The sequence below is a fragment of the Excalfactoria chinensis genome, chromosome 2 (assembly GCF_039878825.1).
Source record: "Excalfactoria chinensis isolate bCotChi1 chromosome 2, bCotChi1.hap2, whole genome shotgun sequence".
Lineage (NCBI taxonomy): Eukaryota > Metazoa > Chordata > Aves > Galliformes > Phasianidae > Excalfactoria > Excalfactoria chinensis.
The window spans coordinates 29,588,405-29,651,940 of record NC_092826.1 but is presented as its reverse complement, the minus strand read 5'-3'; the positions used below and the strand labels follow the sequence as shown (position 1 = coordinate 29,651,940).

Here is a 63,536-nt window from a genome sequence, read left to right as displayed (position 1 = left end):
CTCGAGAGCTGCGTGAACGCCTTCCAAGAACGGCGCTGGGAACTCGGTACAGAATCTCACGTTGTGCCCCAGCTCCACGGCCGCTGGGTGACTGAATGGCGTTAAACCCTGCCAAGTCTTCCTCTGCTAGGTATTTGATATTTGATAATCAGATAAAAATACGGGGGTGAATGACAGGAGAAACAAAAGAGCATAGAACTAGTGGAGGAGGAACTGAAAGGTATTGTTGTCCTTGGGCATTTCTTCTGAAGTCTGGGCTTTGTGTGTATTTGCAGCCGTACACCAAGACGGAAAGAAAATCTGAAAGCAAATGGTCCTTTTCAACGGGGATTTTGTAAAAAGTGTGAATCATACTTGCAAATCACAGGGAGTGGTGCTGTCTGGACACAGAAGAGTGGAGAAATGGCCAGAGTGATGTTAGCAGAAGTTCATAGGAATTACTGTTCAGGATAGAAACTGAACTACAGATGAAGAATTTCAGTATGTGAATGTTTGAGTGTGAACCATCAGAAGCTGGAAGCTGAGCTTCAGAAATCAATGCCAAATTCAGCTCAACAATAAGCAGTTTTGACTTAATTTGAAGGAAAATAATGTGGCATGTATTAAACATTCAATTTTAGCTGAGTACATTGCCGAGCTTTGTGCTTCACACCACACCATTCTGTGCACGTCTTTGTGCTCGTATGGGCAGTACCTGCTCTTCCCAGCAGCGTGATGAACACCATCACTGTGCCCTGTCCCACATCATCTCATTCGATCAAGCAGGGTGTATGCTGTGAAGCCCCAAAAGGGACTGCGGGCTTTCTTGTTCTGCTGGAAAATGAATAGATAGAAGTGTTTGTGCACACATATTTGCACGCATATGAAGAGAATAAGCCAAAATTGAAGAAATATGTCTTGTCCATGGGAGTATGGGGAAGTTTCATCACCCCTTTGTGCCCTGGGGATTTTGCTCTGTAGCTGTGGAATGTGGAAAACCAGGCAAGAATGTCCTGTCTGTCACAGACACCAGGCAGTCTTTCCTGCATCCTTAGGCAAGGCTATATAGTGAGCAGAGGTCTGAGACCTGTATGCAACGGGAGCTTTTGTGGAAAGCTGCTATTAGTGCTGGAGCAGAAGCCTGAAAAGTCGATAGTGTTGCTGAAGAAGATCAGTTCAGAGTCCTCTGGTTCTTTCCTGAGCTTATCAGGTTTTATGCCCTACATATCTCGCATTTCTCAGCCAAGGGAAAGATTGAAACAGTAGTGATCCCAGAGGAGCTTACCGCTTTCACTCTGCTTGTATTGATCCCTCTTTCCTATTTTCTTTCTTACGAAACAAGCCTTGTTGTGATTTAGCCTAGAGTCCCAGAAGACCAAGATGGTTTATTGTTGACTTTCAGTGTATTCCTGGACAGCTGCACAAGGACAGAGCTGGCACAGAGCAGGAGCAGAAGTGGGATGTTACAAAGAAGGTGCTGAAGCATTACACTCACAAAATGTCTATTAGTTCTTTGATTTACTCCCTTGATTTAAGCTACATAGAGTTAATATCAGATCATAGGAACCAATGAGACTGGATAGGCAGAGATGACCAATAGCAATTTTAGGAGGGAATTACATATGTTTTTCTGTTAGCACAAATGTATTGATGGGTCTTTAGGTGACTTACAAATGATCATAAAATGAATAGTAATTTTGCTTGTAGTTTATTTACTTATATTAATTTTAATGAGATTATCTTGTGTGATGATATTTGCATATGCAGAACATCAGCATCTAAGGACGTGTGTATGCAAAACCTGTGCTGCAGGGCTGTATTTAGAAACGTCCTCGATGCAGGGATGGTAGATGCAACAGGTGAAGGTATTAAACTCTAGCGATTTAATATTAACTAGATACAAAACTGCTGAGTTTAAACTATTAGTCTGATAGCTATCTGATGCATGAATAAAAATTAGGCACATTTATTCTTACTCTTAAAAGCCTGATTCAGCGGGGAATTACTCTAAGTACTTTAGTAATCCCATTTGCTTCAGTGGTACTGCACATGAGCTTTAAATTAAACATCTGTAAGATATTTGCTTTCAAATAAAGCAAAGCTCTCAAGAATGTTCTTAAGTGCTTTGCAGAACAGAGGCAGGATGCTGAACTGATGAGCTATACACATTATATGGGATGAGTCCACAACAGGACTGATGGGGGAGGCAGAAAGAAGCAGAGGTAGTAGAGAAGCTGCAAGGGAGGTATTTGAAAGGCATCCATATGAACAACAACAACATTTGTGCTTATTTGTGTGTGTGTGCATGGAGTCTAAATGAACAATTATAAATATAGTATAAATATGTATAACTTTAACATAAATTGTTAATTAAAACATATCACTTTTTTTCAGTAAGCTGAATTCAAATACATTACTGTGAATAATGGCATGGTAATACTACGGGATTTTTTATCACAGAATCACAGAATGACCCAGGTTGGAAGGGACCTTAAGGATCATGAAGCTCCAGCCTCCTTGCTTGACAGGGCCACCAAACTTCCATGTTTACTAGATCAGGTTGCCCAGGGCCCCATCCAACCTGATCCTGAACACCTCCATGGATGGGGCATCCACAGCCTCCCTGGGCAGCCTGTTCCAGGACCTCACCACTCTCCTAGTAAAGAACTTCCCCCTTACATCCAACCTAAATCTTCCCTCTTTCAATTTAAAACCATTTCCCCTTGTCCTGCTGTCCAAAAAGAAGTGAGAAATGGCTGTCCTATTTGAGAAATATTGCATTACAAAACTACTCCCCTAGCTGCATTGGTAAGCCTCAGTTCTAGCTTGTAGCTGCAACCTAGCCAGTAAAACAGCATATTTAATTCCATAGATGCTACTCTTACTCACTGAATACGAAGTTATTATTTTCTTTGCAAAAATAATGATGAAGCTTACAAGACAAAGATATCAATCCTTTTATAACTTGAAGACAGGATAGCTGTGTTTTGCACACAGACTTTTGTTTTCAGCATTGGTCTGAACAAGAACTGAAGTAGATTTGAAATAAAAATGAGGTTTAGGAAGGAAATGCAGCATCTATAGTATGATCTTTGTTTCTCAAGTGATTTAGCAGTAATAGAACACTCCATGCAAGTACAGCGCATTGCAATATTGCAATGATAATTTTGTTTAATGTGTGAAGGTATTGGCTTATTTTATAAATACGGTATGCAAGTATTATTACTTGGTGGTGGAGTCTCCTTCTCTGGAGATATTCAAGTCCCGCCTGGACGCCTACCTGTGCAACGTGGTGTAGGGAGCCTGCTTTGGCAGGGGGGTTGGACTCGATGATCTCTAGAGGTCCCTTCCAACCCCTACAATTCTGTGATTCTGTGATTATTAATACCTGTGGAATTATAGAAAAATAATGAAATATTGTTTCTGGCTCTTGTCAGCATGATCTGCCTGTTTGTTTTTAATGTCTACAGAAGAAAAAGGAGAATGCATCACTAGGGTTACTCTACACTTTAAAAAAAAAACAAAACCACCCCAACCCTTCAAATCTGTTTGATTTATAATTCCTGATTTGATGAAAATTGTTTACACCCAGAGAATGAGACAGCTGAAAAAGATCGACAGAATCAGTTGTGTCACTAGCGAGTGTTTTCTAAATGGCAGTCTGAATCCTGCAACTGCTGCAGTTCAAGTCTATTGCTTTCTCAGGGATAATAAAAACAGTTAATTGCTTTGCTCTTTGCAGCAAATTCATGAATGTTTGAAAGCTGCTCATCACATCTTGCTTTAGACCAGTCGGTCTTTAGCTTTTGTTTCTTCCCTCCTAGAATGTCTCTGTTACTCTTTTCTGAACTTTCTCCAATTATGTATTTCTAATAATAAAAGTTATTAAATCATTGAATGTTAGAGGATTTGGTTCAGATTTACTATTTGATACATTCCACAGGCCTTAATAATTAATAACTATTACTGTTAACAACATGTACTACCCTGCTGCAGCTTTACTCAGATCACCTTTAATGAATGTCAGGAGCTTTGCCGAGGTTGAAATAGATAACATCCCTTATAGTGGAGGCTGAAGTGAGAATACTTTCAGCACTTCAGTTTATTTATCTCTGTGTTACATCAGAAAGCTTTCCTCCCCACAGGGCAGCTTTGTCCCTCAGCTTTTCCTCCTTGTCTTCCCTGACTGGCTTCTGTCTGCACCTTATCAGCCTTAGCTTGTTCTGCAAGTTGGCCTTTCTGATTTTGTCCCTGTGTACTTGAGCTATTCTCTAATATTCTTCCTTTAGTAATTCGACCTACTTTCTACTTGTGTATACTTCCTTCTAATGTTTCAAGATCATTGAAGAGCTCTCGATATAGGCAAGTTTGTCTCGTGATACTGCTTTTCCCTTCACACTGAGATGAACTGTGTATGTGTACACCCTTCATATTATTTCTTTATGAAAACAGATTGGCCTTTCTGGAATTTATAATAAAATAAAATCCAGTAGAGAGAAAATCTAAGTTAGTGCTTTTAACGCAACGGTCTTGGCTGACACTGGCTTGATATATTTTCATGCCCCCAAGCCTTCCAGCTTGTGCATGCCAGCACAACTGTTTCTTCAGTGAGCTATGATGTGGATCAGGGAACCAATCCAGCTTAAAAATAATCCAGCAAAAAGATTTATTTTTATTTTGTTCTTAAAGCTGAATCATTTTATTTTGTTTGCAGATCATCTATACAAACAATCACCCTAACGCATCTGAAAGTATACAGAAGAACTACCAGCTTCTTTTGTTTTTAATTCTATTCTCCCCCTTTTTTTTTTCTTCTTTTTTCCCCCAGGAGTTACAAATATTATTTGTTCTACAATCGTTTAGCTGAGTTGCTGCTAGTGCTACTTTCTCAGTCAGTTTACCCCATTGATTAAAATGAAAAGATATGCCAGATTACTCTTATCTAGTGAGTAAAAAAGCTTTCCCCAGAACCTCATACTGTAGTTGTGCTGCAGTTTTAATGTAGATGTACCTTTCTAGTGGGTCCTTGGTTGTTGAAATCCCATTTTCCCTGTTCTGTGCTTTGGAGTATGGACAGCAGCTCTCAAAGCTCTTGAATCCCGTAGATATTCCAAGGCCTGACAGAAGATTTTCCTAGAGTTTGAAGCATTTGCATCAGCTCTTGTGTCACATAAGAATTGGGATCACTTCCTATCGCTTCATAGAGATGTGCAAAACATCCCTCCCCTTGGATGTATTTTGCTTTGTCTTAAACTGTAGGAAGGTAGCATCTTCAAGATCTCGAATCTTCAGATAATTTAAGTTAGCTAATGAGTGAGATGATTTTCAGACACATAGCTTTTGTGCAATGGAAAAAAAAAAAAAAAAATCACTTGATACTTACCACGCCATGATGGTCCTGAATACCTCTATTGAGAGCCTCTGCTGTCTTCCCAAAGATCTAGGCTGTTTGCCACATTTTAGGCCACCTATTCATTCTTTCTTCTAAATCCCCATTCATCAATCAGCGATTTCATAACTAGTGATTACAGACATTCATGGAGGTTTTGGTTTTAAAAATAAATAAATAAATAAAAAGTTCTTCATTAGGTAGACAATACCTGCTCTGTAGTTTCTATTCCTGCAACATGTTTCTGTGGTTAAGGAAACCAGCACTCTCCTGATGATGTGCACAGTGGCATCTCAAGAAAGCATCTGGCCTGACTTTAACTGGGGATTGCTGTTCTCCATCTGCTCCCTGGACCTCAGAGGTTCTTAAGGTCTGCCTTGGTTCTGTCTGGTAGTGAGGTTAGTGACTGGTCAGGTGAGATTGTGTGGCCACCTGCATTTATTCTTAACTGTCTTAATGTGGGATGTGTCTTCTGAATTTCTTTGGTGTTTCTTCTTGGAAAGACTAAACTTTCTTGCTTTTTTTTCTTTCCTTAAAAAAGTAGTGAGTTGATGTTAAAATAGATATGGTATTTTTCATTTTAAAATGTGAAGTAAATTTTAAAACATTGTTAAAATACATGCTTATGGCCCTGGCTTTGAAGTCTGGATTATACCAGGCTAGAGCAGAACAAAACAGCAGTTGCTTTTACCAATAAACTTGTGTTAGTGTTTCTGATGCAGTTGTAGTCAATTAATTTAACATAAAATACTTTTTCTTTTGAGTGAATTCATCTGTGAAATGGACTGAAAATCATTGCTATTCCAGAGATGAGTTATAGGTAAAAACCTTGGTTTCTTTTTGGTGAGATAATGGAGAAAACATTATCAGTGCTGCAAGCAAGGCAAAAGCTGAGCTATTTGCTCTTTGATGTTAAATGTTGTATGAATATTTCTGTGCACTGTACAGTCTCTTTTAAGACTTGTTTCTATTAACAAAATACTCAATAAAAGAATTGGGTTTTAGTATTCCAAGGGTTCCACAGGGCTAAGCTGCCATGATGCAAGTACCTCTAGTAGAAAGCCACTCCCTCAATCTGATTAGATGTTAATGAGGATAATATAGCTTACTTTGCCAATTTTTGATAAAACAGTGAAAGACAAAGAGATGCATGTTATGCCTTTATAAATGCTTCTTAGTTATGTATTTATTGTTACTATTGAGGAACATTTGTTCTGGGGGAAAAAGCATTATTCTCACAACAGTTAACACTTAAAAATGCTTTTGTGTTTTATTTTACATGGATGAAAGTATTGCAATGGCTTTGGTGTTGTAATCAGCCTAGAAAATGAAAAAACAAACAAACTCCCAAATGGGATGAAGATTCATTTATTCTTAGTTTGCTTTCATTCTTTTGGCTTTTTCACATTCCACTAATTGTAATGTAATATTGTGCTGTCTTTGTGTGATGAAGACACCTCTTCTCCATGTGTACATGGAGCTACATGGCCTATACTAGTAACCCATTTTTTTTTATCTTTAAAGACATCATCCTTAGCAAATACATTTAATAGAACATTGCATTGCTGCAAAATGGTTTTCTATTTGTCTTGTGAAATTTCAGCTTAAAGATTAAATTCTACTGTTTGAAAGATGTAACTACCAAAGCAGAATATTGGATATTCTCTCTATATTCTAGATGTAGTACAGTATTTATGAAGTTACTTGAAATCACGTGTGCAGCTCCTTATGAATAAGTTATGTGGATCTGCTTCTGGCCAGTATTAATTGGATAAATTGCTACTTGAGTTATTCTTTCTCTAAAGATAAACTGTGTGTTTGGGAGGATTTTTAGCCTTAATTTTGAATTACACTGTGGCTGTTGGTGTTTTTTTTTAGCAGAACAGGTCTCATGTTAGGTGTGAAATCTAAAACAGGTTCCCTTATGTTCTTTATCAGAGCATCATCCCAAAGTAATCACAGAAAACAAAATCCTTTTGTGTAAAAGTTTATGTTTTTGCAGCAGTAAGTTGTTAATAAAAATGAAGCCATTATTTGAAATTTAGGCAAGTACAATTTTTTCAGCACTGATTTAGATTTAAGAGAAAAAATATGATCAAGAGGCCAAAGTATCATTGATTTGAGAACTGAAATCTATTTTGAAATTCACTTGCTTCATGTTATACAACACTGCAAGAGGTTTGTTAATTCATCCACATTTAAGAATATTGTGGTTTTGCTTATATGGGGGTCTGCCATTACAACTAAAAATGTAATAGAACTGGAGCAATGGGGTTCTGAGATAAAGTGTGCCAAGGTTAGAAGCAGGGAGGCTGCAGGTTTTTCATATACACAGTGGTTTTTCATTTGTTTTCATTTGAGAATGCATTTTATTTCTTTACTAACCAATGAAACTTTTAATAAGAGCTCATTTTAAACAGCTGGTTGGTCAGAATATATAGAAAATTGATCCCAAGGAAACATTTTTGAAAGTATTAACTATTTTTCAAAATCCTTGACATCAGGTATTTCCTACACAAAATTTCAGTCTCTGTAAAACAACTGAACTAAGTACTATATAAATGTGTGATCCTCCAATTTTAGTACTGAAAATACATTTAAATAGGTTTAAGAGAAGAAAAAGTATTGTGATCCTTCCTGGCATGTTTCTAGATTGTTAGTTTGTTTAAATATTTTTATCACTGGCAAAATAGTAACATTCAAGTGTGAAAAATGTGTATGTAACTTCAATCTAAAGTTCTGCATGTTGCTGTTTTTCCCAGCCTATTGCAAACTGTAGTGTAGATCCTAAGCTTGGCTGGATTTAATCAGTCATGGGAAGTGCCTCCCTCTTTCTACTGACTACAGTGGTGTTTACATTTGTATATCTAAAATCTGCTTGCCTCAAATTGGAAGAGACGATCCTACATCCAGGAATGTATTTGTCTTTTTTTCTTCTCTTTTCACTTTGGGAGACACAGCTGCTGTCCACAATTGAGACCCTGAGCAGAACTGCAGCTACTGCATTATGCCTCCCCAGCAGACCCTGGTAAAATAGCTCAGTTATCTCGGGTCCTGTTGACTAGCCTTATATCATATGACAGTAATTTGTAGTTCCTACCAAGTTGGGTTTTAATTTGTGGTGACGTATAGGCTTCTGCCTCTACAATAATCTGAATTATCTAATATAGTATTTTCTTTATCTTTTAATGACTAGAGTGTTTTATCTTGTTTTGTTTTGTTTATTTTTTAATGCTACCTCAAGGTCTAATCTACTTAGACCACAAAATATTTAACACCATTATTGAAACAAGCATGTGTGCGTGTATAATGAAGTTGTTAACATATGTCTTTTATATGCAAGTAAGCTTGCTACCAGTAAATTTTGTTTTATTTCATCCTGTCATGCTTGGAGTGAGTGCTGAAAGATGAATGGGCGAACATTGCTCAGTCAGATGGGAGAATGTCATAGGTACCCCAGAATAGCATCAGCAATAAATATGGTCATGCTGTTCTTCACCTGAGATAGACCCAGATCACATTTGTAGCACCCTACAGGTCTGCTGGTTACCAGACTTTCACAGCTTTCGATGAAACATTACAAATAAAGCTCAAGTTAGGAGGGATCTTCTTCCAGCAATGAGATATCAAGAAAATGGGAGGAAACGATATCACAAGGCAGAGTTCAAACAAAACACAACGTAAGGGGATTACAGATTTGATCACAGTGTGAAACACTGCTCCAAGATATGAGCCTCTTCTTGTTACATGCTAACTTGATTCTGTTTTCAAGTGACTTAAAAACACTGAAACATGAAGCTTTTGTAAAGGAGGAAAGGTGGACTAAAAAATAGCTCTTTGTTTTAGGTCATATAAAATGTCAAAATTGGAATCAAAATGTACTCTAAAGTGAAGTCAGGGGGGCTGAGAATAAAGTTTTGTTTCTTTTTTTCTCATTTCTACTTATTTCATTGGTTTCTCACTTTGTTCTTAATGTATTAAAGTATGAGAGCTTTCAAGTTGTTTGACAGCAGCCTATCTAAAATGTTGGAGAGCATTTTTTCATTATCTAAGTCTATTTATCTTCAAAACATAGATTATCTTCTCAGGGCCAAGAGGACATTCTTGTTTCCTTGTCCCTAAGCTCTGTTCCAATTGACTCATCTATTAATACAGATTCTATATCTTTTTATGGTTGTATTTTACTATGAGGACTGTAAAATAGACATGGTAAGAAACTGAGGTATGGTGCATTCCCCCCACCTCCAAACATATGCATCTCTCTAAAATTTGAAAAGCTAGTTTCGGCTTCTCAGTTTGGGCTTTGCCTGCCCACCCTGTATATTAGCTGGGGTGTTAGTGGAAAGGGTTTGTTATTTCAGACACATACCATCACCTGCTGCACTTGCTTCTCTGCACTTGCATAGGGCACGGAGACAACTTCATGCTTTTATTTGTATCAGTTACACACGCGGGATTTAAATTCACCCCTTTCTCTATATAGCCTAATTTTTTTTTTGTCAGATTACATTTTAAAACATATTCTGTCAGCTGGCAGTAATACACTTACATGAGTTTTTCCTAAGAAAATCTCACTGAGATCAGTACAATGAAGGAAGCTGTGTTTTCAGAGCGGTGGCTCCAGTATTTGTTCTCTATTTGCGAGTGACGTTATGCGGTTAAGAAAAAATCATGCCAGTGTATTTCAGTCAGTGCCAAAAGAACACAGGCAGCTATTCACTGCCCAGATCTATTGCTGCCCATAAGTGTATCTTGTCCTATTTATACTTTCATAAATGAGGGTCTTGCTTACAAGAGGAGGTAGGTGAACATTGTGGGTGTGCTTTTTGATAATGAATTTGTCCAGCCGCAGTTAATGTTCTCTTTTACTTCAGGCATCAACAGTTTGAGGTTTGAAGTGGCATAGATAGTTTTTAACAAGTCAAAGAATCCTAATTTCTTCAATAATTCTTACTCACAGTGGACATAAGACACTGGAAATACCTGGGTGTCATAAAATACCTTTATCCACAAAGCATTAGATTTGCCCATTTCTTGCTATTCAGTACACCTAAAATATGCTTGATTAGTGCCTTCATAGATGTTTAATAAATAAGACTTATCCACAGACTAAAATGATAATTTAAATTATAGTGGAATCTCTTAGGATCAAGACTCAAATTAAGGGTTTACTAAATGGTATCAGCTAAAAATCCAATTCTTTTATGCTTTTTCATCAGCACTTTGTAAGGGGCTGAAAACCTCAAAAATATCAGTCAAATACAGAATAGCAGTTTTGCTAATGTGAAGGAAAAAATGGAGAAGAAATCCAAATCTGAAGGCCTAACAAAATTGGATTCTGCTATCTGCCTGAAGAGAAGGGAGGTTGTGTAACAGGAGCTGTGAGTCTCCCTTTGTCAGGCATAGAAACGATGGTTGTTACTACTGTAAGTCATGCATGCACAGGGCCCTCCACTGGGAAATATCAGGAATAAAAATTCCAGTTGGTTGATACAGATGTAGTAAGAAGTGGAATATAATGAAAATTACTCCAGCTTTTCAAAATGGAGAAAATATAGTAAGCGTAATATCAGAGCTGACAGTTTCCCTGTTGTCTCTTTTGTACTACAATTGTGAAAAGACATGGCAGTGCTGGTGCATAATTTATGTGATTTGGAATAAAAAATCAAAGTGTTGCTCTGGAAGGCAAAATATTCTGTCCATGTTTATGGCTCCTGTCTCTAAGGGAGAAATTCTGAACGGCCTTGCCCTGCCAGCCCCTGTGGTTTTCCTGCTGGGTGGGTGATGCAGGGAGGCTCTGACTTAGTGCAGAACAGCCTCTGTCCTTGTTTCCTGCTTTGGTGTAGTTCGCTCCAGAGCAGAGGGTGTCCTAAGCTGTTAAAAGCACTTTTTCATCTATCAGGGATGTCTGAAATCTCTCAAAGTGTGGTTTCAAGGCTGCCAACAGAAATATTTTGCCTGTTACTGTATATTTTTCAGTCCAGGCTTGCTCAAAGGTAATGAAGAAACAGCAAGAATTAAGGCTGAAGAAAGAAGAATTTCCTCATTTAAAGGAAATATTTAAAGGTGTTTTTGTGTTGTTTTAATGATTAATGTTGTTATGAGGAATGGCTCTTCCTTATTGGCAGCTGTTTTTCTTTTTCTCAATCTAATGTTTGGATGTTCGAGATAACCTTTAAAAGTCCTTTAAAAGTATGTTTGTGAATAGTTGGTTGAAAAAGACCAAATGTTTTGCTTAAGCTCATTCTATAAGGTAAACTGACAGTTTTGACCGTATTTTCAATAAAACATGTAACAAATGGTAGAGATTTTTGAAGATGTTAAACCTGGAGCTTGTTCCAGAGCCTTCATATTTCTTTAAGGCTATGTCTGATTGTCATCCTAGTTACACTGTGAGTGTATTAGAATCTGAACTGGCCTAAGACCCACTGAAATCATTATAAATCACTTTGGTGATCCTTGTTTCAGCATCTAAATAATCTATTTTACTAGTTCAAAACTGAGTGTTCTGGCTTTGGCTGCAGGCAATAGCTCTAAGATATTATTTTTCCCATTAACTGTTTGTGCTGTGTTAGTATGTTTTTTTTTGTATTTTATTTTCAGGCAGCCAAAACTTAGTGTGCTTGGTAGTGCTGTTGCATCATGATGACAGTCTTTGATCAGAAAACTGTCATTGCTGTTAGATTACCAGCAGAATATAAATCAACACCCAGATGCTACATACAAAGGTAGAGTGCACAGGAGAACTTTTAAACAGAGTTTATACTAATGCAAGTAATCACGTTAAAGTTGATTCAAAGAAAGATGAGCACATGAAGTTACCCTGCCAGTGGCAGGGAGATTGGAACTAGACGGTCTTCAAGGTCCTTTCCCCTCCTGAAAGGCTATTCTGTGATTGAATGCTTCATTCAGCGAGACTGATTTGCGGAACTGTTTCTAATAGCTTAGAAATAATCAAGTTCCTTGGTCAACATATTACAAGTACACAGAGACAAAACAAGCATGCATAAACATGGTTATTATTTGAACGTGACTGATATGTCGGATTTTATAATTTGAAGGCATGGTGAGTATAAAAGCTTGAGAAATGAAAGACTAGATACAGCTGTAATGGTAATAGCAAGATTTTATGTTTTGTTGCTAAAAAGATGCCCTTTTTTCCTTCATATAAACATAATAAGTGTATTTTTGTGCTTGATATAAAAAACTGAAATTTCACGAAAGAAAAACATTCAAATTGTGAAGACTGTCTAAGTCAATATAGCATTAGAACAGTAACAATTTTTATTACATCTCAAGAGCTAGAAATGTATGCCATCACTACTACTAATTATTTTGTAACGCACTTTTTGTACAACTACTGAGAGTAATTTTATTAAAAAATAATTATTAAGCAGTATTTCTGAAGTGTGGTTTTCAGAAACTCCGTTCAGAAACTCATCAGAATGTTGTGAAATCCCTGAAGAAAACTTAGTATGCTATGGCAAGTAACTGAGAATACGTAACTAAATTCTGTTGATTGCTGGATTTGCTGGATGTAAAATTGCAACTCAGTAATACTTCTTAAGAATACGCATCAACTATCAAGGATTATTTAGGCTGCCATCATTCCTACCCACACATCTTGTCCCTTTTACACACACTTACATTAGGGCATGGACATTTGAACTGTGGCTGTCAAGATTTATCTTTGCTCTGTGTTCTCACTGCTTCTAAATAGTTGCATGTCTAATTCATCAGTCATATCAGACATCACATAAAAGTCAGTCATCAGTCATATTAAATTTTTAACGACAGTTCTTGTGTCAATATTAAATCTCACCTGTGTATGTGAATTCAATGCTATGCTCTTTTTGACTCACGTCATCGCCTGTAATGCAGAGTCTGCAACTGGGATTTAGCCAATAAATATTGATGATAGAAGGTCATAGAATCTGTCTTATTCTCCCAACTGTTATTAACTCCTGCACCATTGTCCGCCTTGCCAGTTCTGCACCTGGAACTGAATCCATGATTCTGCTAACAATGGATATGCAGATTCTAGCTGCTTTTCATGTATAATGGCTCTGCATAGAAAAAAAATGCATGAGATTCTTTTTCCTTCGGACTAATCAAACTTAATTTTGAATACATAGAAAGAACTGACCATTTTTCACTTGTACCTGTCACTTCCAAGGCACATCTGGCCTAGTTGTTTCCTGACAATACAAGGGAGTGCTGAAGTAAGGAAGAAATCTTGACCTAATGTATACATCTGCTAATCATGTAGTAAGTTGATTTTGATACTGCTTATCTATTTGTAGCATCTGCAAATGTTATTTTCACTGTGTACAAATATGGACATGAAAAACTACGTACACATATTATATATATATGCTTATATAAGTACAAAATACTAAAAAAGCCCCAAGAGAAGACATATAGAGAAAGAGAGCAGTTATCAGTATGGTAAGAAAACCCATTTGTCAGATGGCATTAACAGCCTGCTTTCAATGGCAGAACACCGAGGTACCAATTGGACTTGCAGTTCAGGGTTGTTATCCATTCTGCTTCTTTTGTATTTATCACATTTACTCATTAATACGTAACCTCACAGAACTTTCAGTTCTGTATTTGGAGATCTATACAAATTTGGACTAAGGTAATGCTTTTTTGTTATTTTTTTGTTATTTATTTATTTTTTCCAGGATACTTAGAGCTTTTTCATAATCTGGGACTTCTGCTTTTCTTCATTTATCAGAAGGTAGAGGGCTTGGGAGAAAACATACATGGGTAGACAGGTGTTCATTCAGAAGTGAGAAGAATCAGCTGCATCTCTTCATCTCTGACAGGGAGAAGTTGCTTTGCCTCTTATTCGTAGACGAGGGAGGCCTCGTGTGGTCAATTCTGCTAACAGCTTCGTGCAAAGCTGTGGGGAAGTGAAAGCTCTGCCACGGATACTCCTGGCTGTGGGGTGAGAGAGCAGCCTCTGGCATAAACCCCGCTCTGACACCACCTTCACCAGCACTGCTGGGCCTCCTGGTTCCTCAGCTGAAGGCTTCATTCCGTATGGATACTGTGGCAGTATTCTGTAGCAATACTGATGAGTGGATCTGAGGAACAAGAAATACCCGAATACGTTTGCAGGTGGTCTGTGAGAGGACAGGTCAGAAGTAGGAAATAACGCTTTCTCTGTTCCTTTCTTTCTTACTGTGTTAGAACACAGATATACCTGTGAAGTGAACATTTTACTCTTCTTGGATTCTTTTCCAAATATGCCCAAGCAATAAAAACATATATATTTTTTTCCCCCTCCAGTGGATTCTCCAGCAAAAAAAGGTGACCTTGCGTCATCAGAAATACAGTCGGTACTCAGTGGGGAGACTGCAGATCCCTGTGTTGGTGTTGGTTGTGAAATACACACAGCAAATAGCTTTAAAATGTTAGGGTGTGAGAGCCCAGTGAGTAACACTTGATGAATAAAATGAAAACATCACTATTATTTGCTTTTGCATACTTCCTTATGAATTCATATTGTTTTAAGTACTATTTATTTGGAAATGTAAAACATTTAAATACATGTAATATGTTTAATTAAAGAGATTCAGTACTTACTAATCTAAGCTTTTTTGTGGCAGGGGATTTTGCTACATACATGGGTATGTCATCTACTACAGTCATATTACAAAAAATTAGAGGCTCGTGTTTGTTTCTAATGTTAATTAAGAAAGCAATTTGTAAAATGCCATAATTTGATTGCAGACTGCTTGCATGCAGTTGATGTAACCTTAATCACAGGCCTCACTTTCTTCAAATGTAGGCCTCTAAACCTTTGTATGCTCATCCCTTTTGACTTTTATAAGACTTGTTGCCTCTTTCAGTGGATTTAAATTCACTTCCTTGCTTACTTATTAGTCAGATTTTCCCACAAAACTGAATGTGCTCAGCATTGGGATGCAGCTCTGAACATGGTGCTCAGGCAGCTCATCACTTGGCGTACAGGAACAGCTGGTGTGAGGGGCCCTCGGGCTCCGGCTGTACTCAGTGTTGGGGTGTAGCTCTCACTGCACTGCTCATTCAGGTCATCACCTGGTGTACAGAAATGGTTCATGTCAGGGGGCTGATGACAGCCAGAGTGCAGTGCAGTGCACACACTCATGCTGCACACCTTGCTTGCACAGCTGGGCCTCTTCCCTGAGGTGTGATCTGAGACTGCATCTCTGCACTGTGCCGGTGTGGCACTTTCTGATGATGGAAGCTATTCAGGTTTTTTCCTCAAGTGCTACCCAAGACTTCACATACAACACTTTCCCCCCTCACTGCAGAATAGTAACGTAGCAGCCTTCTCTCTTGAGATTGATAGGACACAGCTGGAAGCAAAAGCAACGTGTATTATTTCACATCTATATCTTTATTTCTGTGGCTGTAAATGAGGGGCATTTGGCAATGGAACATTTTAACCCTGGAATCCACAATCGAAATCCCTGCTCAAGAAAAGCAAACAACCCCCCCACACACACACGATTCCTTTTTTTTTGAGAGGCCATGTGACCTTTCCACCTGCGCATCCATCTTCCCGCACCACCCCAGGGAATGCCGCAGCCGGTTTTGCGGCCGGCTTCCCCGTAGGCAGGGCTGTCACTCCGCCGGCCCCCTCGTTCCCATCATCTCCGCGCTGTATCTAGGCAGGCCGCCCCCCCCTCCTCTCAACGCGCCGCGCCGGCTCCCGGAGCAGCGGGTGGGTATGGCGGGGCCCGGCGGGGCGGCAGCACCGCTGGTGCTGTACCACTGGACGCAGTCCTTCTCCTCGCAGAAGGTGAGGGCGGCGGGGGATGAAGGTGGGGGACTCGGGGCTGCCGCGGCGATGGGGAGGGCGGCTCCGCGGCGGGCGCGGCCTGCAGGCCCCTGGCTGGGCGCGGATCTGCAGGGAGTGTCCGTGCAGCCCGCTGGGGACGAGCAGGGCAGAGTGTGGGGCATGGCAAACACAACTGGAGCCGGCCTGCCGGGTGGAGCTGGGCTGTGCGCACTGCATTCCCATCTGCTAAATCTGGTCGTGTCTTTCCAGGTGCGCCTCGCCATTGCTGAGAAAGCTTTAACGTGTGAAGAACACGATGTTAATCTGCCCCTGAGTGAACACAACGAGCCGTGGTTTATGCGCTTAAATGCGTCTGGAGAAGTACCTGTCCTCATTCATGGGGAAAATATTATTTGTGAGGCAACGCAGATCATTGATTATCTCGAAGCAACGTTTGTAGATGGTAATCCTGTAGGCGTTTCAGTCTGTTGTCTGTCTCACATATATAAGTATCACGCAGCAGTGTCAGAGCTGGATCTGTATCGCTTTGTAATTGTTCTGCTCTTTATAGCAAAATCTTTATAGTCCTGCAAATAAATATTCTGTGCTGGTGCTGGGTGGTATGGGACAAAATGCCTTCTTTTAATGTGATCTGGTCCCATCTTCCAGTATGTTCACGAGGAGCTGTAAATAAACATGCTCTGTCTTTCTTACCCATTCTGGTAGCATGGAGAAATAGAAAAATGACAGCACTGTGCTGTGTTAGTTCTACTCCGAGGCTGCCACAGAACAGGCTGTATTCAACAGAAATGCACAACTGCCGTTGTCAGACAGCTCCTACTTTTCTGCAAGAAAGAAAGAATAATGTACATTGCGGGTTAGTTCCAGAATAACTGTGGGGATATAAAAAGAAAGTAGAACAAATTGGTTATTTTTGGAGACAAAAATGGAGAGAAGAGGTAAAAAGTAGGAAGAAAATACTTGCATATGGTTGCTTTTGACATAGTTTGTGTTTGTGTTACTGGAAAATAGCCTTTCTTAATTTTGAAGAAAATGCATAGCTTACTTCTTTTAGATTGGAAGAGGGAGCATTTTTTGTCTTTCAGGGGTTTGATGGTTCTGCTGTAATTTCCAAGGCGTGGAGAAAACTTCACATGATGGGCAGTTCATACTGGTGTTTTGGTCAAATGAGGCAAGGGGTGGATAGATTGAGGGCAGGGTAAAATTCTGTGTTGTGTGCAGGAATGATGCTATGGATAGGATTTCTGCAAGGCAATGTTCAGTTTTCACAACCCTGCAGCTGTAGTAGGGTTTCAGGTGTAGTAGCTTATCAGAACCTCTGTTGTCAGAGTGTGAAAGAGTTGTGTGCCATTATCACCTGTCCCTAGAAGTACTGCAGAGGTACTGAATCAGCTTTGCTGATTTGAAGGCCTCTTAAGTAAATGCTTGTTTAGAATGCTGCATTGGAATGGGATTATTCAAATAACCAAAGCATACATGTGTGCATTTTGCCAAGGTATTGAGTAAGAGTGGGGAACAGCAAAGCTCTCAATGGCTGTGTCATTTGTGGTAGCTGGATTAATTGAGGTAACTTTGGACATACTGTTCTTATCAGTCATGTGGTTCTTCTGTTTTTAACTTTAATTTTGTATTGCAGAAGAAGTGCCAAGACTAATGCCGGAAGAAGGGAGCATGTATTATCCGAGGGTGCAACACTACAGAGAGCTTTTAGACTCCTTGCCTATGGATGCCTACACGCATGGCTGCATTCTGCACCCTGAGTTAACTGTGGACTCCATGATTCCAGCCTATGCTACAAGCAGAATCCGTAGTACGTACTGTTATAGGTCTGAATGCATATAACATAAGATGTTGGATTGTGTTCAGCTTGTGTCTTTAGTGTGTCTTAAGCAGAATACATTGAGCACATATTTCTGATTTTAGTTTCAGTACATTACTCAGTCATTTTTGCTCATACTTTTTTATTTGTTTCGTAGTCTGTTAGGATTTGAAAATGGGAATGAAGAAGTGTCACTTTTGAGATGTCCATAGAGTTAATTTTCCTAATGATGGAAAGTATGCCACACAAAACAAAATACCATCTATGTCAGCTGTAAATAACTTAATTTCTGATCTTCTTCATACTTACAAAGAAGTTTCCAGGGAACAGCACCGGAAGGAAGTAGCCTATGTTCATCTGACAAATGGAAATCATTAAAGCTCAGTTTAAACCCATGTGCAAATAACACAGCAATATAGAATCAGGATAAAGGATGAAGTAGGGATCTAATAGAATCAATGGGAAAATATTCCATGGTTTCCCTCTAGTCAATATTTTACCTGGAGGACTTATCTACACATATTTTTTTCCCGTGGAAAAATGTATTAAAGGATCATGTAAAGAAAATGTAAAGAAAAATGTTTTGAAGGAGATAACAGCAGGTTATGTAGCTCATTTCCCTGTGTATCAGAGAGCCTCCCTACATGAACCTGGTTTCAAACCCAGTAGTTTTCAGATATGCTTAATTTAAACTCGTAGCAAATAGTCTTTCAGTTCTCACAGCTCTTTTTTTTTCTGTTCTTCTGTTCTTGGATTTGAACACCTGAATTAGACTTTGTATTGTGTTCCCTTTGGTATCAATTATAGTATTTAATGCTTTATTTGTATTTTAATACTGCATGTATTTTCAAGGGCTCCACTGTTCCTTTCAGCCACTGGGTTGCATGAGGAATCTCCTTGTGCATCTGATTAATGATCATGACTTCAGTTGAACTTTTTAGAACTGCTTTCAGACTTGTAGCTTTCTCTACAAGAAACTTGGCTTGTACCATTTGTGAACTTCAAATTATATTTCATATCAGATCGTACTGAAACAGATAGTGCTTGCTTAGGCTCACTTCAGCAGCCAGTCCAGACAACTGGCAATCGCTGCTATGCTTAATATGTAATATCATAGAAGATGGTAGCATCATTGAAGTATCACTTCTCATTTCTTTGGTGTGGTATTTTTACACAAACTACTAATGAATTCCTGTGAATTGGAGTGGATTTGGATAGCTTATGTTATTCCTTTTTAATTTATTTTTATTTTTATTTTTATTTTTATTTTATATCAGGTCAAATAAGTAATACTGAATCAGAGTTGAAAAAGCTTGCAGAAGAAAATCCAGACCTTCAAGATGCCTACATAGCAAAACAGAAGCGCCTTAAAGTAAGAAAACGTTTTGTATTCCAGCCCTTCATTATCAGCTTGTTGGTGTCAGATTTTTTCTGTCATTACATAAACATTTGTTTCACCTGTCATTACCAGTATAGTCATGCAGTGGTTTAACCCTACAAGGCGTGAAGCAGTCTATCCCCCAAATCAGCTACACGCTTCAAGTGTGTGCTGAAGTGTTGGACTGGTTCCACTGACTTCATAGGTAAGTAGATACCAGTGTTGGTGTTGGGATGTTGAGCACCCTAGAGGATGAGCAAACTGCCATCTAACATCTCTAATGTAACTTCTTGTACTATCTGAATTGTCAGGAGTATCCAAAAGTTATGTGGATAAAAGAGTCACATTTTATGAATAAGTACTGTAGTATGTTAAGTAGAAGTTTATCTTACAGAAGTATGAACTCTGTCCATTAAGAAACTAACATGTACGTATGTTTAGTCTAAACTGCTGGATCATGATAATATAAAATACCTAAAGAAAATACTGGATGAACTGGAGAAAGTTTTGGATCAGGTTGAGACTGAGTTGCAGCGTCGAAATGAGGAAACACCAGGTAAGGAATTATTCTTGCTAAAACTTGTTCATGCTTATGCTTGGGGTGACTGAGTAAAGTGGCTGACAGCACCATTATGGGCCTGTTTTAAATACATCCAAAGCGATACTTTTCGCATACACTGATCTGACTTCACAGAACAAATCAATAGTGTTTAAAATACTTGGTCAGTTTACTGCTGCTGTCAGTGAGTGGAAGTCTTAGTGCCTGATCACATTTTCAGTGTACTGTGAGTATAATTAGCTGCATAGTTTTGCAGTATCTTATAAACAAAACAAGAATGGCTGTAATTACAGAATGTTATTCTTGATGTTGTAGTTGAAGGACTCAGTTTATTCTAATGCTCCTGACTTTAATGGTAAAAGCAGTTTATTTAAAATTAGGATCTCATTTAAATACCATAATGACATAGGATGCTGGTATTTGTAGCATGTTCAGAATTAGCAATTTGGATAAGTGGTTTAATCATTGCACAGTCCTGCTCTCTTGAAAACCTTGAAAGTGTATACCTGCCACCTGCCTAAATGAAAGTTGAGTTTTGTTTGAATGGGAGCAGTCATCTTATTGAGATTCTTGTCCAACTCCCATTAATGCTAATAAAAATTCTTCCTCTGACTTCACTTGGATCTGCATGAAGCATCAGTTAATATCAGCTGCATCTGCTCAGGTCAATAATAGTGCATTTGGCTCTGTAAATAGCTGTTGTAATAATTATGGGTTATCATTAAAACAGTAGATTTGATAAAAAGCAGTTGAAAATCTAGGTTAACTTTTCTACTGAATCAACAGTGAAAGAGTTTCAGAAATTGGTTTAGCTCACACAGGGTGATGGAAACCTGTTCAGCCAACAGTCTGTCACCACTCCCAGCAGCCTTTTACTTTTTGTGCTGCACAGGCTTTTTCTGCAGAGGTGCTGCTGAACATTCATGGCAGTGTTTTTGCATGTCTTCTTTGTGGGAAAAACTGTGAAAAGTTGCAGATAAGGAGGGAATAGCATAGTCCTTTTTGAGATCTGAGTTAGAGCAGAATACTCACTGGCAGCTAGATACCTGATTTCATATCCTAGGTTTCGAAAGCTCCCTGTACGAGTCAGTACAGATATGCCATTCTGATGGCCTTCATATCAGTGTAGTTAGAGCAGTGCCTGCTAAGTCACCTCAGGAAGATTTACCTCTTTGCTTTGACTACACAGCCTTTTGGTAGTGATGGGCAGTGTGAATATCCATCATTTCTGAAACATCTTGATGGTTTTGGGTCTAAGAGGCACAAAAGAAGGATGGGTAGCAGAAACTCTCTTCTTGTACAGCTGGTGTGTTTGGTGTGTGTTAGTCATCTAATTTGCTTCTTTTTGACTTGAAAATCTTTAGCAAGCTAGAAGCTATTGAATTAACTACCATAGAGGTATTTCAATTCAGACAAGATGATAAATTCTGAAGGCAAATAGTAGCTTTTCAGCAAAAGCTCGACAGCCTTCCTCCTTTACTGCTCCTGCTTAATTCAGATCTGAGAAATGTACTCAAGGAAAATACATGTTTGCTGTGGGTTTTAATTTCTGAACCTGAAATGTGTTTCTTTCTTTCTTTACAAATGTAGGCTAGGATGCTGAACCTAAGACTTTATGTGATTTTGTGAACAGTGGAGAGAGGGTGTGATCAATGAGGATTGGTAAAACATTCAGATCCCAGCATAGTTGCGGTGTTGGTGTTGTTTGCTAGCGATATGAAGTAGCACTGAACTAGCCTATGCAGGTTTTTACGTGTATTTGTACCTTTTCAGCTCTTAATTCTTTATGTTTTATCTCTGATTAGAAGATGGAAGTCAGCCTTGGCTCTGTGGTGAATTCTTTAGTTTGGCGGATGTATCACTTGCTGTCACGTTGCATCGTCTGAAATTTCTTGGATTAGCAAGAAGAAACTGGGGAAATGGAAAACGGCCGAACTTGGAAGCATATTATGAGCGTGTCCTGAAGAGAAAAGCATTTCACAAAGTTTTAGGACACGTCAACAATATATTGATCTCAGCAGTTCTGCCAACTGCATTTCGAGTGGCCAAGAAGAGAGCGCCCAGAGTTCTTGGCACCACCCTGATGGTCAGCATGCTAGCGGGAATGGCTTATTTTGCTTTAGTGTGTCTTCGGAAGAGATTTGCCAGTATGGTGTTATCAATTAGAACCAGACAAAATTATTTTTAGATCTGTTTGCCCATGGTGGTAAGTAGAGGCCGTCTCTACTCCCCCAGTAAACTATACTCAATAAAATACAAGCGTATAAGAAAGGTTATGTTTGTGAATTAGAAGTTTGTCACAGTAATCATCCCCTGCGGTTGTATGATTGGATTGACAATATATTGCCGATATATTTGCAGAAAATATGTGTGTGGGGGAAGGAGGGCAACAGGGGAGAGAATCATCATAGAATCATAGAATGATTTGGGTTGGAAGGGACCTCAAGGGTCATCAAGCTCCAACCTCCTTGCAGAAGGCAGGGCCACCAACCTCCACATTTAATATTAGACCAGGTTGCCCAGGACCCTGTCTAACTTGGCCCTTGAACACTTCTAGGGACAGGGCATCCACAGCCTTCCTGGGCAGCCTGATCCAGCACCTCACCACTCTCATAGTAAAGAACTTGCCTCTGATATCCAACCTAAATCTTCCCTCCTTCAACTTAAAAACATTTCCCCTTTTCCCACTGTTGTCTACCCTTTCAAAGAGTTGGCTCCCCTCTTGATTGTAAGCTCCCTTTAGGTTTTGGAAGGAAGATACTTTCTTTTCAGGTCTGGAGGTAAAAGGGCTGAGATAGTGTTTTGTAGAGTGGTTAGTGTTTCTATCTCCTCTACCCAGTAGCTGGCCTGATTATAATGTATTTAATAGCTGCAGAAATGTGACAGCTTTTCACTTTGGGTAAAATATATTACTGTGCAGAAACCAGCATTGTTAAAATACTGAAGATAGTACTTAGTTTAAATACTCAGAGTAGGATTTGAGTGCCACGTAGGCTCTGTGCCTTTCATGTATAAGTTGTATATCACTGTACTGATGAATGTCTACTGATTTGCAATTGGATCCTTAAGAATATATTATCAAGCAGCCTTCTAGAGCCACTTTTCTCCCAGTATGTTGCTCTTCCAGTAATGCAGGAAGAGACTTGAATGGCATATAAATATCTGTGGTTTGTGGGCCACTTGAGTGAAATTCTTTGGAGGCATCAGTCAGCAGATTCTGGATTTCTCTTGATACACAGATGAGAGTGAAAAACTTTATACCTTGCTCAATACTCAATGTCTTTTGGGCGGCCTTAGTCCCAGCCAGATACCTGGCTCAGCTACAAGGCCTGGCTGAGTCATGCCAAACAATCCCAGAGCACATATCCTACTTTCATTGCGATCCCTTCCTTCTATCTTGCTCTTGTGGCAGCTTGATACAGTTTTCTCCATATTAGTATCTCACATACACCCTCTTGTTTCCCCTTTGAGCACTGGCTGGATTTTGTTGCACATCACTTAGCCATGTTAGCAATTGCATGAGCCCCTATGAAATATCTGCCCACAGTGTTCCACAGTCAACTAGATAATGTACATACAACAATGCATTTTGTAAAAACAATTTAAGATAGTCTGGTGGGGTAATCTATTTTGAATGTTTAGCAACCTTTTTACTTATGGAGAGTTATCATATTGGTGATGAGTGAAAAATACAGGTTGGTTTGGGAATAGATGCAGATTTTTTTTTGCAAAGCTACAATCTCGTAGGGAAGATGTAGAAAAACACCAATAATTTTCCATTGCTCAGTAATTATTAACAGACAGAAATGCCCATCTACCTGGAGGTAGACTTTGAATCATTTTGCAGAGAGAAAGCAGTGAGGAATTGCTGAGAATTCTTACAGCTGTTTAGTAAGTTTTCTTTGTTCTTCCTGGATGTTAGAAAACCTCAGAATATCTACAAGCTGTAGATAATTGCAGCAAGCAAAGCATAACTTGTGGTGCTCAATCAGTGCTAACAGGCCTAAGTACATTTTATATCTGACGCTGATGGTTGTGGACTCTCAATTACTTTTGAGCACCAAAAAGATTTACTCTCAAGTTTCCTGGATAAAAAAAGCAGATAAAATTATCGAATACTCCTCTTTATGATTTAATATTATTTTATTTCTTCAGCAAAATAAGATTTAATTCTCGTTGCTCCATTTTGCTTCTGAGAAAAAATCTTACCTGAGAAACTCTAATTTTTTTATTTGTACAAAGACAGTTTTATATAATTCTGTTTCTTGGCCCAGTTGTTTTCAAGGACTTGATGAATTAAATTACTCTATTTAGGAAAACAGAAAGAAAAGAATATGTTATCTCTAGAATAAGTTTAATCCAACAATACTGTTGATGTTCTGACAGCTTTAACAGGGTCTGGTGTTTGTGTATTTGCTGTTCGTCTGCATTTAAAGTGTAACCAACAAATTCCACCAAGTTAACAAATACAAGGTAAACCTTGTAACTTAATGCTTCCCTGTCATGTACTTATGGCTGGCCATCTGTACACTCTGATCAAGTCACAGTAATATCCAATATTTATGACAGCTCCCTGTAGGATAGATTTAGTTTTAACATTTTCCCCCTTTTTTCTTTTTTATGTGTGTAAGCTCTAGTTAAGAACACACATTTCCAGGGCTGTGCTAGTTTACACTAGCAGCCTTGTGTGCCGATATATGGGCAAATTATTGATGAAGCTGTGCAGTTTTACTTCCCCCCAAGCTTGATTGCTGCCCATCAGCTAGTGCTCACTGCTTTCCAGAATCTGTCGGTGTTGTTGGGAAGGACTGAATTGTCCACCAGGTGTCAGTGGTTCTCCAGGGCATGCCTCTGAGACGTACAGGAAATCATGAAGGTTTTGGAAAGGAGATGTTGATGATCTCAGTGTAAGACGGATGATGAGAGCACACTCGTGAAACTAGTAGTCTCAAGAGCCTTGAAACAACTGCTTAGGTCGGCTGCAGGGTAGTTCTGTAGTACTGATAAGTTTTGCTTGTGAGTAGTTTCTATACTGATTAATTAAGATTGCCTAACAGAGAACAAAGTTTAAGTGATATTTCAAATTAAAGTGACTGCCCCTGAATAGCAATTAAACTTGTCTGCAGGAATGAATATGGATAAAACTTGCTGAGAAAAGTCTGGGTCCCTAGTTTTAATAAAGTTCTATTCAACTAAGGCTACTTACTTTAACAGTCCTGAAATACAGCGCACAACATTGATTTCTGTACAGGTGGCAGCAAAAGGCTTATCCATGATTATATTCTCAAAATGACTCTTTGTGCAGAGTACCTTTTGTGTGGTTCTTGTAAGTTTTCTTTTCAGCCTGCCTTATTTTCTTTGCTCAGTACCTCTGGATACTGTTTATATTGGATACAGAGTCTTCTCATTTTCACTTACTATTTGCTCTCATGCATCAGATAACGTTTCATATCATGTCTTTATATGTGGGACCAGCAAATAAACATAGATTCTGAGACTACTGTCTAGATTGGTTTATGTATTCTTTTGCATTAAAACAAATCACATTTGAGAATTGTACAATATTGCTATGAGTAGTCTGAAGCTGTTCAAGGAGATAAGCCTTTGATATTTGAAAAGTGATCAACAGATTGACCTGTATGTACCCGCAAACAACAGCTTTTGTCTTACATTAAAGCAATCTGCACTGGATAATCTTTCTTGTTAAGTAGAGGAATAGATAACAGTACTTGTGGACTGCATATGCGTTCAGTGTTTAGGAAGTCAGCAGAGCTGCTATAATCTGACAGCTGACAGAGCTTGACTTTAAGGATATTATGATATGTATAGACTCTGGACCAGCTTTGAGGTGACCGTGATGTTAACATGAACCGGAACTGGGGTCAGCCGGACAGTCCTGAAGTTCCTTTCTTGTAGAAGGGAGTCACACTGGTAAGCCTCCAGTCCTCTGGAACCTCTCCGGTTGACCAAGAACACTGGAAAACAACTTGGCTATCAACCACCTCTGTCAGCCCTCTCAGCACCCTCAAATAGATTCCATCTGGCCCCATGCAATTGTGAAGGTCCAGGGAGTAGTAGGTCTCTTAACCATTTCCACCTGAATCATAGGGGGTTTATTCTGCTCCCTATCCCAAAATTCCAGGTCAGAAGGTAGAGTACTCTGAGGATAATTAGTCTGACTTTTAAAAACAGGTGTATATAAGCCACCTAGAACATCAGCCTCTTCTTTATCCTCAGTGGTTGTGTTCCCTGCTGCATCCAGTGAAAGCTGGAGGTTCTCCTTAACCCTGCTCTTAATGCTAATGAATTTGTAAAAATGGAAGTGAATGGATCTAGCTAACTAGAGAACGCTCTGTTCTGCATTAAGGCACATGATTGATTATTCTTTACTGAGGCCTCCTCAATAAACTTATCTCATTGTTTAGTTGATGTTAAACAAAGAGTTGTAAGGTTGTGCTTAGGCAATTTATAAGATGTGCTGAGGCAGGAAATTCCAGAAGCCAGAGTTCTTACAATACTATTAACTCACTCATACAGTGCTTCAGCAGCAATTCTACTTCAGTTTTTCTTTCTAAATTACAATCATGGTGTTTTACTTAATGTGCTATTAAGAGCGTTGCACCACGAAATAGTCGAGCTGTATTCATTTTTCTACTGCATCAGCATTAATGTTACTACATATTTAATATAGTCATAAACAGTTGTATAAACGTGTTGTGTTAGCTAATACACAATAACATAATTCCATTTTGCTTTCAGATTCTTTATACATATATATTCTGTGTAATTTCATTTTTGTCCATCTCATAGTTATTCTGCTAAAAACAGCTAATTGACAGCTATGTATATTAATATTTCTCCTCATAAAATCCATATGGAAAAGGAATTAGTCTGACTGTTAGTATCACTGAAATAGTTCTGCATGGGTAAGTGTTATCCTTTACACTATTAATACACACTAAGACATCAGCTGCTGTCTGTCCTTTGAGAGCATCATAGCAGCATATGGTAATATCAACACTGCATCATTAGTTGACCATCCAGGTGAGGAGCTGAATTCTATGCTTTTAGATTGAAGGAAGAGCTCTACCTATTGAGGAACTGTTGCTATCTTGGAAATTACTCATTTAGGGCTTTATTCTGAAAGGTTGCCTTCATCAAAGTGTTTAAACAGATGGTGCCTCTGCACAACAAAAAAATAGATCATTCATGGGGCCAGACCAGGTGTGAGAGGACCACTGCATCTGTCATGTAGTGGTTGAGACACTGACTTCATGCAAAGTGAAGTCTTTTTCTTCAGTTTAACATGAAGTTGATAAAAATATAAAATAGAATGAAAAGCTCCTCATTTGTAAATACATGCCTTATATAGTAAGATGCAGCGTAGGCTCCTGTTCCTGACTGTTTTATAAGCATAAAATGTATCCAGCTTTGGAGGAGTGTGTAGCAAAAGGTGTGATAGAGCATTCTGCTAGGATAGGAGCACACTTAGAAAGGTATTAGTCAAGATTTAGTTTAAAAAACAATACAGGAAAAAGTAGCTACCTTTGTTCAAATGTGATGCCTGAATGAGTTGTACACACTTTCATTCACTCCAAAACACAAAGGCAGAAGCCATTACAAGTTACAAGAGGAACCAAAGTTGACCAGTGTTGCAGAAATGGAAGTACCAAGATTTCAGTTTCTAACAGAGCCAATTAACATGAATAAAAGCTGCACAGTACCATCTTGAAACAAAGGATATAAGCACAGATTAAGCTTCTGAAAGCTGTTTAAGCTCTTAATATGGGCAGCATGCACTGAATCAAAAATATTGTAATATGGAGTTATTTTTGGAATGAAGAATTCTTTTAAAACAAGTCCAAGAATGTATGTTTAGGGCTGATTCCAGAACAGCATCATAAATTTTTTATTCTTTGGTTTTGAAAGAGAACCAAGAAGCTATAGCTGGCTTCATTTTTCTGTTGTGCAAATTGTGACTGATATAAAGAAACTTCATCAAACAAAAAGATAATATTTTTTTTCATATACACACTCATATATTAGAAGTGAAAATAACTGTGTCCAGTTAAAAGTAGCATAATAAAGGTTATGACTATTCTTGGTTGTTCTAAGGAATTCTCAGGATTCTTTTGCATAGAGGGAAAGATGGAAATCTTCCTCAAATGGCTGGAAAAACAGCAGAGCAGCAACATCAGCTGAGACTGCAGTTGTTCATTTTTAGTGTGGAAGTGGAAATCTGGCAGTAAGAAATTCATTGCAATCCCCCAGTGTTGTGTGAAATGTGGGAGGAGAAGCAAGCTAAACTTCTAACCTAACACAAGTGTCAATGCTTAAACACAGAAATCGCTCACTGTTGGGCAGGTGGATGCCCAACATGTCCTGAACATCCCTGTTTAATTTGGAATGACAGGATATACGAGTGTTTACTCATGCTGTATTGCTAATAGCTGTATCTATTGTAAGCCCAGGGATAATGCTTTGGTAAAGGCCTACATATTGAGACCTGGAATAAGGAAAGAATTCATATCTTGTATTTATATTTCTGTGGAGAAAGGCTTAAAGGTGTATTCATGAAGAAAAACATGTCTTGTTCTTAAAGGCACAGGTGGAAAAAAGACCATAGGATTTTGTGAGGCTAAGTGTTATAAGGCTAAATTATTTGTGCTTAACATTCACAAGACAGTCCAAGTCAGCCTTTTCAGAGCAGAAGCAGTGAAGACAAGGCACTAGTCAGATCCACTACGAAATTGCCTTTGTACATCTTTACCTAAAGAAACAAATATTAACATTTAAAGACTAAAGATACATTGTTTCCTCAAAGTAACTGCCTTGAAGAAAGACTGGAAATATTTTCTTGGTCTTCCAAACTTCAAACAGTCTTTTGCCTTTTATATTGCATAAAAGAAACACCAAGAGAGCTTTCTGTGGAGCAAGGACTGTAGAGGAGATACAAGAATTACTCAGCAAGAATTAGATTTGAAATACAGGATTCAGCTTAATTGTCACCCCTGTGTTATGGGTGAAGGAGAGAAAATGAATGGGAAAGATAGTTATGGAAACTCTGAAGCAAGACTCGAGTAGAGGAAAGTTGCATTAGCAGGCTGACTACCCTAAAATTTATGCTTTTTTTCTGCTTTGGATTTTGAATAAAGAATATACTATGCTTGATGATAGAAAGCGTACTGCAATGTACGCACAGTGTGGAGGAGAGGGAATCACAAGATGTAGCCTTTTGTTAAGCATTTAGAGGCTCTGCTTATTGTGTGTGAGAGTTTATCTGAACGTTATTCTGTTGGGGGTTCTACAGGCAGAGAAACAAGCATTATTACATGGCTCACTGATGCATTCAGTGACGATTCTGTTTACTGAGATGCTTTGTATTTCAGCCAGAGTTTAAAACATTAACTCAAAACAGTGCTAACTTCCATGCTTAATTCCATTAATGATTTATTAGGTATTAATAAATTCTATGGTTTTGCATGTCTTGAAATTAATCTCACCGCATACCTTGCCTCAAAAGTAGTTTTGTCTTGCTACACTGCAGTCCTTCATATTGTGTTTGTTTCTGCAGGTGTGGTTCTAACCTGGGCTGGTTGCCCTGTAAGCTGCAGTCCCCCAGACTACTGCTGGCTGAAAACACTTCCTATAATGTTGCATCTTTTTGACAGGCAATTTTGGAGCAGGAGCAGTCATTGTCTGATGTTACCATATCACAATTATATGTTGTACTTCTGCAGTGATGGGCATTTGGCAACAGAAAGGTGCTTAACAAAAGTAAATGAGGCTAATACTCTAATAATAAAATATTTAATTATTTGTGTCATGAATAGAAAAAAAACAGGAACAGAATGCTTCCTTATTTTCACAGTTTTACCAGAGCTGGTGTAGTACTAGCTTTGACTATGGGAATAAAATAACTGGGGGAGGTTGGAGTTCCCTGAAAAGAAGAGACAAAATCTTAGACAGATGCCCATTTTTTTTTTTTTTAATTTTATTTTTCCTTATGAAATAATTACTTTAATGCTATGTATTAATCACTGCTGCCGTAATTTGCATTTACAGTGCTTTGAGTGAGGACAAATTGGTTTGACGACTGGCTGCCAAAATGGTTTAATTCAAAGTAATTGCTTGCTGAGGTTAAGAAAGTAAGGAATTTATCAGGCTTTATATGCTCTAAAGCAAGGTTCTTGGTATTGGTACTTGGCATTAGCTGTAATTGATATGACAGATACTTCTGGTATTTCCTAACTTTCCATGAGGAAAATATAAGCATATTTATAACTTCAATTTCCTTCAACACACAGATTTCATTGTTTATAAATATAACTGAAAATTTCTTGCAGTAACATGTGAAGGACGATGCCAGTTCTCTAGACTCTAAATAATGGAGATCCATTTATGATTGTGAATACTTCATCTGTAGCATAATGGTCTATGCCTGACTGCATATGAGAATATATCAGTCTAATTATCAAAGTTACTGAGAATTTAAAGCTCCCACCAACTGTGCAAGAAGAGTGGGCCTCTGCAACCAGTCTCATGGTTGATGTTCATATTATTAGGTAGATGCAATTCATGTAGGAATAATGTACAAAGGTAAGGTTCAGAAGCAGGTCATTTTCACACAATAAAATTCCTTAAACCACCTGCAGATAATTGACATATCTGATGCAAAGTGTTGTGACCATGATCAGTCCGATGGAGTGACAATTTATCCAAACACAGAAGTTTCATTTTAAATAGGCTCATGAAAACCTTTTTTTTTATAGCTGTACCACCATTTTCTGCATTTTATTGTTTGAGACTCATATTCAGAAAATCTAAATGCCAGATTGAACCTTTACTACTTAATTCACTCATTACCAATTGTAAGTTTCTTATTCGCTGAAGTTACTATGGAAGCCATGAGGTTCAATGTGACTCCTGAAAATGTTTTAAAAGATAATAAGTAATTGGCTCTTATTGTACTAGAGCTTCTCCACCATCACCAGATGGAAAGTTCAACAGAAGCACAAGTACTTATTTGTGCAGTTTTTAAATTAAGATTTTTCACTTGTGTTCTTGCAATGCAATAGTGAACCCAGTACAGATTTAAAAAGGTGCAAGTTAGTTGTTTAGGAACGTGTATTACTTCATTCCTTATACTGGAGAAGAGTCCATTAAATGCCCACATATATTATTTTAGTACTGGTCTTCTTCAGTGTGCTACATGAGGGACAGCTCAATTTCAGGTGAGTACAAATGGAATTTTCCTTTCTAGCCTGGCCATACAAAATGTTTATGGGGTTTGGATGATTACACTTGAAGTATTGCTGAAGCGTATCCATTGTATCCAGCTTTACCAAAAGGAGCTGGGTACAAGTACTTGGCTTATGGTAAGGAGTGTTTGAGTAAGGTATTTGCATAATTTTCTCAAGAGGCAATGACTCCACGCTGTCTGCTCAAGTAGCTTTAAGAAAACACTAGATGTTTTTCCAAATTGTAGTATCTCTGTTTGAATATGAACCTTTCTGTCTGGGTTTAAAACAGAATGTTTTCATTTGTGATAAATTGTTTGTCCTTTGTTGCGTGGAATCTGACAGATACAGTGTGTATAAGGAAGACGAGGATGCATGATTTCTAAATAACTCTTTTCCAGTCCTGTATCAGAAGAAGCCCACCAAAGAATGATGAATGGATGTATACTTCTGCTCTGTATTTCAGCTAATACTATCTACTGATAACTTTTGTTATAATTAACAGCAAGAGTCAAGTGTTGGAGTGACATCCTGAAGAATGAGAGAGTGTCCTATCTGTGGCTTACTTCACATTCACAAATAAAAAGAACATTCTAAGAACTTTTCTAAATATGTCCTGATATTTTGCTTTTAGAGTTTTCTGACAGGTCTCCCCTCAGCTTTGTGCCACAGCTAATGCTTAATCTATTTGATATTCTGGAGTTTCAGAGCACTGCTTCCCGTTTGCTACAAAGAATTTCAGCAAGTCCATTTCCATTATTCATCTGAGGCAAAGTGCAAAGTGGGCAGAACTAAGAGCAGATCTATCACAAAAGATGAGGCACGTTTTGTCAAGTGCTTTTTGTTACTTTCCACTTCTTTATTTCATGACTATTAATTTATTTAATTTACATTTCATGTCTCCCCTGGAACTCCTCTATTTCCCTGCTTCTAACAAATCCTCAAACCAATGCTTTAAGCTAATGGCTTTTGAGGCCATCCTCAACTCATTTAACTGCAGAGATCAAAGATCAAAGGCACAGAGGACAGAGCTTCCTTGTTTGTACACGGAAGTAGCTCTAGCCTTTTCCACAATATCAGGGTTTAAATTATTACCATGGAAAAGACAAATATCAATTTATCACCCCAAATTGTGCCTCCTCCTCACACAAGATCTCTTCTGTATGTCAACCTATTCTGTAAGGCTGTATCTTTAAAAAAAATGTGTAGCTTCTTGGTCCAGTGTTATCTATTTCAAAGCATCTACTGCAGAATCTCGCTTCTCCAATTATGAAAATTTGTAATCTAATTTATTTCTGGCTTTCATGGCTCAGCCACACCCCGCTTGCACTAGTAATGCTGTTACAGCTTGAGCAAGTTTTCTTTACCTTCATAATGAATCTATATATGAAGAATAATCAGTCTATGATGACAGCAAAGCAAAATAGTAGAGTAAATTAGTGTGTTTTGCAGGAGAAAAGATTTCCACAGGATATCCTACAAGTATATTCCCCAGAAGTTAGGATTATAAGAAAATACCTGTTCTTGAAGCTCCTACTTTCAGATGTATTTTCTACTTTAAAGTCTGTTACACAGGAGAACACAAGAAGTGTGAACAGTATTCAGTGCAAAGCCAGCATTTTCAGAAACTTGATAGAAAACTTAAAATACTTGCAAAAAAGCCCAAAAAGCTATAACACAAAAAACAAATGAACATGCAATTAGCAACAACAACAACCAAACCCAACCAACAAAAACCCACAAAGGAAAAGAAAAAACAACAGAAAAAGAAATAAAACCATCCCACAAAACTCCTAAAGATGCTTTTGGGAAATCAGATTAGTCCAAATGAATTGTTAGTAGAGATAGATAAGGAAACAATGATGCCATGATGTTGTTTATTTATTGCCATTTAGATTTTATCTTGGAGCAAATATGTAAACACACAACTTCAACAGTTTGGAATTAAATACAGAGCTGATATTAAAACTGTAATTCCCATTGATAGAGGGAACAATATAGCCAGAAACTTAAATTAAGGTTGAATTACCAGCCATCTGTATTGCTATAAACACTCTTGCTGCATGCAGAAATCCAGTCACAAAAGGATATTTCTAGTTCAAGAGTGATTTTTGGTAAGAAAAACACATTTATTCATCTCATTTATTTTATATTGTTTTAATTATCCCAACAATATGATCATTCAAAGAAAGACATTCTTGACCGTGAAGAAAAGCGTGATGAGTGATTAAGATAAAAAATGTCATTTCAGAGTCTACTTTCTAATGCTTCCTTCTTGCCAAGGAATTGACATCATAGGTGATGCTGGCAACTTTGGAATATCATACATCATCTATGACAAAAGAGTTTCCGTCCTCATTTGACAACAAATACTAATAATGTGTAATTAATTACTAAGTTTCTATTTTCCATATTATTAAAAAACATTTAACAAATCCGCATAGCAACACTCTTCTCATTTTACATGCAGAAAAAAGGAGCAGGCTGATGAGGCACTTTATATTTACTTGGCAAGCAGTGTCATCTGCTTCACTCAGGGCATGGTTACTTGATTGTTCCCCCTTGAAGTCCCAAGTGCCATCATCGGCTAAACTATGTGCAACTGCCTCCCATTCCCTCCTGTCCTCTTCTGAGGCCACTGTGGATCAGCTGGAGATCAGACCACTGTTCCTGCCCGAGCTGCTCAAGGGACTTCCAGCAGGGCTATGGCTGGAAGACCCTTTCATTCATAAGCTGTGGAAGCTGGGTACTCAGGGTGGTACTGGGAGTGCTGGCTTGTGACTTCTACCTGCCTTACGGACCTTTGCTTCATCCCTCAAGTGTGCAGAGGGTTATGGACATCCAAAACCACCACTGCTCAGAAGGAAGGGTTAAGCCAGTACCTTCAAAAAATGGTTGAGGTGGGAATGGACCTCTAAGTCTATCTTGTCCAAGCCCTGCTTAAGCAGGAGACACCAAGAGCAGGGTGCCCAGAACCATGTCCAGGTCTCCAAGGAAGGATACACCACAGCTTCTCTGAGCAACTCTTAAAGTTCTCAGGTGCCCACACAGTAAAGAAGTGCCTTCTTTCACCCTCTTTGAAATGCATAACTGGGGAAAGCACAAAGGGAGGTAATGAGGAGTGGGCAGATGCTGGAGGCAGAAGGATTTTCAGAAGTGAGAAGAGAGTAATTTGCTTTTGCTGTTTGATCCAGCCATTTGGCAGGGTTGTGTAGGCCATGAGCACCAGGGGATGGGCAGCAGGAGACTGCAGGGACAGCCGTGTAGAAGGCAGCACTGCCCTCTGTCTCTCACAGACAGATCCTGCTGGTGCTGACTGACCTGATCACCTGGCCTGGGCCAAGGCATTGGACAGTCAGAGGAAGACGTGGGGACCTTCATCAAATGTATTTACAAAACCACAGCTACAATCGATGCCAAATAGTGAGAGAAGCACAAACTTTTAAGGCCTTAATGTGGATGAGGAGAGGCTCCTTCCTTTTCCTGCCCTGACCTCTGTTGGCTTTCCACTTTGTGTACTGACAGGGGACAGTGGAACTAGTCTCAGTGAAAAAGCTGAGTTGCTCAGTTTGATGGAGTGTGCTATTTAGGTTGGTGTAGCCTTCAAAGCAAACAAACCAAGTCACAGAATTGTGGGACAAATGCCTCAGAGTTTGATCATGACTGAATTTAGTGCATTGGATTAAAAATTTCTGACCTAGTGGTCAGAAACCTATAAACACTGTGTATGGATGAACAGCAAATCAGACAGAGCTACTCCAATTCTTTTGTTGTGCCAAGCTTTTTCCCCTCCACTCATCTTTATACATTTCCTTTTGTTTTTCTCCACCAGTACTTTGCTTCACACTGGATTTCTCTCCTGTCTTGTGTAATCACTTTCCCTGCATTCCCATTTGTTTCACTTTTCACCACAAAATTTCCATTCCTCCCTCCCTCCCTCCCTCTCTCTCCTCTCTCCCTCTCTCTAATAATATATTCTTTCATGTCTCCTAAAAGGGGAACATTTAGCTGTTTCTAGTTAAATTATAAAATTATTCTAACTACCATTTTTCTCCTTTTCTTTTCAACCTATTTTCTCTCTTTTCTTTCCCGCTTTACTTTGCTTCCCTATTATTTAATGTTCTCACCTAGTCCCTCCATGTCTACGTCTAGTTAATCTTCCCATTTCTTTGCTATCTATATTCTAGAAAATGCTAGATAGCCCTGTTGTATGCAGAACAGATTCCAAATTCAGCTGATTTCAGTGGGTGCTGAATGGTGTTCCCCATGCCACAGACCATTATTTCTCCTTTTCTCTGTTACTTTCATGTACACTTGTGGTCCCACTTCCCACGCCACTTTTTTCTTTTTCCTTTGCTACCCAGACTCTCTTCATTCTCCCTAGGTGATTATTTGTCTTCCTCCCCATCCTCAAACTCAATTTCTCTTTTTACTTTTAGTCATAACTTTACTATTACTTTTGTTTCAAGAATAGTACGAGTTTAATTGAGTTGATGATCATGATTTTAATAAAATATATATTAGGTATAATAACAGATATGTACTAGGTAGAGTACGATAAAAACAAATTTAGAAATTAGTTTTTATGTATTATTAAATAAAATGTAAGATTTAATAAAATATATATATAGCAAATTTATTATTCGTACATTACAGAGTAAATGTAAGTATCTTCTTCAATATATTTTGGTATATTTGTCATTGAAACATTATATTTTAGAATCTATTGTAAGTAAACATTTTCATCTACAGAGTTAGTGGAAAATTCCCATTTTCATTCTTTTAGAAAAAAACATAAGATATAGTTCAGTGTAGAATGTAAGAAAATAGTCTTGGTTTGGAATTCATTTGAAGATTGCACTTTGATAAGTGTCTTAATTTTATTTTCTTTTTGTTTTCCAGTACTGTAACCATACATATAATCCTTCCCCTCCAAGAGGAAAACTAATATTTCATTTTAGTGGAATAAAACTAAGTATTATATGCATTATATTCTGTTTAGTAATGTGTATACCTTTCTCTCTACATTTCAGTAAACTGCTGGTGTTTTTCACTGTCTGTGTAAACTTTACTGACAACACCCAAATCTTCCTTTGCATATGAGAAATGTTTTGCTTTTGGCCTTCCAAAACAAGCTTGAAAGCAGACTGTGTTGCAAGATCGATGAGTAGTGAACCGAACATTTTCATGCAGTTGCACTAGAATAGTACAGGAAAATGTCTTCCCCAAAGATATCCTACCATATAACCCAAATAGAACAGCTATTTGTATTTACCCCTGGAAGACCTCTAATGTTTTGTCAGTGCAAATGCTGTTGAGACAAAAAATAGCATATTAAAAGTTATTTATTGTTGACCAAGAAAACTCTTGGTCATGCTACTTTTACTGTTTGACTGATAAGTAGTAATAGGAAAAGTCTGAAAGTGAAACATACCCCATGGTTTCTATCATAATCGTGTAACACTGAAGCCCTTGCAACGTAGTAAGCACGTAGATTTGACTTCTTAAATTCTGATGAACTTAAATATAGTTATTGTAATCTATTTCTTTTTGAGAAGATTATAAACATTAGGATGAGGTTGGGTGTATCAGTTGTAAATTAAACACGAACGTTACCTGAGAATGTTTGCAGTTTGTGCAAAACGCCCCACCATGAGATAGGAAGGAAGCATGGAAGCAGCTGTTTGCTTAGTTTTTACATTAAAAAAAAAATGGTTAAAAAGGTACAACCAGAAATGGTCATCTGTGTTTTGTGAAATCAGAGTGAAAGATGAATGCTCTTCTAGAACTTGGCTTTGAAATCAGAGTGGGACAGAAAAATATTGTGCACTGATAGGATAACATGAAACATCAACTTCCTTATTCTCCCTTTATTCCTTTCTTTCAAATAATGTTTAGAATTCACTGAATAACTTATTTGACTAAACTGTACCGGTGTACTTAGACATCATATTTTTAGGAAATAGACAGTCCCCTGCTTTGTTAATTTGCCTCAGTAGTTAATTGCATTTTTAAAAATTAAGACTTGATTTGATACATATTTGAATCATGATGGTATCCCTCCATATGCATATAAGCCCAGCTGTGGTTATTATCACACATCTAACTCAGTTGAAGGAACAATAAAGCAAATAAATGCTTGTCTTTAAAGACAGCGGCTTCCGTGTGCAGGTCAAGCTCTGATATTCGTAGTGATTGACAAGGAGCTGGTAAAATAGTTAATGAATACTCTATATTAATGTGACTGTTGGGATGGCTGTTGGGTTATTCGTGCAGTTAAATACTGGGCTGTAAGGAAAACAAACAAGAACAGAAGAATAGTCAGAGATAAGCCAAATCTTGGCACACATTTAAAGATAATAAGACAATGGCGGCAGACCTAGGGATTTTATATGTACTGCCTTGACCCCTCCACTTAGCTCCTTCTAAGGAAATAAAATCCCAGGAATGGAAAACAGGCAGATATACAGAACCAGTAAGTTCTGGGAAGAAGAAGAACCAGGCAATTTGTTTTAGCATTTGTTGTTTTGAAGTCCATTTTGTACTTTGTATATGGAAATAAGCCAATGAGCATCAAGGAAGGGAGGTTCTATTAGGTTATTCTGCATTACTCTTGTCTTGAACAAAGGCCTAAAGAAAAGAAGTTAAGTTCATGGTAATTGCTCTGAGAAAAAATTCCTGCTGACAGTGTTTTGTAGTGCAGGGACTTTCAGAGGTAGAAATGGTTTCTTTGTGCTTAACAACCCAATTTATTTCTTTTCAGTGTACTTTTAAGTCTACTCTTAAGCCTATATAAACTTTTGCACTTATTGTCTTATGTCAAGTAATTCCATAGCTAAAAATAACTTCCTAACTTCATAACTTAAAAATACACAATGTATAAAAATAGTTTCCTTTTGTTTGTTTTGAATCTCCCACTTGCTGTCTTTATTCACATGTCCCTCAGACATGCTTGGGGAAAAACAGTGAAAAATTATCTTTTGACGGCCAGTTCAACAAATGTTGATAACAATTTCAAGCAAGTGTTTCTGTCCTCATCAGGGCCTCCAGTCATTATGAAAGTACATAGACAAAAGACAGAGCTGCAGATTTTCAATTAACACAGACCTACTGATTAACCTTAATTGGATATAAATACAATAATGTAATTTTGAGGTATGACTAACAGAACTATAAAATCTGCTTCCAAGAATGGTATAAACTGGAGACCTGATGCATAAAGAGATACCTGCAAAAAGATCATAGAATCATGGCATAGTTTGGATTGGAAGGGACCCAAAGATCATCCAGTTCCAAACCCCCTGCTACCCACTAGATCAGTCTGCCTCAAGAAACCTGTTTTTCATATGACCCAACTTGAAGAAAAAGGAACATGTAGTATGCCTCTGGCTTTATCAGACCCATTAGCCTCTTCTTGATGTTTTGAGTGTGGGTCCCAGCAGGCAGAAAACCTCTCTAGAGAGATCATCTAGGCAGCAAATGAGTACCTCAGTTCCTCTCTGTCAGGAGTCCCCAGTTAATAACACCCTCCACTGTTTTTATGTCATTGGTTGGATCAAGTTAATGCGATTGTCCTCTCTCTGGTCTGAACTTCTAGCCATGCTCTCTTCTCTTTTCAAACCCAGAGTCTTATATCTGTTGTTTAAGGTCACTTTTGGGGTGAGGGGAGACTACTCCTTCCACTCCCTGCAGAGAGTAGAGTCCAGTCTCCCTTGTCTTGTATGGCTTGTCTCCTTGAGGCTGGAAGATAACTTCCTTCTTCTGTCCGTGTCTCTATACACAGTGAACCAATTTATCTCTCATGTTACTGAGAACTACACTACTTGGTGATTTTCTCACACAACCTGGCCACCCGCTTTTAAAGTTTTCAAGCTGGACACATTTGCACTCATTATACCGCCCTTCCCTGAGGCCCTCTAACTCATAGTTAGGTAGTTAGTGGCTCTTGGTTATGCAAGTGTAACTTCACAAAATTCAATAAAGTCAGTTCACATTTCCAGCCATAAATATGACTTGGTATAACTAAATGACTTTGCTCATATTCTTTTACTGTAGTGTCAAGGCATCACCTTACCTTCCATCAGGCATTCATGATATCAGCTGCAATGTCTGTCTGCATCAAAGATCTGAAACCTCTTTACATTAGTCTAGTCTTGTTAATTAAGTCAAAATTTATAGTGGAAAATCACTGTTCCCAAAATATTCAGTGACACCCGCTGAAGCGATTAAGTCCTGCACTGAATTTAAGGAAACTGTTTCTTTATTTTGTGGGTGATATATTTAGTCCTTACAAATGACTCCATCTATTTTTTTTTTTCTTTTTTTTTTTTTTTAATGTGACAGCCTAGTTACACTGATCTGTATTTCTCTGAATCTTATATGAATCTTCTAAAAGAATAACTTAAAAAGCCCAAGATAGACCTTATTCAGTGTAATTTCCTTTATTCCTTAAAAAGAAACCTGAATACTAAGTTGTCATGATACTGTGTTATGAGCACAGTGTGCCAGTATATCCCACTGTGTGCCAGTGCTTATAACATGGATAATAGCTGGGTTTACAGGAGATCTTTAAGAATATAAATTCTGTCATAAATCACTGAGGTTTGTGCGCTCAGTGTATTTCTTCCAAGACATATGAAAATAAACTCCTACTGGTTTACTCTTCGTACTCTTCACACAATGCAATGCAATAAATGGCCTTCTAATGTTAATGGTGCAGTATCTGACAACTGAGGATTTCTATTTCCTTGAGACAGATCTAGCTGCAGGTAAGGGTAAGGTTTACTAATGCTCATGTTGTTAGTTTAAAAAATAACTTCACCTGTACATTTAGTAACTTTTTGTATGTAAATTTATATGCATGACACTCCTCTAAGGCAATATGGGAAGAAGCCAACAAGCTATTGATGTGGGTGGCCATAAAAACTCTAATTGCTTTCTTCAGTTTCTTTTTTTTCAGTCTGAAGAAACTGCCCTTTTCCTACCTCTTATCATCAAAGAATGAGGCAAACAGACGACAGTAGACGACAGTAGACGACAGTGTGAGGAATGCATTTCTTTTTCACAACTCCTTTTCCTGAGCATTGACCATTTCTAAGCTGAATACAGTGTGTGTGATGAAAAGAAAAGATCATCTTGGGAATGAAACAGTTGTTCTAAATACCACAATTTCAGAAAGAGACACAAGCTTTTCTCTCTTTCTCTTTTTCTTATGGAATTGTCACAGTCTCGCTGATTTTCCTCTCAAGCTGCAGTTATCCCATGGCCAATAAATGTTTTCTGTCTTCACTTTTGCATCTTTAAGATGTTCCTCTCACAGAAGGAAGAAGTTTAAGTAAGCTTAAACTTTTCAAAGCCTGAAATCCTGATCTGAAAGTTGCTATGAGAGGATATAGAATTCTCACATTTGCAATGCAATTTTTCTCATCTTAGGGCTTAGATAATGTTTTTGAATTTAAGTCATCTTGATGAAACAAAGTTTTGGTTTAGAAAAACACATCATTTCAGAGCAGAGAGCAGGAACATTTGGTGTTTGAACGAAGTCAAGTTCTCTGATACTTATCAACAGCTACAGTTTCTTGGAGAGAGACATGATAAATGAAAATTCTGGACTGCCTTCCAGGAATAGTTCAGCTCCTCCAAAGAGGAAGACAAGTTCAGAAGGTTTCACTGATGAGCCAAGGGAAACAGCTGTGACTAGCTAACATAGTAAAAATTAAGCAGAATAATTGCAAGATAGGGATAGTAAAGCCAAATCATTTTAAACAAACATTTTAATGAAATTAATTACAGCAAAAGTCTTGCAACTTTATTATCTTGAAACGTGAGAAAATGAAAAGGGAAGAAACAGATGAGGACAGTCTTAGTTAATTTCTTAGTCCGTTATTGATGGATTTACGGTTTGTATCTATATGCATATTCATTAGCAGAGTCCTGAAGACGCTAATTTCCTAAAACGTCTCTTTCCCTAAAAGGACCCATGTGTAGTTCTCAACAGTTCGTACACCCAGGCTACTGTAGTCCTGTTTAAGTGTTCATTTTTTGGTTTTATTTACAACATCTAATGTACAAAAGACTAATTCTTGGCAAAGTATTGTTCTTCTCTATTTTGCTATTATCTATCTTAGTCTCCATTCTTGGCAGCTAAGAAATTTTGATGTTCTGGTGTTTGTAATGCAGAAACTCTAAACTAATTCTGATATATTTTTGAATGTAGTGCCAGAAAGTGTAAATGCCATATTTATAATACTTATTGTGGTAGTAATGTGTCAAAGAATAGTCTGTAGAACTGTTATACTTACACCATCAAACTGTCGGAATATATCCATGGCAAGTGACTTTAATAGCCAGACATTTAATGAATATTTGGACCTGCAGAAATCTTAAAGGATAATACACCAATGTCTGAAGGAGACCTTGTTGAAAATTGTCACAAACCCTGCATGTAAATTTAACAACTAAGTAGACATCTTACAGAAAGCCAAGTTATCGAACTTGGCTGGATGTAAACAGCCATGACCTTCCCAAATTGAGGACAGAACTAAAAACTGAAAGATAGCTTGGTCAAATTTGATGGAAGACGTGACAAATGTTGCTGACTGGTTTATCTCATGTCCTCTGATTAGATGCAAACTAGCACTTCTTTTCCTAATTCTGCATTTAAATTCCAACTATTTCCAAACAGCTACGTCCATTTCCTTCCTATGTTGTAACTTTTCCATGCAGTGAGGTGTGAATTTAAAGCACAGCATCATTCTGTGCTCGATATGTTCTTCCACACTTCATAAAAAACACTACCAGAATAGGTTAAAAACCACATGTGTTGAGGGAAACAAACAGATCTGAGCTCCATCTGCTTTGTGATTTGGAATGGAAGATGAATAACCACACTGTCTCAGTAAAGAAGTCCCTTATTTTATGTTTCAGCAGCAAGGAGGAGGATGAACAACAGAAAGGTAAATAGGAAAAGGAACAGATAAAAGGGAAGGCAGAACTGCAGTTGTGATTATCACCTTGAAGCTTTCCTTCCTTCATCTCCTCAAACATCATCATCTTTATATTTCCTGAGGCTCAGCCAGGATCGTTTCCTTCATTTTGCCAGCCTTCTCCGGAAAGAGGCAGACTGTCACCATCCGATCTGCACAGGGCAACCTGCTTCCTCCCACTCAGATTAACTCTATCAGCTGAACATATTGCTCCTCTGTGCCCATTACCCTCTTGCTTGTTCACACCCATGCTGCTTCCCAGGAGATTTCACCTGGCAATGGCTTTTCAAGGAGGTTGAAGAAGGTGTGGGGACATGGTGACAAGAAGGGATAGGAGAAAAGACTTTTGAGGTGGAGGGAATGCAGATATGGGAACAGCATCCCTTCTGCCTTAGTGTGCTCTTTCTACCTGCACAGTGCTTTCTCAGAATGCCCAGGATATTTTCAGAATGTTAAAATGCTAAATCTCACAGCATGTGTGGAAATATTTAGTTCTGGAATGGCTGGATGACTACTTGGAAACAGTTGAAAATATTTGTATTAATGAGATCTATGTTATGATACTTATTCTGAATATTTTCAAAAGTGGTGGCTTTTTTTTTTTCTTGCACTGTAGATTTTCAGTATTTGCTCTCAGAGGAAATTGGACATCTGCATTTATCAGTATTTCTGCCTTAAAATCTGTGATAAGTTGCAAGCACTCGTTCAAAATGACAGGAGCCTTATATGTAACGAAAGAAATCATAAATCATGCATAACATTCAAACATCTGAGTGGTTATCTAATAAAGAAAAATTAATTTAACAATACATATCCTGTTATTCTCTCTCTCTCTCTTTCTTTTTTTTTTTTTTTTTTTTTTTTTTTTTTTCCCCTTTCTTAATGCACTCTCTGCCCTCTTTCAGAATAGAATCTATTCTTTCACAAGATTCAGGATTGAAATCTTGTTCTTACAGCTTCAACAGGACTAGATTTTGGCCCTCCTTTTCATCCTCCTCCAGTTAAATCATCACAATCCACAGTTTGTAGCATGTAACTAATAGGATGATTTGGGATTTATCCAGCTGCAAAAAGCCTGACTCACACCATTTAAAGACATGCAATTTGTATTATTTCTGAATTTTCCCCAAATGTGAGCAATGAGTGCAGAGTAGGTCACTGATGAAACTGGGAGTGAGGAATAGGAAACTTGATTCTCCACACTATCTCTCTGTTGCTCTATTTTCTGTTTAAAGGCAGCATCCTTCTGTACTTAAAGTTCAAACCTGTTCTTGAAGCTCAGATGAGGCACTCTCTTGTAGGTCCTTTCCAACCTTGTGATTCTATGATTCCATGATTCTGTGACTGTAATTCACTAACCTGTGGTAACTGAACCAGGTGCTTAAGTCTTATGAAAAAGAAAGCGAGTGTTAAACAGAGTACGAATAATCCAGATGTTTCTCCAGTATGCTTTCTTACTTTTCAAACCAGGCTATCTAATATAACAAGGGGTGAGTTGAGGATACTTCTCTGTAGTGCATTTGTTTATTCACATTGTGTTTGCATCAGAATTCCCATTTGTTCATCCTTCTAAGAAAACCCTTGAAACTTCTGTTTTTTCTTATCATTTAATGGAAGGCTCTGCAGTACTGGATGTCCCTTTGTGTCCTTCTCTCTGATAAAACTGTTGTGCTGGCAGTGGCAGTTTTTCTTGACAGATCATCAGTAAGAGATAAAGGTCCCTTAGGAAAAAATACAATCTGGATGTAGCATTGCTACAATTACAACATCAGTCTTTGTGGTTCATGTATTTGGATGGTACTAAACCCATGATTTTACAGAACAGATGTAAACACTTTTTAGAACTCACTCATAATTTGACCACTGTATATTTTCTGATGAGTGTTTGTAGACAACTGCAACTTTACTTATTTGTGCGTCACATTAACTTATGTGATATTATTTTATAGTGTTGGGCTTGTTTGTGACAGCTTTAAATTTCATCCTTTTGGATATTGCTTATTATTAAATCATTATTTTATTAGAATTGTTGTGATGGAGTGCTGTTGTGATGGAATTTTAGTTCAGAATAGAAATAAGTAGGAAAGACTCTGAGGTTTGTCATTGGGCCAAAATTTGCACTACACTGGTGAATGAAATAATTGCCCTTAAAAATCAGCCTGCTACTTTGATGTGGTGCGTAAATCTCAGGTGCGTAAAATCCAAAAGCTTTTCAATGTGACAGATGTCATCTGTCTTGAGGGTGATGCAGCTGTCATTGTATGATTCGGCTTCCCCATGTAACTGCATTTAGGTATTTAGATATGAGTTGTTGCCTGCTCCATGATAACAATCGGTGAAAATGAGCTGATACAACAGTGTAATTTTCTATCCTGACATACAATGTCAGTAAAATGTGCTCTGAAACTATAGAGTCTACTCCAATGATTTCTGTAGAGAACTCCATAGCGAGAGGGATATGGCTTGTCCAATAAAAAACAGAGAGTGTGAATCTGGATACAAAGAATTGAACACCTACTTAACTGAAAATGAGTAAAGTGAGTGTGTGGAGCTGAATTCATTAAGTGAATTTATCATTTGATGAAGACAAACAAGAAATAAAAACCCAAACCCGTTCTTTTCCATGTGGTGTCATATGAGAGCATGTGAATCCAAGGAAAGCTCTACATACCCGTTATTGTAAAACTTAAGACTTTTTGTTGCCTGTATACGCATCTTCAAGCCATGTTTGTATCTTTGGCTGCAGCCCTGAACACATAGCTCAAGATTAGCACTATACCAGTGACTGGCATATAACTGAAAATATGACATGTAGCTATCTTGTTGTGAGGGGAGTGAGTTTGCTTGCACACTGCACTTAAGAAAGTATATGTATAAATGTTACCCCCACATCTTCCTTCCTACACCATTCTACTGTAAATTGATTTGTCTATTGTCACAGAATGATAGAACCTAGAATATTCTGAGTTGGAAGGGACCCACAAGAGTCATAGAATGATAGAATTATTTGGGTTGGAAGGGACCTTAAAGATCATCTAGTTCCAACCTCCCTGCCACCCACTAGATTGTCTTGCTTTTCTAGGCAAACTGTTCGTGCCTCACCACCCAATGGGTAAAGAATTTCCTCTTAAAATCTAATCTAAATATCCCCTTGTTTAGTTACAGACCTTCTCCTGTCACTACCAGACTGTATAAAAAGTCAGTCTCCTGTTTAAAAGCTCTGTTTAAGGACTAAGAAGCTGCAAAGAAGTCTCTCTGGAGCCTTCTTTTTACAAAGCTAAGTAAGCCCTGGTCCCTCAGTCTTTCCTCATAGGAGGACTCCTGCCCCTGGCCCTCTGATCATCTTAATGGCCCTTCTTTGGACCTTCTCCAACAACCCTATATCTTTCCTGTGTTGTAGTTGCCAAGTCTGGATGCAGTACTCTAGCTGGAGCCTCATGAGGGCAGAGGGGGACAATCACTTCCCATGCCCTGCTGACCACCTCTCTTCTGATGCAGCCCAGGATACAGTTAGCCTTCCAGGCTGCAAGAGCACATTGCTGGCTCATGTCAAGCCTTCTATCTACTGGAACCTCCAGGTCATTTTCTATTTCAGCGAGTTCTTCCAGTCTGTACACATATCTGGGATTGCCCTGACCCAAGTGCATCACCTTGCATTTGGCCTTGTTGAACCTCATGTTGTCTGCAAACGTGCTGAGAGTACACTCAATCCCACTGCCCTAGTCACTGATAAAGATATTAAAGAGCACCAGTCCCAAGACTGAGCCCTGGGAAACACAACTCATCACTGGTCTCCATCTGGACATAGAGCCACTGGCAACAACCCTCTGACTATGACCATCCAACCAATTATTTACCCAGCAAATAGTCCACCCAAGCCAAGAAAACACAGCTTATTCTGAAATAAATGAAAAACTCCAGAAAATTATTGCATTTAATTTACATTTTTTGAAATAATACCTGAAAGCCTGAGAATGATACCCAGTGAAGAGCTGATGTTCTTGATACTTATGCTCCAGGAATATGAAAACCAGTAATATTCATGATTGTAGCACAGTTATCTACATACAAGAGACCTGCTCCAATCACTGCAAGGTAATGGTTCCTTTTTAGCTTCACATCTTAAACTGCAAATCTAATTACATTTTAGGAATAGTATGATTTATTTTTATGCTTACATCAAGTTAATTCATTGTCCTTTCTTCTATTTGTAGAACTTCATGTGTAAAGCAATTCTACTGGAGAGAAGCAAAGGAAACCACATTTTATGCCAGAATAGAAAACAACAACAGAAGATCACGTAGTGCTGACAGTCCTGACCAGGTCAAGATCAGCTTTGGCACTAGGTGGTTGTTTAAAATAGCAAATTCTTTAGTTAAATTTTATTAGCCAATAATGAATTCATAGATTTACAGGGCCTAGTGCTGTTTTTCTGGTTTTGTTTTGTTTGTTTTGTTTTGTTTTGTATTGAATTTATGAGTTTTTAGGTGATCAGTAAGTATCTGGTATTTTTGCTATTATGTTGTTTTTGCTATTTTTGGTGCTAGATAATTGTACTAATGCTCTCAGAAGTTATTTTGACTCTTGGGCAAATGTCTTGTTTCCTTTCCTGTTTGGTCCTGCAAGTGCCAACAAAATCCTACTCTGCATCCTCTGACAAGGAGAGCAACAGATTCAGTCTCTGATGTCATATATTTGAATTTTACAATATGCTGATTCTATTGATATTTATGTTTTATGGACAATATTTCCTTTTTTTTTTTTTTTTTTTTTTTTTTTTTTTAACTATTTTTCTCTCTGTTATGGCATGAAACATTCAAGTAAAGTGATGAAATTAATGCACAAATGCTTTGCAAATAGCAAAGTAGCAATCTCTACTCATACAGCTGTGGAATTCCAACACAGTTGAGATGACAGTGGCCATCTTGCATTAATGCAATTGCTTTAGCTAAACAACTTATAATCCTAAAATATGTTTATTTCATATTCTTCGTGTGTGTGTGCAATGTGATAAATACCAACATCTCTATGAATGGCAATAAGGAAATCAGTGAGCAAAACACCTCAGAATGGAAATTGAGATCTCTAAATTTTTAATCACAGTATCACAGTATCATGCGAGTTGGAAGGGACCTTAGAGATTATAGAGTCCAACTTCCAGGATTCGAGCCCTCTGTGTAGCGAAGTGGCACTTCTACCCCCTGCGCCACAGGGGGGATTCGAACCCCGGGCCACCGGTGTTGCAAGCAGCAATTCTACCACTGCGCCACCGGGGCACACTAATCCTTTAGGACTAGTTCCCAGACTTCATAAATACATCCAAAGAGAGTTTCTAAAGCCATCAAATATAAAAGCTAGAACATTCTGAGGCAAGTTAGCACTTTGTATCCAACACTTTTATGTGGTTTATACCACAAGGTGACAAAGGCAATTAGTGGAACCTTTCTAGAAAACTTTTAAGATTTCTCAGGATTTTTTCTCCAGCAACTTAGGTATTCATTAGTATGGTGTGAGAAAACTTTATCACAGATCCAGCTACAAGCTGGATAGTCATACACATCTGCACATACACGTGCACACACACAGCAGATAGTCATGAAATATCATAGATTAGGCCAGGTTGGAAGGGATGGTGAAAGATCTTCAGGTACAACCTTTTGTGAAAAAGGAGCCTAGATAGGTTATCTAGCACTCTGTTCAGTGGCATCTTGAAAACCTTTAATGACAGGGATTCTAATGCTGCAGACAGATTTCTCTTGATTTCTCTACAGTGCAAGAAAAATATATTCCTTCAGTCTTTCCTCACAGAGCAGATTCTCCAGCCTTTTCAGTACTTTTGTGGCTCTCCCCAAATGCATCTTTTTTGAATTGTGTCAACTGGATGCAGTACTCTAGATGTGGCCTGGAAAACTCTGAGTGGGATGATCACATCCCTATCTCAGCTAATAATACCCCTGTCAATGCAGTTCATGATGCCTGTTCATCTTGTTGTTCACTACACCCCCAAGGTCTCTATGAGCAACACTCCAGATCCTAGATTCTAGCCAGTAGTGTACTCTTTGGTTATGTTTTCACAGGTGCAGGTCCTTGCATTTGTACTTGTTAAACTTCTGGTTGCTCTTCTTGCCCATTCTTCCATCCTGCCCTGGTCTCTCTATCTCTCCTTCCTGATGTGTGCTCTTTACTATCCAGCTTGATACTGTCAGCAGACTTAGTGATAGTGCTTCCAGTTTCATTATCCAGATGATTCATGAAGATGCTGAACAGCATGGGGCCCACTATCAGTTTCTGAGAGTGCCACTTGTGACAGGCTGATAGCCTTGGTAAAACCCATTGATTACCATTTTCTGAGTGTGGCCCATTAGCCAGTTTTCTACCCATTTCAAAGAGCACTCATCCAATCATTATCATGCCAGTACGTCTAGGAGAAGACTGTGGGAAACTGTGTTGAACGTTTTATGCAAAATGTATGTGCTATGAAGGTTTTACAGAAAAAAAAATAAAATAAAATAAAATAAAATTCCAAAGAAAGAAACAAAGAGTACTTAAGAGTACTTCCAAGGTGCCTAGAACCGACTACAAACACAGGTCTTCAGTGTCTCCATCACATACTAACAACCCAGGCTGTGCTGATGGACTAATTCTTCTTCTCGGGGGGTTCAAGTTTTATAATACCACATGAATCATGCCACAGTCATATTCACTGTATGGAGTATACTTTTCCTTGATTGCTGTAGTTCTGCTGTAGTTTTGCCAGCAGATTGGAACTTGTTCCAGAGAATTATAACTCATCTTGTAACGTGTTGACCTTCGCTTATTGTTTTCACTTTTGAAGACAGTAAAATCCTGGGTCTTGCTATTGAAGGTACTTTTGTTATGGAAAGTATTTTACTTTTTATTCTTATTCCCTACAAGCTTTAATAATATTCAAAATCATTCTGTAACAGCAACAGTCACTTAGAATTGCAAGCCCCAAACTTGGCATTTGAAACAAAACCCACAAATTAAGTGTGGAATGATGGATTTATTTTCTGCTTGTTGTGTCTGAAGAGATTCAGTAACACTTTTAAACTTTCTTATATCATTGAGATGAACAATTTGAGAACAGACAAATAAGAAATACAGCTCTTTGTTATGCTAGGATTCTAGTGCCTATTGTAATCAGTGCTTTTATAAGTTTAATGTGGCTTAAATGAGAAAAAGGCTATTGGAATACACATTATGTTTTCAGAGCATACCTATACCTATTCCTATACAGCCCTGTAGATTAACATTCACATCCAGTGATATGTGGAAAGAGAATGGCTTGATAGGGTCATGCCACTTTGCCTGCACTCAATGACAAACAAATGAAGCAGTGTAGGAAAATTTTGCGGTATGCTTGCAGAGGAAAAACAGTAACACCACCTGAAAGAAAACAAAAAAAGGGAAAAGTGCTTATTGAGCTGCAAGCTCTGCTGTTGTGAGTATAATCTGAAGGATATAATTTCAAATGGAAACTTTGAATTTGGAGAAAGGAGTCATCTTGTGGTGAGGACTTGGTTGAAAATGTTTTTTTTTTTTTTGTTTTTGTTTTTTTTTTTTTTTTTAAATCTGGCAGTGTTGTTATCCACTGTGTGGTTTTCGCACATAAACACACTTTTATACTGGAGCTTACACTCTTGCCACATGGCTAATGGTCTCTTGGGCTGCATTAGGCAAAGTATCTTTAGCAGGTTGAAGGAGGGATCGTGATAGTTCTCTTTGCTTTAACTATTTTTTAGCTATGACTTTCTTGTAAAGTCCTATTGCTTGATGCAGTAGTCTCTAAGGATGACCTTGTTCAGACATTCCATCTGTAGGTGAATTAGTTCTTTCACTCCACTGTAGCACATATTCCATATGCCTTTTACCTGCTAGTACATTTTGCATGCAGTAAAAATGAGACAAACTCATTGCACAAAGAACCTCTTGAAACACAACAGCAACAAAGAAATAATCCTGATTCCGTACTGCAAAATATCCACCAAAGTTGGACCTCCCAAGTGACTGAATTTCAAAGATTGATACACATTGCATATCTTAATTTCCAGAGCAGCCTGACGAGACCTTGTGTTGTCCTGCTTATTGTGTTCAGGTGATATGCTACTGAAACAGTCTAGTTGTTTCTAATGTTTTGCAGTATCTTTTCTGCACATTAAGCATCTGCTTTGGTCTACAAAATGTCTGCTTATTTTCTATAATGAAGTGTCTAACAGATTCTTTTGGGTACAATAAAGAACTGCATGCAAATACTAAACCAGTAACTTGACAATACAGGATCAAGCCTTTTAAAAAACCAAACAAGTCAAAACAGTTTGTGCAGCTCTAATTTGACTCTAATTTGCCTCTTGTGCATATGTGCAAAACAACCATTAGCCATACAATCATCTAAGCTCCCTGCTATGAAGCCATATCCTGATTCCACAGTGACTTTCAGTTTTCTTCTGTCATAGTATAGAGACAGCACACTGCAATTGCATTATCAGTAGAAAATCTGTTGGCTGTTTCAAAGTGGAGTATTAAAAATTTCATAGGAATTAGATGGAGGTAATCAACAGGAGACAGCACTTAGCACAGCTACTTACAATCTAAACCTTCACTTTTTGGATAGAGCAGACTTTGAATCTATCTTGGAGCTCCCTCTACTGCTGTACCGGCCTAGTGCAACTAATATTTAACAGGAGGTGTTGAGAGGAGTTGCTTTGGAGTGGGTATTATAGGTAATATACCCCACTTTGGACTGGGGTAAATATAGGTAACGATAACAAAAAGTCTAGGAATCTTCAGAGTTCAGTTATTCTACCAGAAAGTTATACGGTGAATTCCTATTGAAAAATAAAGAAATCCTTTGGTTTCTTTTTTTCCCTTGACAGCCATTTTTATTTTCAAGTGAAGCAAGGCAACATTTTAGTCTCAAACTGTAATGCTGGTTACTGAAGCTATAACAAAACAGCTGTGACTTGCATCTATCTGATAGTGTCAGCAGTGAAAACATGAATTCATCTTTTGTATCATATTAAAGGATAAATGAAGAAATGCATAAAACAAATGATTGGGACTTCTTTGCTCATGATTTCTTCTCTGTATGAAGAGATATCTTTTAGATTTCTTTGTTGACACCACCAATGACCTAGTTATAAAAGTTCTCATTTGATACTGATGTCTGTGGGATAAACTTGAAGCTAACCTCTGTGAAGCCACAGTTTGGGGTCTCTGAGGCAACTGCACTAAAGTGAGATCACTTTGTCTTCAGTTACCTATTATGCAGTCTTTTGATTCCTCTTCACTACAGTCTTCATCGAATCAGTACTGCAAACTATTTGCTTTTGTTGACAGATGGGGACAGGCTTCTGCAAAGACTGCAGCAATTTGTTTTTGTTTGTTTTTTGTCTCTTGGAAACCACCCAGTTTCTCCACTTTGATGTGAAAGAGAGAGAGTGCTTATTTGCTGCCATCGAAGCCAAACACACTGCCATTTGATGAAGAAAAAGGGAACTTTGCCATGTGTTATGTGACTAAACACTTTACATGAGTATCTGTTGACTCAGATCAGTGGGATCATGTATTGTGAACTGATGTTTGGAGCAAAACTTATTTGTACTTGTTTGTTTATTTTATTTCAGAACATTAAACAAGATGTATCTGTTTGTTCAGACTTTGGCTGCACATGTTAATGATAGTTGGAAAACCGAAAACCTCTTGCCAAGGCAAATAGCATTCACCAAAGTGAACTGTTATCCAGGAATCTGAACCAGCAAATTCTTTCTGCTAGCATTCTAGCATTTTTAGGGAACAATAGTGAAACCTGCACTCAGAAGAAAAACAAAGAGGGAAGAAAAAAAAAGAAAAAAAAAAAGAAAAAGAAAGAGCATGCTGTTGTTGGCACTTGAATTTGTAATTTATTACTTTCTTGTCAGTTTGAACCTGCAGATATTCCTGTCAGCATTCCGGTATGGGGTACCACATCCACTCTGTCCAACCTTCTGCATTTCAACAACAGCTTTCAGAGTGCTTACCATATGTTTGGATCCACCTGCAAAACTTCAGTTAAATAAGCAGTGGTCTTTTGGGAGATAATTTTCTGCAACAGGAGTCATTAAGAATACTAAGTCAAAAGCAGCATAACCCTGCTGTACCTGCAGTACAAGTTTACACAGTAATAATGAGGATACAGGGAAATTATGAGGTGTGCTGTAGCTCACATTGTGACCGAGGAAATAATGCAGTTTGGATCAGCTTAAATTTCAACAGTGAATTACCCCTGTAAATTCTTTCCTGCTATATGTTACTGCAGGCCAAACAAATGTATTTATCACAAGAGACAGTTACAGAAACTTCTGTATTCTTCCTCACATAGAGCAGAGACTGTTCCACTCCATCAAAATGGCTATGAGAAAGACAAAAACCTATCCATCTTCACAATCACTATGTTGCCTGGGCTTCATCACTTACTCGGCACCAGAGAGGCTTGGAGCTTGCTGGGCAGACTATCCACAATCCTTTTTCAGAGTCACCCTGACTATTTCTATTGGAAGAATGAAGTTGCTGGTAGGAAGTAGATTTCTCTGTTTTTTTTTCTGTCTGTGGGAAGTCACTGTAGACCAAAGGTGTTAAACTAACCTGAAATGGTTCCTACTAGAGAAGAAAAAAGTAACAAGCTCTGAAGTGAAGGCTTGCAGAAATCTTAAACTCTGCTGTTGGATCTGAATGGGCTACAAGCTTACTCTGGGGGGAAGTGTGGATGTTGGGGTTGAGGCTGAAGTCAAATGTTTCTGAAGAGTTTTACTGATACCTGGGAGGTAAAAGTTTTCCTGCTGACAGAATAGTAGTGTTATACTCTGAGGTACAAAATACTGCATGCATTATTTTGGAATGATCATATTGCAATTCCATCCATTCATTCTCTTATTTTATTTTTATTTTACTTACTTATTTAATTATTTTATGTGCGTGACTTCCTGAATGGATTTTTGCTTTGTAGATATGTAAGAGGAAGCATACCTGCTGTTAACTAAGGTGAGTCAATTGACTTGCAGAAACTTTTTCAAATGTCATTTTTAAATGCAGATAGAAACAAATGATAAACGTGTACAGGTGCATGTGTGTGAATAAACACACAAGAACATGCTGATCAGATCTAATTTAGGAACTTATTTTGTAATAAAAGGAAAGCATTTAAGTCATATGACATCAAAGCAAAACAAAAGCAAAACAAAACAAAAGTATAAACTGACTCTTCCCACAGTGACACAAATCTCATTAAAAAGCAAATTATCCAAAGTGAAAACTCAGATTCATGGTAAAAGCTGAGGAAGAAGTGCAACTGGAGGTAGAAAGAACAGTTTTCTGACAGTGGTTCTGACACTCAGAATAACAATCAGCCATTTTTCTATATGTGATTTGCAAGGAAAGATGGTTTTAATGCCTCAGTCTACTTGTTGGCCACGATATTTGTTATTACTTATCCTAAATTATTGCTTCTGGGATTTCCTTAACCTCAGTTAGCAATACCATCCAGAATTAAACATTTGTACATCATTTTCTCAGAGAATGCTGCAGGAAATGATGATGTATCTTCCTGTAATCACAGAAAGGGTGGATGGGACTATGTGTATGCACAACAAGTAGTCTCTGCAGCTGTGCATTTCTTTTTCTGAGGCTGGCACTGATAGATTTTTAATCCCATAATAGACTTATGTGTGGTTAAATGCCAACTAATCATTAAACACAGTATGTTCTTCCTCCTTGATTGCTAAGTAGAGCATTTCCCTTTAAACATGTCCTCATGATGCACGCATTATTCCTGCTCAGTGGAAGGAAAAAGTCAAAAGCTGGAAGCAAGAATGAGTCTTATTAGTAGCAGAGTAGGAGGGCTATGCAAAAACCCCAAGGATTTCCACAGCAATAGTAACTGTACTGCTCTTCCTCAGCTAAGACATAGGGAAGTACAGTTACACTAATGCAGGCAATGGTTCTTGTGAGTCATTAAGTTTTGTCGCTTGTCACAGAAAACTCTATCATAGAAATGCTTTCATGATCATGAGTAAAATAGAGGAATTGCCTCAGAACTGGGAAATATAAGAACTTTGTCAACTGTGTGGGCTTTAAATCTTCAAAAATATTTTTGCTGCTTTCCACTTACTCTGATTTTCATGTGGATTTTGTAGACAAAGGTGTACACAGTCCATAGGAACTTTTTCTCTAAAGTGAATTAAGGCACTTTAAACCAGTTATCCCATGGCTTAGATGCCAAAGAACTAGAATTTCTGGAATGCAATGCTTGAGCAAATAAATTCAGAAAACTGGAAATAATTTGTAGGGAGATATTTGAAATGTAACAAAAGCTCCTGAGGAAAAAAGGGTCAGCAAGGTGGTGAGAATTCTTCCCAAGTTTGTAAAACTGCCCAATCTTATCCATAAAACTTATTCCACTTGTTTTGTGTATTAAATAACTTCAAACAAACCGGTCCTGCCAGATGAGGTTGACCATGATCAACAAGAGTTGAACAAAGTTTTCAGTTTAAGAAAAATCACTGATGCATGTGACAGGATATACCCTCAGAGCACTTCACTGTAGCCTACTGTATCTGTTACAGTATTCACTGGAAGGAAGTTCAGCCAAGGTACCTGCATGAGACTATTCAGGGGGTTGCTCATAGCAGTTGGTTGAATGGCATTAGCAAATGGAGGACTAAGCACTTTCTTCTCTTTAACAAACACCATGAGAGTGCTATCAATCAATGTAATTAAAGCAGCAATAACTTTGAGCCTTTCTTCTCATCTTGCCATTCCTGCACTGTGGGCTAAATATCTGTAGACCCTCTTTATGGGAAAAATGAAGCTTCCTGGAACTCCTCAATGCTGCCCTTGATCTTGAGTAAGATTATGAAATTTCTAATAATTCCCAATGAACAATTATTTAATGAATTAATTCTGTTTAATTTTATCTGTGTCATGTCAATGCTCTCAAGGGATGCTGCCATAAAAAGACAATGGAAGATTTTGAAATGTGCAGAACCTAGAATTGGAAAGAGAGACAGAAGACAAGGTTTGAAACAAGGCCCCTGAAATATATGTAAAGTCCAGCTGTATCTCAGTTTCAGTGTTAGGCAAATGCTGCTTGACAGTTTCTCCCCACAGTGTCTTTAATTTTTAAAAATTCTTATTGAAGAAAAATACCTACTTCTGTATGAAAATGCTTCCTGTGTTAGAAGGGAGCTAAAGGAACTGTAAAAGACCTCAGAAATACCTGAAGGTAAGATAGCAGCTCTTAAAATGTTTTGGAGCTCGTCCATCTGCAATTGGACACAATGTGCTGTGTATGCCAAAATAGGCAAAAAATCCCAACATAAACTAGATGTGAGTGCCAGTATTCTAAAATGAAGCAAGCTGCATGAAAAATTTTAAGGAGCTTCTCCTTTCTTTCTTTCTTTTCTTTCTTTCTTTCTTTCTTTCTTTCTTTCTTTCTTTCTTTCTTTCTTTCTTTCTTTCTTTCTTTCTTTCTTTCTTTCTTTCTTTCTTTCTTTCTTTCTTTCTTTCTTTCTTTCTTTCTTTCTTTCTTTCTTTCTTTCTTTCTTTCTTTCTTTCTTTCTTTCTTTCTTTCTTTCTTTCTTTCTTTCTTTCTTTCTTTCTTTCTTCTTTCGTTTCCTTCCTTCCTTCCTTCCTTCCTTCCTTCCTTCCTTCCTTCCTTCCTTCCTTCCTTCCTTCCTTCCTTCCTTCCTTCCTTCCTTCCTTCCTTCCTTCCTTCCTTCCTTCCTTCCTTCCTTCCTTCCTTCCTTCCTTCCTTCCTTCCTTCCTTCCTTCCTTCCTTCCTTCCTTCCTTCCTTCCTTCCTTCCTTCCTTCCTTCCTTCCTTCCTTCCTTCCTTCCTTCCTTCCTTCCTTCCTTCCTTCCTTCCTTCCTTCCTTCCTTCCTTCCGAGAAAAAAAAGGGAGATATCATTTCAAACAAATGAGGACAGGCAAACAAATGAGGCTCCCCTTCATTCTATAAGAGCAAAATATTTACAAACAAATACTCTGCCATTGTGAAATGTGGAGCTTATAATGGTTTCAGTATCTTTCTGCCTTACAGGAACAGTTTCCCTTAAGAAATTCTAGTTTGAAATACTGAATGTTTACAGGAAAATATCTGATTCACCAAAGGCTTGTATCATGTAGAGTTCATCCTGTGCGGTAGGCCAATTGCTGGAACAGATAAAGGGTGTAGTCAGGAAGACAGGAGAAGACATCAAGCCTGGGAAAATCACAGGAAAACAAATGGATCAATGACCTGTCTGTTTAACATTTACAATGTGGACTCTCTTTTCTTTAAAACAGCAGGAGATTTGGTACATTACCAGTGGACACAGATATCAATAGGCCTTCTCTGTGATTCACTGAACTCTCTGTTAACTTTAGCATTACAAACAGAAACTTTGAGTGCTGTTGAGCTTACTGTACAGATCTCCAGGTGCCAGTTCATGGGGAAAGAAAGGAAATATCTCTACAGCTATGGTTGTTTGGGTGCTGACTATTTGAATTGATTTTGGAGAATCAGGGAGAGCGTTTAGGTTAGTTTTAATCCTGTACTTGAAATTGTAATAATCTCCTGACATGCAAACAGAGGTGAAGCTCTATGAAGGTGTTATATGTCTTTTATTTTGGACTGAGGAGCTTGGCTGGACCTGAGAAATTAAATGAAGTTTAGAGACCTAGTAGGTGTTGAATGATGAAGGACTGCTTGAGCAAGGATTAGTATCTTGAATTTTATTTGTGATCTTAAAAGCCAAATGGCAAACAGGCAGTTCTTGATATAGTGAAGGAAAACTTCACAGCAATCAATGCCTAAAGCTGTGCTAAACTGTTCAAACCTCGTCTCCACATGGTTGAATGTGTGTTAAAATGATTTGGTAACAGCAAGTGAAACAAACAGCAAGGGGCAAAATAAATTTGCCAAAAAAAAGAAAAAAAAAAAGAAATAAACACTTCACACAATAAAATGAGCAAAAATATGTATGAGCATGTTTTTAATTCTAAAAGGTAAGGAAGGGACAACGTTCTGAAATGTGAAATGAGGTAAGACTAGATGCTATCACTGCTTGCAGTCTAACCAGGTAAGGGAAGATACTGTGCAAGACACAGGGGCTGATGGCACTGAGAAATTGCACCAAGGAACATTGGTGAATAGGCTTTGGGTAGAGAAGTGGTCCCTGGTCAATATTTGAGAATACACTGTATGTATATTTCAGAGCCAGAAAGTGTTGGAGAACAAAACAGTTCTAGAGCAGAATGTTGTACATATAATTATTGACTTTCTGAATGACTAACTTTGTTCAGTGAGAAGTCTTAATGAGAAAAATTAAATTTTCTGTATCCCTGCAGCTCTCTCAAACCATATACTGCTCCCAGTACACTACAAATTTGGAGCTTAGTTCAGTTTTCTGAGTAGAATCATCTAGTGCTTTTGGAGTATGATTTCTGGCACCCAAGTGTTGTTGGTCCAGATAGATATCCTGTGTTCCCTGTGTATTATTTGCCAGTGTTGTGTATATATCATGGATATTTTCAGAGGTCTCAAGTGGAAACCATTCCTATTTCATGCCTTTGTTTTGATCTTCATATTCTCTTCCACGGTAAACTGACTTGCCACTGTTCTGCAACAGTTTTCCCCATCTTACAACACATCCATAAATGTTGATTTTATTTAAAATTTATCTTATCTATCTATCTATCTATCTATCTATCTATCTATCTATCTATCTATCTATCTATCTATCTATCTTTTATCCTTCCACATTCAGAAATCATCGTGTTTCCTTGTCAGTGCTCATCCATGCTCATGCTTCATTTGGTGGCAGCGTCTCTCATCACCTAGTCTGTAGCCTGGTATTGTGCTATGGCTGTATGTTGCATCCGCTCAGTCTCTTTCTACTCTGTTCTCAAACAGACTGTGAGTGTGGTAGTTATACAGGTTTGGATACATGGTAATACTCAATGAATGGTTGTGTTGAATGAATTCTCAAGAAATAAAGTAGCTCCCAGAAGATTCTGGAAACTTCCTTAACAGCAGCCAAGAGCTGTGTCAAAGTATGTCTGAGGCATACATAAGAATACCCCAAGAGACAAGTTCTTTTACAGAGTATTTAAAACTGAGTTTTCCTTCAAATAATTATACCTTTTTTTAAAATACAATAGATATACACTGGAATGACTTAGATACCTTCGTGCTGATATAGTATGCTAAATCCATACAAGTCACTGGTATGAACTCTTATGTTTTTACCATGAAAACAACCTGCACTAATCACAGCTTTTACATGGACACTTCCCAGTTTCTAGGAGATGGTACAGGAGAGCCTATAGAAGCAAGTCACACACATACATTATTCCTGTAATACATGAATCTTTTGTTCATATTTGTTTCTATAATCATGTGAGCTTGCATGTTGTAGGTATATGCTATGTTGCGTTTTCTAGATATGCGTTATTATTTCCACATAGTGATGTATCTGATTACTACTGTAATTACTCTGTACTGGACAAAATTCCTATTGGCTAAGGTAATAGCTATACCTGTCATGGTTGTTGTGTGTTGGGTATTTTATCTAAATGGGAATTTACCACTTCTAGAATAATGTAAGCAATGTCCTACAAGTTTTGACTTTTCCCCTAGATTTTACTTTCAATCACTTGCTAAGCTACAAAAATGACAGATTGTGGAGACTATTAACTTGCTATTGGCATTCCTAGCCTGCTTTCTGCATATTTTATTTCTACATTTCAGAGTGAAAAACAAGACTAATAAATCATTCTAATATACACAGATGTGGCTAAAATTATTCTCCCTTCTTTACCATTTCTTTGCATGCTCTGATCCGGATTTATCTTGATTTTGAGTTACCACTGGAATTTTTACTTAGTGCAAGTGATTTAGGAGAAAGTCCATGCTCTCACACATCTGCCTGGTTCCTAGAACAACAGAACTGTAAAAGTGAGCAGAGCCTTAGGGCAATTTTGCTGACTAAATATAGATCTTGTCTGTCAAATTAATATATTTTTAAAAAGCAGGTATGAAAACACTGTATAAGTCAGTGAAGAAGAGGTTAACATTTGGGGTGAAAAATATGGATAATAAACAATCTCATTCTCCCTAAAAGACAATGTGAAGAAGATACCAAAAGGAGGTTTTTTTCTCTGTGTAAGCAAATCCCTTGGAAGCAATTCTGCCTGGATTGTTCTGTGGAGAAATTAGGTCACATTTGGCTAACATCAGTATATTGTCAGGGTAACCTGCTCCTTTGGCCCTTCCTGCTTAGACATGTATGCATTTGTATGAGTGTGTACTTTCTCACAAAGACTCACAGCTTACACTGGGAATCCTGCAAAGGAGTGAATTTTTTGTTTCTTCCCATATTACCGTAGGTGTGTCAGAAAGATAAAGAACAAAAGGTTGCTGAATGTCTAGCATTATTTGATCTTGGCATTCACTCTGGTTTCCTTATTAAGAAAATCTATTTCCACTGTAGAGGTCTGAGAACTAACTATTAGGCTGTTTTGAGGCACTGAAGTCTGTTGTAGAAAACTGCCTTCCAATAACAATAACCATACAAAGCCATTAAAAAGTAACCTCCTGTTATCTAGTCAATAATGAACAAAGAACAATAACTTTTTGTGTGTGTGGTTTTTATTCCCATTTTTTTTTTTTCTTCCTTAATCTGAAGGAAATCCAGAGTTTAAGTGCTTTTGGCCTTTTCAAGAACAACAAATACACATGTGATTTATTCATATGACTGCCATAAAATTGTAATGCTTTCTTTATAGCTCTGTTATCAGTCTGAAAGTTAAAATGTCATAATATCATAGTATGATGCATTATTCCAAGATCTGCATACAACTTTAGAGGATGTCAACTTTTCCTACAGTTTTGTGACTGCAGACAACACTAAATGATCTGTGCTTTTTACAACAGTGAGAAGTGTAATGTTCTCAGCTAACTCAACATATGCTGCACACCAGAGGTATATGATATTCTAAATAAATAATTCTGTACAATTATGTAACAAATGTATAAAAAGCAGGCATATATAACAGTGACCTGCACAACCTCCTGGAATAAAATGCTGAACTGGAGAACTTATGGGATGGTTTTCTGTCACCACTGTGGTTGCAAAATCTTGGGGCCAGCAAGGGCTGAACTGGACTTCAATACAATTTGTGAAACTAGGAGTTACTGCTTTTAAGAAGGGCAGTGATGTAGAATATGGGTCTGAAGTGGCACAGCTAATTAGTCTGGAAGGGCACAAGTGGAAATTAAATCATGTGAGATGAGAGAAAAACTCAATAAACCTAAGTTTTAGCCTAAACTGTGAAGGTGTTGAAATTCCAAAGCTAAATAAAAAAGATATTCAAGAAGTTGAATGACTTGGTTTTATTATACAAAGGAAGAACAGAAAAAAAGTAGAAAAAAATATTCTGGGTAGCGTCAAATATATTAGCACAACCTGAAACGTATTAAAAGGCTGAGGGCTAATTTTAAAGGAAAAATAATGAAGCACATGGAGATAAAAGAAAAATAGGATAAAATGCAACATAAGGTTACCAGAGGCTGATCTTGAAGTTTAGCCCAATATTTTTCTTTAATAAAAATGGATTTTTACACTAGAGAAATGCAGTAGATCTGTCTGGATTTCAGTAAAGTGTTTGAAATGCTGCCACATAGGAAATTATTAGTTAAACTGAAATAAGTGGGAATTAGAAGAAAAATTGCAAGGTGAGTAAGGAACTGGCTAGAGGAAAACTTCATGGGTTTTGCTTAAGAGGGAATTCTGAGGCTAATGGGAGGTTGCTAGAGGCATTCATAAAAGATTCATATTGGGCTAACCTGACTTAATATTTTCAGTAAATATCATCAACTGAGAAAAATAACATTCTAAAAGCACCTGTTAATGGCATGAAATTGGGATGCTGTGTGGTCTGAGGAACATATATTGTCTTTTAGAATTACCAGTCTAGCTGGCAGCTAGGTCCTACAGACTGCTTTTTCCAAGGAAAAGAGACAAATACAAGGCAACTGGCTGTATACTGTTGTGCTTTTTGGTGGAGGCAACAGGCTGTTGACTACTCTGGAATGTACTAGCTCCTCCCTTTCTCCTTGCTAGGGTCAGCTATAATAGGTCTGTAGCTCCTGGCAGGGCATCACCTGGGGTAGTCTCAGCAGAGATTGCTCCAGCAATGTTCATCAGAGCTACAGAACAGCAATAGCTCAAGACAGTGCGCCCAGCCTCTCAGCAAGATGTATAAACTCTGGCATGGGGCTGCATGAAGGCTTTTACACAGCTCCTGGGTCAGACCCGGCTTGCAGCTGCCCAGCTTGGCAATGTGACTCACATGCAGACAAACTCCAAGATCGCTTGGCTAGATGAGCCTACCAAAATGAAGGCTGAGAAAGAAAAGGATTATATGGTCTTTTCAGGAATAGAACTATAGTGAATTGTTTCCTTCAGCATCAAAGTGCTTGCTTTGATGTCCCTTCCAGGTTCATGTCCTAAGTTTCTCAGTCATACCTGAGAGGAAATAGAAAGAGGTGGTCGGGCCCATGCTTTGGAAAAATTCAGAGCTGCCACTGTGGAAATGCAACACTTGCTATTATAGCTATGCTGCGTGATTCTGCCTATGAATGTCCCATTGTTCCTTACAGATGAAGATGAAGCTGACACATATTATCTCGTCTGTCTTTCAAAGAAACCGGGCTTGTTTGAAACAACTAATCACTCCAATTTTAACTTCAGCAGAGAATTTGCCCTTGTCAAAGACTAAGAAAAAGAAAAGCAAGCAGTCTGGACCTGATTGGCCCCAAAATACCAAAATAATGCAAAAAAGTCCCTGAAAATCATTTGTTTTCTTTGTCAGACATTAGAGGCAGAAGAGAGGCTGTCACACTTGCAGAGGCTAACCTGCTGGTGCAGTTGATAAAAGAAAGCAAATTATGTTCTTCAGTAAGAACAGAATTTCCTATTCCTTATTTTTAAAAGTAAGGTGTACCATGTTTCTCGTTCATTTCAGGTTTTTAAGTAGTTCTGTCATGAAAGGCTTTATTTCTGCAGAGCGGTGTTGCACAAATAGGTGCTCTAGAGAAGTGTAGCTTCCAAGGCAGCCAGAGTGGACTGTCAGAGGAAATGAACTGCATGCAACTGTGGAGCTGAACCTCCTTCATATTTAGTAGAATGGGTGGCAAGGAATGTGGGAGCTGGCTGGACCTTTCCTACAACCTGGTGAGACAGGTGGGATCTCGGCCTTACATACTGGGCAGGCTTTGGATAGAAACCTGCCAGATTTCCGTGTCAGTTCCTCTACTACCACTTTGGCAGGAATCTGAAGGGTGGATCAAGGACTGGAGATCCCTAGGTTTCCAAGGTATCTGGAGAAGCTGTCTGCCTTGAGCTCAGGGATTTCTGTATCCAGAGATGGGAACTTACTGATGAGTTTCCACCTTCCGTGTCAGGTTGATCTTAGCATACAAGTTACCTCAGGTGGAAGACCACAGACCCTCTGAGTCTCTCAGCTCTGGAACTTTGCTGTTTGTGGTGCTCTGGGCCTGCTGTTTGAGGAATCCTGGCCATTACAGCCTGCAACTGGTGCATAAACAATGTGCTGGTTATGCAGAAGCTCACCAATAACCAGTTTTGGAGTAAAATTCAGTAACATACGGATGTTCCCGTTACTATTAACAGTAATTGTGTCTTATGCAGTCAGTGACTGCCAGGCATCTTAGGAAACACATTTCATTTTTGAAACGCCTCGCGTTTAAAAGTTTCTGCAACTAAAGAAGATTGGACTTTGGTTCTGTGAAAATTTTCAAGCGTTTGTTTATTTCTCCCAAGTCAGGATAAAAGGTATTCTGGTAACTTGGAAATTATCACAGAATGGAAACTTGTTTCCCTGGCCAGTTCTATTCATGAACATATTAATTCAAGCACTAGCTTACCAGAAAAGGCTCCATGGCCTTTAATTAAATTGGGATTCTGTGCCTTAGTGTTGTCCCTCTGGTGTTCTTCCCACAACCTATTTGAATTTCTTCCTACCTTCACTCACTCTTGGCTATGAGGGCATAAAGAAACCAGAATGCCAAGAAGTTCATTTCCTTGTAAGATTATATATGACATTTGAAGAATAGTTCTTCAGTTGGCAGTCTCTTCTCTAGTGAGTAGGCCACTTATTTTTAACTGAACCATTAAAAAAGGAAAAAATATAAATAAGTAGTAAAATTTAATGCCTATCATTCAAGGTACTCCTCATGAACATGTTCTTACTCTGTCTGATACAGTGATGCAGATCAGGGTCATTCCACATTTAGTACTTAATATTAGATCTACAGAATTGAAAAGTTTGGCCTA

At 38.1% G+C, this 63,536-nt stretch overlaps 1 protein-coding gene across 3 annotated transcripts; it reads left to right on the top strand.

Annotated features, from left to right (window-relative positions):
* Window positions 1–15,900: 15,900 nt before the first annotated feature.
* GDAP1 (ganglioside induced differentiation associated protein 1) lies at window positions 15,901–25,609 on the top strand. 3 transcript variants are annotated; one of them, XM_072330627.1, is made up of 6 exons: window positions 15,901–16,163; window positions 16,413–16,605; window positions 17,800–17,973; window positions 19,260–19,354; window positions 19,802–19,916; window positions 21,725–25,609. In XM_072330627.1, the coding sequence occupies exons 1-6, from the start codon at window positions 16,092–16,094 to the stop codon at window positions 22,105–22,107; spliced, it is 1,032 nt and encodes a 343-aa protein (XP_072186728.1). In that variant the 5' UTR covers window positions 15,901–16,091; the 3' UTR covers window positions 22,108–25,609. The 3 variants fall into 3 exon arrangements, with proteins under 3 accessions (XP_072186728.1, XP_072186727.1, XP_072186726.1); XM_072330626.1 differs by having other exon boundaries at window positions 15,918–16,085; window positions 21,725–25,427; XM_072330625.1 differs by having other exon boundaries at window positions 15,950–16,163; window positions 17,803–17,973; window positions 21,725–25,424.
* Window positions 25,610–63,536: the final 37,927 nt, after the last annotated feature.

Bases quoted from the DNA above. Each gene is read 5' to 3' on its own strand.
- GDAP1 (XM_072330627.1), top strand. From the start codon at position 16,092: ATGGCGGGGCCCGGCGGGGCGGCAGCACCGCTGGTGCTGTACCACTGG. The intron at 16,164-16,412 runs GTGAGGGCGGCG...GTGTCTTTCCAG, and splicing joins AGTCCTTCTCCTCGCAGAAG to GTGCGCCTCGCCATTGCTGA. The intron at 19,917-21,724 runs GTAAGGAATTAT...ATCTCTGATTAG, and splicing joins TCGAAATGAGGAAACACCAG to AAGATGGAAGTCAGCCTTGG.